Source organism: Pieris rapae, chromosome 7 (genome assembly GCF_905147795.1).
Source record: "Pieris rapae chromosome 7, ilPieRapa1.1, whole genome shotgun sequence".
In the NCBI taxonomy this organism is placed as follows: Eukaryota; Metazoa; Arthropoda; class Insecta; order Lepidoptera; family Pieridae; genus Pieris; species Pieris rapae.
The window spans coordinates 7,723,549-7,774,547 of NC_059515.1; the positions used below are offsets into that span (position 1 = coordinate 7,723,549).

Consider the following 50,999-nt stretch of genomic DNA (forward strand, 5'->3'; position numbering starts at 1 on the left):
GTTTTCGTTGAGTGAAGGCCTTTGAAATCCGCAGTTTAAGTGACGCCTTTACGTCGACTGAAAATAAATATAAATATATATAATATAATAAACAAAATCGCCCGCGAAATAGACTTGTGCGGTCGTGTGAAACGACTGCGTCACCGTTGCGATCGTGGAGCTTAAACGATCAGATAGAAAACACGCTGACACTTTGAGCCTCCCATGTTCAAGTCTTTAACGAATTTTGGCATTTTGACTTTAGATTACATCCTTATAAAATTCAAATAGTCAAAAAGATCTAACCAGAATATTCCAAATAAAACCACCAAAAATTGTACTATCAGAAGATGTTACAGATTTTATTTTAGAGGAAAATTGGATGTACAATGTTTATTTTGGTTACGAGTTTCACTTCTACCTCGGAGGGTACGTTAATCGTCAAAATTACCGTTACTGGTCATCAACATAGTGATAAGCACACTGCCCCAAAGTAACTGTATAGTATGCAATATCGGCGAAAAAAAATAATCGGGCATAACCATCAAAAGTTTAACAACATTGGACCACAGCCCACACAGCTGGGGTCTCCATGGGCACAATAAAAGCGTTATTTCCGGGAAAAATCATAAGCCGCTATGGAGACATATTTTGGCTACACATATCTGCCGACTTCACCCGAGACAACTTTTTTCATGGGGTAATCTCAAAGCAAGACTTCATGATAACTTTCTTAGGAAGTTTTAATATTACTCTTAAGCTGTTGAAGGCTAAAATAACGACAGAAGTGAGAGCCATATCTGTTGACGTCCTGCAAACTCCACTTTAAAGAGTGAATTTACCATGGTGGAAGGCATCTTGATGGTGTTATATTCCGTACACAAAAATCCGCACTTATACATTATAATTTACTGCATTTATAATGTTACAAATACAATTTTTAAAGAAATATTTAAAGTTCAAAATCGGCGCTTTATTAAAAACAATAGATACATTAGTTATGTAAAAACAACGAAAGATTAACTTTCTTTCTTTTTATTATAATCTACCATTGAATTATTAGTACTCAGCCCACTTTGGACATCTTTTAAACTTTTAAGGGTTATTGAATAAGTAGAAATGTATGTGTTTTACATAGGAGACCGGTCCGATAAATACTTAGGCTCACCTCCCGATAGCATCACTATAGCAAGAACAGAATCACCATTACCGTTTCATTTTACAATAAGAGACGTAGTAAAATAGATCTTTTGTTGAATTGACAGCAGCTGTTTGACACGTTGCGAGCTTGTTAATAGTTTTTTGTGTCTCTTCAACCTGAACAAGTCTTATTGAAAAGTACCAAAATAGCTTATGACATAACCTATTTACGTCCACATTCAATGTTTTAATGTATAATAAAAATACGCAGTACATTTTTAAATAAAAATAATTGTTATATGATTGTTTGTGCCCTTAAAATTTAGACGTTTGGGGAGGCGCTTGAAATAAAAAATCACAATGCTTAGCTGGCTTTCAATTTTCTATTGGTAATATAATCATAAACACAACTTTTATCCAAATGTTACTTTCTGTGTCTTGAGGACAAAGGCAACAATTTGGTTGACTAAAATTTTACGTAGAATTAAGTCATTAAAACCTGTGATTAATAACACCGTGTATGTAAGAAATTATATTAGAAATAAAAATCTTTAATGAAATTTCTGAATATTTAAAAATATTTACTTTTTATTTTACCACATTACTTCAAACTTTTCATTGTTTTGCAGATTGAAATTATCGACTCAAATCTTAATTTTGAGAGAATATTAAGCTGACGAATGCTAAATTGTAATGGCCGTAAAGTGGTCATTAAGTTGAAACGTAAGCTGTCACTCAGAATATCCATTTTATAGTCCGAATATAAAATCCTTTACAGCTCACTTTGATTGTTACACTAACACGCTTATACGAATTCGGTTTATGCCAACATACGAAGCGTGTTTATATATTAGTTAGCTATTGCTCGAGTGACTTCACATTTTCAAGTTCCGAGCGGAAGTCTTCTCGTAAACAAAATCCGTTGCTTAAAGTATCTAATTCTGAGATTTAGAGTCGAAACAAAATGTGAACGTGACGTCATACCTTGCGCTAAGTCTTGACTCTAAATCTTACTCTAGCGGTGAACAGAAAATATACGTACTACATATAAGAAACTATATACAGTCAAACCGTTTACGACAGCATCGTTTAGACATACAGGTTTTTTTAACCAAATCAAAGGTCCTAACTGAATTCTATGGCAATTATTAGGTTCTTAACAACAGTGTCATCGGCTGTTACGACTATCGGTTTTTACGACCAAACATGAAATGTTAATAGACTATAGATCATAGTGCTCGAACACTTACGTGGCGATGAAAAGATCAGAAACAATATTTGAGACTAATTAAAGTTTAATACATATTTCTTATTTGTGGATGTAGTCAAACAGTAAGATTCCCAAATCCTAAGTGTAAACAACCAGGTACGATTGAATATTGAAATCTGTAAAACACTTTGTTTTGTAGAAAGAAATATCTCTTAAATTACAACAGTTAACTCTTCTTTTCTTAGAAAGTGACAACTCTAACACACCTGAAAGGTCTAATTTATTTATTCGTTTCTTTCCACATACCTAGATTTAACTTTAAAACAATGCACAGTACAGTACATCAGCATCGCTAAATATACTTAGTATATTACCTTTTACTTTATTTTAACTCGGCGCTAACGGAGTAAATAAAACAGTTTTTTTATATAATATACGTTTATTCCAAAGGTTCGAAAAAAGATCAAAATTAGTAAAGTGCAGTACGCATTACAAAGTATCTAAATTTTAAACACCAACATAAAACTCTTACAAAATAAATACATGCTAAAAATGATATATAAACATATAACAATGCCCGCATTTTGTCTAACACAATTGAGAATAACGAACATTATACATCTTAAAAAATAAACTAAGACACTGGTTTTGGTTCATTTGCTACAACGTAACAATAAAATATTTAATGGGACATTCAATAATCCACAAAACAGTACAATATACTCTAATATTATATTGGCATACAGTGCCTTACAATACGAGACACATTTTAAATGTCTCACAATTCGAGTTTCAATCAAGCTACGAGCCGTAGATTTACTATATGCATTCTGCATAGACTGTTACTTGTAATAATAATGGCAATTTGAATTTGGAACTAGGAAAATATTACGTTGAGCCAAAGCTTGTAAAAGCAAAACCCGTATTTAAATATTTGTACTTCGCAGAAGAAAATTGTGAGTAAAATAGTTTATATTATATATAAATAGTTTATATAATAACGAAAATTTAACAAATAGAATAAAAGTAACGGCGGTTTTGCAGTTTTCCATTTATATAAAATACAAAACGGAAGACAATAAATGCACTTGACATCTTAACGGAATCTATATCAAAATTGTACAAAATCTATAGGTATATATTTTGAAATATTCTACGATATAATTTGAAGACTCTGAACAATTTTATATATTTTATATACCAATCAAGAACGAGTATTTGACAGCACCTGAGAAATCCCGATGAGAATTACATCATACACAGAGTATAGTAAATATAAGCTTTAAGTAACTTTAATTTTAAACATTTGTCATTTTAGTCAACAAACTGTCAAATGTTTACTTCTATCAATTGTCATAGTAAAGAATAATTTGGCAGTTAACATTTGAATTTCGAACAAGATGGACTTTAAGCTAGAGCTCGTAATACAATATCACAAAGAAATTCATATATTATTACTTTGTGATTTATAATACACAATACCAATGATTAGTTCAGCGGAAGCCTTTAGGTGACAAATGGTGTATATTGAAGTGATAAGCTGTTGCAAGCAGTATGGTGCGTAAATCAAATATTAGTAGAAAGAATTGTGCCAGCCATTCGGTCGGCGTTATTCTTTCTACGTCCTCATGTCAACGGGCCGCGGCCATGAGACGTTCGCACTGGGCCAATAAGTACTTCTTCTGCTGCTCGTCGTATAGGAAGATAACTTTGCCGGACCCCGAACTGGAGAACATGCCTAGGACCTTACGTTTAGCGGTCGGTATGTATACACCTTTAGCGACCGCTGTAGGTATTTCTGGTATTTCTGTCCATAAGTACGTCCAGACGATCTGTATAAAGATACAGTTATAATACTCAGTTATATAAATGCAATTATAAGAAGGATATCATTGACTAATTTATAGACTATGAGACACTAATTAAGAGGTTGTAGGGTGCGTCTCACGTATCTTATCGAAGGTTCGAACCCCATCTGTGAAAAAGTCGACCGCGTTTATCTGGCACAGAATTGCCTGCATTTGGCACTCTGAAAGGTGAGATACTAATAATGCTTATATGTTAAGGTATTATATGTATATAATATTAAATAATTTTAATATATATATATGATGCCTTTTAAATATAAAACACATTTAAAAAACTTATGAATGGTTGCAAATATTCCTTGAAATAAATATCTAATTTATACAATTGTTTTGCATCAGTTTCCATAATAAGATATATGTATATATCAATCTCAATCTAATATAAATATTGAAATAAGTCCGATCCAAACCAAATAAAAATAACAATTTTAAGCACATTCGAAATAGACGTGTGAAAATAATGAAATATTTATATCAAATTACTGAGCGGGCGACGGTCGAGTAGTCGTTACATAATACATGACTCGCATGGACCTACATTACGATGGCGAATCGCATTTTGTCCTGCTTAACTTTGCAAACCAATCCACAACATTAATTAGGGGAATAAGTTTAGTTTTATTACACTATTTGAGTATTTTACAATTTTTATAGACATTTAAAATTTTGGAAGTATATATAAGTTAGCGTTGAGCTTTAGTCAATTTAGAAGGTAAGTGAAGAATAGTAATGTACTTATAAGTGATATGCAATGTAAAATCGTGTGCTCTTTTTTGGTTTTGGTAGCTCATTGGCTCATATTAACAGTACGTATTAAATTCGGGCCGATGACCGATTTTGCTTTAATATCTATGTTGTATTTTGTAATACTTATAAAAATACATTTTCAAGTTGTATAAGTTAATATTTATTTAACACTATTTGAAATTAAAGGGGTTTGAATATGCCTGTTAAACTTATGAAGAATAGTAATTCTTGATAAGATGAGGTCGTTCAAAATATACAAAATATTTAATGCCGTCTTTTAAAAAAAAAACATTTTGACATTCGTTATTCAAATATGCCAGGTGACTTTTAATACTAACCTGCCAACCACCGAAAACATTGTTCTTCTCAAGGTAGAACAGCCTTTTATCCGTACACATGACCACCTCCTTGGCAGCGATGACCCAAACGTGGGCCTCATATGTATCCGTACTCACAAACTTGCCCTTTGAAAGATTTACATTTACTACAGGGTTCAATCAAAACTTAATTATTTTATTATAAATAAAAAATACCCTGGGTGAAAAAAATTTAAAAAAAATTATTTATGCAGGTAAAACATCTTAAATTTGAAAATGCGTAATTTTTAATAGCAAAAGCCGTAAATCCAACTCAATCTATGAAACCTGTAATACTGTTTCTAATACCTTTTCCAGTTCAGAGAGCATCTTATAGCCTTCAGCTTGCAGGCGGGAGTACGGTCTAACGCCAGCATCGGGCGGCAAGTACCTCGCCGCACGACGTTTTGTTATCTCTTCAGACATATCTGCTGCCCTGTTTTATATTGTAAAATATATATACTTGTCATACAACTATAACTAAGGATAAAATTTAGTCACTCTCAAATCTTACACAAAATATATACCTATGTATTCAAAAATAATGTATTATCAGTAAAACCCTGTAATTCATTTAATAATACTACAGATAAATACAAAGACTAGCTACCTCTACAACATCGATGACCTCGACCAGCGAGGGTTCGATATTGTTGAAAATTTTTTTTTCGTAATAGCGAACTTAATTACGTTAATTACGGCAATTGGTTTATAAATGATAGAAAGGCAATAAGGGGCCGTATAAGTATTACCTAAGCAGATTTACTGCAATTTATGCCCCCTTCATCTTGTCAGCAAAAGTAAGCTAAGTTCTCAAAAATAATAGTACATAAACGTATTAATTTTTTCTAGCTCGAAAATGCATTTCGTTTTCAAGCATACACAATTTGTAAAAAGTAAATAATAACTGATGACGTAATCACGAAATCAGAAAAACACCCCCCCTCCGACCCTATAGTGCTTACGTAATACTTGAACGGCCCCTAAGCGAGCATGCTCGAAAATTAATTAGATATTGCCGATTTGTTTAGAATGGTTAATGAAAAACGACCGTTGTTAATTAATTATTCTATACGCTTAAATCTTGTAAACCATAAACACCTAAATATACATAACGAGGAAACTGTAATGTAATCAACCGTTGACCATATTAAGGAATTTCATACTTGTTACTACAAAACCATGAAAAATTTTGAATGAAGGAATGATAATCATAGAGCAACGGGCGCCAGCTAATTGTAAGGAATTGATATAGCATTATTACTTAGTTACATAATCAATTCAACTAAACTAAACAATATCTACATTCAATGTACTGTTACTTGGTTTCATAAAATACTGAAGGACCTTTTAATGGAGGTAAGGAGAGTAAAAGTGAAGTCGACCAAGCCTCCAGTGGGCCTCACGAGCAGGCCTAAGATCCCAAGACCTAGACCACGCGCAAAGCCCTTAACTCCGCCCGTGGTAGCGCCCCGTACGGGTCTTACCACCACGCCACGGATTCCATCCACTACGCCCTGAATTACATTTAAGTTTTACACGAAAAAGGTTTTTATTTAAAAAATTATTTCATTTAAAAAAAGAAATCCGAATTACCTTCAAAGGTTCACTTATCACAAAAGCTAATTTTATAATATTAATAGAATCTACCCTGATTCGCCCAATTTAACAGTCGAGATAACTCCATATTAAAAAAACCCTATTTGCAATATAACATATATTTAATAAGAACGAAAAATATATCGTATCTTAAATTATTGGCTTATAGGAACATCCAATTACTATACTATTATCGAGTACATTCGATCATAAACTAATCGGTATTTTCATTAATAATAAATTTACTAAGGGTCACATGAAAAGTACGACGTTTCTTGTAAGCCGGTAATGATCAAGAGATTCTCATATTATCAAGGTGTTTATGTGTAACGAGAAAACTTTGATTTCACCAACTAATTCTTCAAAATTTGATTTAATTATAACTTAGCAAAATAAATGTATAAATTAGCTAAATCTTAGCAGAAATTTTAAAATTCTGAAGTGGTTGATATTATCCTATCGCAGAACAAACCAATCCAATCGGACTAAATGGTCTTATATATTTTAGAATACATATACAATGTAGAGACAACACAATTCATTTTAGTAACACACTAACTCATTCCACCACTCAAAACGACTTCACTGTCATAAATTTTATAGCTTCGTAAATCAAAGCATTCGAGCATGCTAGCGTTTATTTATACGATATGATGAGACTACAAATGATTATAAAAATATTTCAAAGTAATACATAGACGCGTGATCGTTCTTGTAAACCTCATATCGCATAAATAGAGGCCTCTTCCATACAATCATAATTTCGAATACTATAATACAAACAATAATGTAAAAGTATACTTTTTAATAGGACTGTTATATGTAATAATGAAGATAAATTCGAATTGAAAAAGAAAGATCAAATTGGCAATCGTACAGAAGCCATGCAAATGAATGTGCAAAAAAAGCGGAAAAAATATTATGTATATTACAAACAAAATTCAGCCACAACCCAGCGAACGCATACGTTAGCAGAACGTGCACAGAAACGATCACGCGTGCACTACCTTTTGACGGCGTCAAAGGAGCCAGAGGCGAAATCCACCACTCCGGCTGTAGGCCGAGCCACTAAACCCACTGCCCCCATCCCCAAGCCCTTGAAGAAACCTTCAAATCCATCCTCACGAGCGCCATCTATCGGCTTCGTGAATACTCCAGTCACTCCATCCACTATGCCCTGTCATGGATTTTTCACACATACAGACACGCTTCGTAGGGAAGTAAAAATATAAATGTACACAGTAGACATCTTAACCTTAGGATTTTTCATATACAAAAAAAGAGAAACGTATTAGATAGAAAATCATTAATAATATTGGATATAATCTACATACCATTACAAGACCTTTCCCACTCCTGGCTAAGCCTTCTTGGAGGTTAGCGGGAGGTTTGTTAATATTATCTCTTCGTCTTCTTTGGTATTCCTACAAAATAATTAAAGAGTGATTTGTAGGTGGTTAAAAATAACAAATTCCATTATAATGAGTCACTAGACAAAACTTGCCCTTGAACATTCAATTTTTGTTGTTTTATCTTATTGCCTTAATAAGCCAAGAACTCATATTCAAAGCATCGAAAAATCTGTTCTAAAGACATTTCTAATAAATGCAGAGAACAAATATGTTTACTCACTTTATCCAAAGACAAAGCAGCTAGTCCATGCCCCATGGCCCCGGTGATACGTGAGACGGCTCCAGCGGCTCCACCCACTGTGTGTCCCACCAAAGATCGGACTCCTAGCATCAGACCTTCCGCAAACTCACCCGGCCCTTGGATAGCACCCTGACAAAATATTTATCATAAATACGAGATAGAATTATTATATAGTCGTGAATTCTGGCATCAGCAATGATTTTAAATTATCAAAATGTCATAAAATATTTATTATACGGTAGACTCAATCAATTTCAATATGAAACTTCCAGTTTCACTTTTTAAATCAAAAACAACAAAATATCTTTATTACGTCAAATTAAATTAATTGTAAATTAACATTTACTACCAGTTTGCAAGTCAAGAAACTTTCCGCCACTCTTTTCAATCGCCAAGTTTTTAATACATATTGTTTGAACTGGAGCAAATCAAACCCATGGATTAGGATCATTTAAGTATTTGTCACATTTATAAAAAGCTTTATTAATAAATTTACTTTTAACGTCGTAAGTTAAAATCTTATTTATGTCTTCCGTCGTATGAAAAAAAAAGTCTAACATATTTATTATTTTGGCAGCAATGTTAAAAATATAATATTTTTCTGTGATTTATAATCTTAATAGAAATATATATTCTTAAGAATAGCAGTCAACAAATAGTGCGAGAAACAAACCTGGAACGGCTCGTAGAACAAGTCTTCTACGCCCTTCTTCAGTCCAATAACAAGTCCATACGGGTTTCCAATGACGTCCAATCCTAGTACTAAAACGTACAGCTGTTTGAGAGCTTGACCCGTGTAATGACTCTGCACTTGGCTAATCAGTTCCTTTTGCGAGAGGAACTCGTAGTTTCTCTCGTAGTACGACAATCTAGAACGTGCAAAATAATACAATTTTCTTAAATGTAACGTAAAAAGAAAGTCGTAGAAAGATCTTTATTTATAATTATTAAAATTGATATTTTGGCTAAATGAGTATATCTAGTAATGTGAAAGAATTAAATTGGATAACTGGAATATGATATATCAGTGCCAATTTTACACCTGTTTCACAAATTTGGCTAATTTGACGGTAGTACTTGTAAAATCACTATGGGCGCATTTTTATTTCAAAAAGGAAATTTTTTCTTCAAGTGTTAGTGAATCCAGTATAAGATATATATTTATTTATAACATAATATATATTCATAAAAACGCCGTCAGAATTATAAGACAATTTGTCTCTTTCCGACAAATTGAATTGTCGTTGTAAAGAAACAGATCACTGCCTTAATATCGTTATAATTGAGTTTTCTGTAAAACAATTATAAAGTCTAGCAACAACAATCTTGATCTTTGATATTTTTATAAATTTTACTAAATAAAACATACTTGAAGACCACATCGTTCATGTCGGTAAGGGTTACGCCGATACTTTGCAGTACAGTACCAATAAATGTCGGCAATTGGCTCGCTCCACCCAGGGAAAACGACACGTGTACCTGTTAGAGTAACAAAATGAAAGAAACTTTACTACCCATAATAAGAAAAGATATAAAAAAAATGAGAAAGTGCAGTCCCACACTAGGATCTCGTGTCGTGGGCAGCTAGACTCTTCCACTTGACATACTTATGATTACAGGTTCTTAAAATAATCAACTCTACGTAGAATTGATTACTTTAAGAACCTGCAACAACAAGTACACTTATGAACGTCAAAAAAATTAAATTAACTGTGAATTTATATTTACTGCCAGTTCTCAAATGAAGGGCGTAAAAAGAAGAGAAGAAGAAGAAGAAACTAGCAATAAACTCTGCGCCACTCTTTTTAATCGCCAATTTTTTTTTACCATGTTACCGATTCAGTTATTTCAACTTCCTTTAGAGAATTGTTAATAAGCAAAACGTAAAATTACCTACAATTGTCTTTGTTACATTAAATAAGAAAATTAAAAAAGTTCTTATAACATCTTCTGTCCGCCGTTAGCACCTTACTGAATTCTTTGAGTTAAAAATGATCTATTAAAAAAAAAGTTTTCGTAAATACTAACTTTAAGTGGTGACAAGTGAAGATTGTCGTAGAAGTTCTTGAGATCCGAAGCAACGCCCATAGCGGCTACAGCCTCTAGCGGCTGACCCGCCCTTTCTAGATCCGCTTGGAAGGCATCCAACTGCAAATGTATTGTTTAATGTAGAAAATCGTCATTTTAATTAATAAATACCTTTCATTGCGTGCTTGATTATGATGTAGATACAAATGAAAATAAAGTTCATGTGAAGAAAATATATATGTACATTCCGAAAACAAAAGCCGATATTAATATACAAAAAATAGTAAACCAACAATTTTAGTTCAATTAATATAAAATACTTACAGCTTCCTGTTCTGTAAGCAATCTCAGTGGGAACATGCCCATGAGGGCATTGATGAAGCCCATATCCACCTTCACGTGGAATTCTTGGATCAGCATCTTGTAGTACTTGTACTGACGCACTTTACTATGTTCCATTATACGCTCCACTATCGAGACTTCGATGAAGGGTCTGGTTCCTGTTAAAAAGTATGTCTTTATGTGGAATTAAATAGATTAAGTATTAAATACTATATAGTCGTTGAAACGAAAAAGCGGCAGTTAAAAGAGACAGACACACAAAAAAAAGATAAGATTTCTACCTAGCAAAAAATGACATATTATTAATTATAAAAACTTTGTTTTTGAATGTTTCACTTCTACCACGTGCGAATCACACACATCTAATAAATCTATAGATTGCGTAAATCACGTCAGAGATGGCACGCTATATATTTTCTTTTATTAATGAGAATTGTGAAACGATTGAACAGGCGAATAACATAAACAATTACCGCTTGGATCATCGTTGGCCACCGACTTCGGCAGAGGAACAGGTGCAAGCACCACTGGGAAGGTCGGCAAGGACAGTTGCTGATCAGCCTGAAGCCTGTATAGACGTGCGTGAAGTCTTCTCGAATGAGCTGTTACCCCATATCTCGCCCATAAACCCGGTTGGAGAGTACGTCGTAAGAGACGCTGGGATGGTTTAAGTATACGCATCTCCTCAAAGTCCACCTAACGAACAAAAGTTTATTCATTGGAATATTCTAGAAAATCCTCGGTCCTTTATTCAAGTTTCAAAATATTCCATAGCTTGTATCCAGCTATTGTACATGCTGTCTGATATTGTTTGATTGAGCCATGAATACTTTTTTAATTTTATAAATTAGGGAATTAGAAGTAGTTACCTATTATATACATATTATTATTTATCTGAACTGCCTTTAGTAGTCTAAAGGCTTTTTGCGATTCCCATCACTAAAATCGAAGGTTCGAACCCCAATGTGTTCTTAGGGACTTTCTATATGCGCATTCGTACGTTGACGGAAAAAATCAACGGTTTCAGACACGAAAGGCTAATCTCTTATTTCGTAATTATTAAAAACGAATCACCACGAAAACGACACATACAGCTTAGACAGAGGCTACATACTTTTTTTTAAAGTGAAATCTTCTTTAGCGGCATTGTGCACTTTTTTTGGAATGGGTAAAAAAATGTTAATCTCGCTTCAGGACACGTAACCTGATTGAATATTCGTAAGACGAAGGGAGAGTATACAGCTGGCGCGGCGTATTTAATGTAATATAAATTGTCATGTTTTTGTACGATAGCGCAATAAATAAATATTGTATTCTACCACATAACTAATAGTACTTTTATACTGATAATTAAAGCAATTCGTGAAAAATTATTCCCTAACCATTCCAAAATATAAAAAATGCCGGCACTAGAGAGTGCAACCCGTAGTTTTTTTTTAAAATTAAATACTACTACACGCACAAATCAACTTGGAACTTGATTTGACGATAATGGCACTTGGCGAAGTGCCTATTTAACTGAGTGTAGTCTCACCTCAACACTGTCGTCGATGTGCACTCGCGGGGAGACTTCTTTGTCACCGACCATTTTCTCAGCGATATACTTCTGATAAGCTTCCTCGTATTGTACCAATTTCTGGCCTTCGATCTTCCTATATCTACGTGCACCGATTTTACATTGCTCCCATATGATACCCGAACTGAAAATATCTATATGTTAATATTTATTACGTACAGTGTAAACTCCATATAACGACACTGAAGGGACTGTTAATTTTATGGAGTTATAGAGAGTTGTCGTTAAATAGAGAGCAGAAAAATCTGAATTAGAAAAAGAAAAAGTTGATTACAGACTAAGTTAAGTACATAGAAAAAAATGGTATCTTTATTTATTTTTATTTATTTAATTATAAGTAATCTAACAGCTTATACTTATACATATTATTATAATACAAAATACTAAGACAATACAGACAGCCAAAACAGATTACATAGATAAACAATTTATGTATAAAAAACAGCAAACAAGTACAAGTAACTGTAGTACTGCTCAGCGGAAGAGGAGGAGCGGAGAGAGGAAGAGGAACTTCTGTTCCTCTCTTCCTTGTGCTGGATACTGTTTCTCACTGAATCCAAGCAACAACAGTCTTTACGTACAAGCAATACCAATTTGTAAACATTGACGAATTTCTTGGACAGTTCGTAGGCATGATGCCGACAGTCGTGTTTTTTGCGGGCTAGGATAATAAAGCGTCAAAAGAACGTACACAGCTGCTTATTTTTTACTTATTTAAGCAACTGAAAAAGTACTCTATTAGAGTGTATCATTATATGAAAGACAAGTGAAACAAAACAACATCAAATGATTTCGACGTTAAACACGTTACATAAAGTTTACACTGTACTATGCAAACTTTCATTAATAGGTAGACTGGAAAGAACGAATCAAAGATCACCACAAAACTACTATTTACAAACTGCTTTTAAGCTTCTTTGGCCATATTGCCAGGAGAGAACCAAATAGTCTTGAAAAACTGTTAATGGTAGGGAGAGGTGATGGCAGAAGTCGAGATCGCTTACAGGTTAGTCCGAACAAATTAATAAATTATGGGATGTTGATCCCAAATATCCAAAGACAAGCTGAGGAGGTAGCTGACGTCGACGTATATGTTGGGACCTTTCAAGACATGCACCTTAAGTGAAGAAGACTACGAAGAACTTTGTGTTATTGTGTTATATATGTGCGTTGCAATTTAATATGAGCTTCTGAAAACACCTACATGTATTAATTTTTTATCTTATGTTTTCTTCAACATTCCGAGGTTATCTTACTTTCACAAAACATTTATTTTTTCATAGTTATCACTACGGAGGATTAATTCATTTAATGGATACATTTATTTTTTATATCCAGTAATATGAGAGCAAAAATAGTTATTTATCTATTTCATACAGAAATTTTAGTAACAATTATTCTTATTTTTTATTTTCTATATACACCCCAAGATTTGTTTACTGCCAGAATGACCAGCGCTGTGGAACACGTCTTCACAGCATAATGCTGATCGAGGGCCAATTACAACCACAGCACACACACATTTAGAATGTACTTTTTTCTTTCTATACTTTTTTGTTATTTTGCTTTTATGAATATTATATTATATTTATTTAGTATGTGTGTTTCGTTACTTATAAATGTTATGTCTATGTCTACGATGAATCTTTAAAAAAAAATTTTTGCTTAGTCTGTTCGAGTCATTGACCTTTTTTTATAGGAAAGATCAGCAATACATTTGAATAGCATCGATTTTCGGGTAAAAACACGTCATTAGTTTATTTAATTTACCAAAAATATACCTAAACTACTTAAAACTTACTTAGATATACTGATATAGAGAATTTCCGTGAGCTCGTAGTCGTTGACGAGCGACAGTCCAACTCCGTGCATGGCCAATTGGAATTCCGTATGAACAGGTTCAGCCTCACCAATCGTATGAGCGCCACTCGCCAATATCGGATCCTCCGTCAGGAGTATCACTCTTTGGAGACCATCCAGAAACGATACCCATGTTATGCGTTTCGTATCGTTAATCCTACGAAATGAAATAAAATTATTTTAAGTATTTTTATTACGACTTATGCTACATGCATATCTTGGCGACTTAGTATAGTTTAAAATATATCCAAAAGCTCAGAGACGTAATTAAAGCTTTAACCGCTAAACTAAGAAATCTGAACTGATTTTTCATGTTTATTATAAATTTAAAAAATATTTGTATATAAAAATTATTACTTAATATTGGCTATTTGTATACTTTTCTAACTTTTTTAATCGTATATAAGCCCTAATAAAAGTAAATAAACTATTTATAGCTACTTCAAATTTTGTCCCTATGAGATGTATGTCAAAATTAAGGAACGTTAAAGAATACATCATTTGTTTCTTACATAAAGTCACCGATACCATCCTTCCTTAGATCGTTGTCTATTTCCTTTCGTTTGTGTCCCTCAAAAATTAACGTCCTTGGTCCAGCGGGATTATCCCAAGTGTACAGCATTCTATGCATCGATGGGATTTTTCTAGAAAATTTGGTTTTAAACATTAATATAAGTCATTATTTCAACGTCTGGTCAATTAAAATCAAGTCAAGTTTATGAGTTTTTATAATGAGTTATATAATTAATATACAAATAATGTTAAGTTAATGAGTTAAATAAATCAACTATACCTAATATTAACGTTTTCTTTTTCGTATACGTTGACAGCGTGCGTAGTATAGTTGACCAGCAATGCGGGCGCGTGTCCGTCGCGATACTGACGTATTGTTACGTACGTACCGCCTTCGCTCAATTGCACTTCTACGTGCAAACCACCGTACTGCAAACAATGGCAATTGATTCGTTCCCATTAGAAGTAATGAAATGTGAAATATTATTACTTGACAAATTGTTTAATTAAACCTTAAAAAGGTTTCTTAATACTATTTACATTTAAAATTTTATCATATTACAAGAAAAAACTGTTGATAAATATATACTTTGTATGATCTGATGATAAATGATAACATTTACAATGCTAGAAGGATCGCAACTGCGAATCTTATTGTTTACAGTTATTAGTTTATTAGCTCGGAAATACCTACTTATAAAATACTTACGTGATTGTTCAATTTTAAACAGACACTATGTTGCTCGGTGTACAGAAAAGGTGCCGCGTGCTCAGTTGATCCTGAAACTCGCACGAGCAACAGCTTATCTTCTTTTTCAACTATCGGCCACAAAGGAGCACTTGAATTTTGTTCAACCTATTGTGAAAAATATTTTATAAATCAATAATCAACAATTAAAGAACTTTCTCGAAGATTAAAAGAAATTGATCACGAAAGTTAGTTTTTACAAATTGTTAATGTCTTTTAAACAGTATAACAATATACCTCTCTCCAAGCATCTCCGGAACGATGTAACTCTTGATATTGTATGGCAAATGGGCATTCGTTAAGAATGAGAAAGAATGGTGTGAATATAACCATTTTTGTTAAACTGTTGAATGTCAACTGATTTGTGACTGCGACCTGAAAGTAAGGAATATCAATGTAATAGAAATTTCATTTGAAATAACATAAACCAAATCGTACTCTATTTGCTTAACAACACAACTTAGTTGGTGAATAGAACTGACCTGATAGGTCCGACCTTCGTTTTTACAAATAATCACACCAGAACTTCCTGGAACATCTAGTGAGAATTTATCAGACCACTCCCCAAACTCCACTCGTATGGCAGCCTTCTTTTTCCCAAAGAAATTCTTCGCGCGGAACGAGAACAGTATCGGCTCCTTATAATCCTTCGGGTGGAAGATTACATTGCCTGTCTCGTCGATATTCTGCAAAACAGTCACACATACAACCTTATAACCTACAAAAAATCCATCACCCTATTTCGAAGTATCAGCACCGTATACCTCTTGTAAGATAGATCGTGAAATTTATATACAAATGTCGCGTTATCTGAAAAGTTCATTTAGTGTAAATGTAAAACATGCAACATGCTTGTTGGCGTGGATAAGGATAGGTTAAAGAGTTTCTTGGTGTTTGCACAAGCTGAATGTAATATATATTTTATTTTTTAAAAGCAATGAAATGTGTTTGCACTCACCGGCAAACATGTAGAATGGCGTCTAATTAATTTACAGCAACGACTATGTTCTATCTGGAATATACAAATTCAATACTAAATGAAAACTATGCTCGAAACGTCAAAAGATCTATTCAAACAACTCGAAACATGCAATTTCAACATCAATGTTTAGGTTGTCAAAAACGATGTATGATGCATCATGTAAAGGTTACTAAAAAGCGGATGTTGGGAGTTATATGCAAGCTAATACAATGAATATTATAATGACCAAGAATCGTAAAACTAAATGCGCAGTACTAAAGCTTATTCTCGCAAAGATACCTTATTGGGGGTGCTGGAATCTTTTTCGGGTTTCTTTGATTTCTGTAATCACGTAACATTGAGTGGTAGACGATTTTGGGTGGATATTTAAAATAAAACCATCTTTTAAATAATTTGGTGATATCTTGCATTTTTCCTTAACCGAATTGAAATGTTTCCACATTGAAAAATAATATCATTCACTTGCTCAATTCAAAACAATAAATCATTCTTAAAATCACCAAATGACTTTAAAAAAAACCTAGAACTGGCAACTTAAATATTCAACTGACAATTATTACGAGGCCGCCATTTCATTCACATTAATCTATAACAAGTCCATAGTAGATAAAAAAGGGTAGACTAACATATACTGGATGCCTAAAGTTTGTAATTGGAACAAAAAAATAACTAAAATCTATAGTTACTTACCCTATAGCAAAGCGTAAATCCAGTTTTATTAAGCATCCAGAAGGGGCAGTAGAGTGAGAGTAGCTGTGTGCCTTCCGTGTCGACACTGTGCATTCCCAGTTCCAAGACCATAAGAGCGGGACTGTCGTGTGATTCGAAGGACCAAACAGAGAGTTCGCTATTTTCTTCGGGTAAATTCTTTGTGCAAACCCAGCATTTGTCGAGATAGTTTTGTATCTAGTAAACACATGTGAATATTATTTAACATTTACAGATATGAAAACGTGCAACATTACACAACATAGTTTAAATATAAATAAATTGGTAGATATATGTGATCCGATCCACAGTTAAAAAAAAAATCTGGAGGTCTTTTTACAAAAAGGCCATCTAGGAATATTATAGAAATATAAATGAATTTAAATGTACAATGTATCTGAAATAAAACGCTTAATTTATTATTAATTTAAAATATAATGAAAAAATCATGTAAATTTCAAAGGAAAAAAGACAGATACCTAGATGCATCGAATTCATTAATTTTATAACTCTTATTTAAATAGTTTATATTGATGCTCCTGTGCAGTAACTAGAACCAGCTGAAGTATTTCTGAACCAATTCGAATTAGGGTCGTTCAAGAAAAGAGCGTACCAATTCTTAAAAAACCGGCAACGCACTCGCAAGCCCTCTGGCAATGAGTGTCCAAGGGTGGCGGTATAACTTAACATCAGGTGAGCATCCTGCCCTGCCACCTGTTCTATAAAAAATCCAGTTGCAATATCATATATTTCGTAACGTTCAAATGGTTTTCTTCTACAAATCCCACATTGATACTAAAGGTAGGCTGTTAACAACTTGCATTGTATCTTGCGATAGTCTAAAAGCGGAAGTGATGCCGGTCCACTCCCGTACGTTCAGCATTTTTCAACAGCCCGTCTCTTTCCTTGAATTTTGCCCATCATTATAAACTGCACAAGTATCGATGATGACCCAAATATGTCTGTATTAACTTCCGTGTCGTCCCGATGCGTGAAAGGACTATTAGTATCCATCTGATGAGAAGACATCTTAAAAACTTCAAGGCATCTTTTTGTCTTTTTGAATAGCACATGCCTCACTGTCGTATAATCCAGATGTAATAGAGTAACAGTAGATAACATTGGACAGCTCATGAAAAGAAGCCTGGGCCGTTTGTTGTGAGATTCAATTTCTGAATAGGAATCCCATATTTCGGTTCAGATGGTAAACAAATAAATAATAAAACTCACCATAATAACGATAGACGCTCTATTGGGCGCTAAATGAGATAAATGGAACATCTCCCCCGGCTTGAAAAGTTGCGTTCGTTTGAGCCCCAATTGTGACACCACGATGTCAATGGGCAAACAGTTTTGTAGCTTCACGGCTGGTTTCAGGACAACATCGTAGCATGAAGACGCAAATGTGTGACGGTTCGTTTGTTCAAAGAAAACCTGTTCCATTGTACCAACGGCCTGTTCAAAATATTTAATTTGTAAATACGGCACTTGACGTCAAAACTTTCAATACAATTAAATTCTAACAAGACTTCATAATTAATTAACATTTATTAATTCAATTCTTGTTTTCTGTTTCATATACATATATTGTTTATCTATGTTATGTTTTGGCTGTCTGTACTGTCTTATAATATGTATAAGTATTAGCTGTACATTCCTTATAATTAAACAAATAAATAAATTTGTTAACACAAAAAAGAACCGGGAAGGTGAAATAAAAGTGATAGCGGGAAGGACTGGAATGTGGTGGCGAGGATGAGAGACAAGTGGAAGAATTTGGAGGCTTTTACTGCGTCAGAGATCGTTTACTACTATTAAATATAGACTTAATGTAATCCTGATTATGCAGTTGAATACAGGCTGTTTTAATTCTTTTAACACAGAAGTCATTGACTACGAATTAAGATAATATTTGTCGGAATCAAATCAATTATATGTATGCAATATTCATGGAAAAGAAAAACCAAAACCATCTTTTACAAGTTCCATTTATTATACGAGGACTGCCAATATCAGTAGTACTCCTGCGTCACTCTTACTACGCTGATTATTCAATAATAATTATTATAAAAAAACATACCCTCAGATAGAATTTCTCGCCACTGTTCTTGTCTTTCGAGTCACATTGAAGAAGTTTTGATATTTTTGGCTCTTGCTGTAGTTCTCGCCATACGAACGGTGATACGGATACCGTGAAACCTAAACATAAAGTTCTTTAAAAAAATTGGCACTATAGAGAAATTGGCTTTGAAAATTTAAAGCCTATTACAACTCATACCTACCAAAAAAATAATAAAATAGTGGTATTAAATAGCCGATATACATATAACATATCCCATATATGTCGCAGCCAACTAGCTTAATCTGCCGTTCAATTAACAGGCTAGCCGTTTAAAAAGATGAAACGATGATAAAACATATTTATTTTAAAATTAAATAGCTTCAGTCAAATTCATATAATTATTGGCACTACACTTGTTGTTTTTCATGAAACTTTGGAAAACACCATCAAAGTTGTGGTTTTCCGACGCAATATTGACAGTTTGAATAGTGTCTAATTATATTTAAACTAACAGTCTAGGCGAGTAATGAAACGTCGTCGATCCAAGTAATTTGCCTAGCTGTTTGATCAACTGGCTGAAAATCTTTCAGGTCGTTAGTTAAACGGCAGGGCTGTTAATTAAACGGCTAATTAGGGTAGTTGGCTTCAACGTATATAAACCTACCCTTTCATTTAAAACAGTTAAAAAAGCATTCAATACATCGCCCGGGGAACAAGTGATACGTGGCTTAAACAAAAAGCTATAATAATAAGGTATAATTCAACTGACCTTCGACAGAAAAGAATATCTCTGCAGTGGGCGTGTGAACGGCTTGTAAGGGAAGCCTGAGAGTCCCACCCGCACTCACTTCGCCCAAAAGACGGACTTCATTCCCGCTCAATGTCATGTAGTATACGCAAACTGGAACCGCTAACGTATTCGTCACCTAAAGATACAAATACGTGTCAATTGAAATGTAAACAACACCTCTAGAACTACTAAACCGATTTTTGTGAAACTTGGAATGTTATAAATGAAAATGGCTCATCACGGCTTATTTTCCGAGAAATTTGAGGACAAGCATAGACTTACAAAACTTAACAAAAAACTTCCATTTTTTTCGATTAATCTAGATTTTAACATAGTGGTCTATTCCACCTAAGGGAACGGAAAAAATTTAATCACTATTAATTCATTAGTTTTTGAGATATGCGTTCTCGCATTAGGTATTAAAAATTTAATTTTTCTAAAAAAATTTCGTTACCTGAACAACGCTCCTTAGATAAATGTGTAAAGCGGCGTCTTGCATGACGACGTCGCTGATGAGCCCTCGTGGCTCCATGGCAGCAGCATGAGGCACGTTCTTGGCCCTGCTTTCCCCCGAGTTCTTGCGACCAAGCGGGAAATATCGCTTGTCTGCTCGTTCTACTGGTATTTGGACATCTTCGTTTAACTCCACTATCTGTAGGATAAAATACGAAAGCCGTTTTCTAGGTTGACTGAACAGTGGTATTTCGCTGATAAGTCTTTGTCTAGTGGCTTCAGGGCATGTCTTGAATCCAAAAATAAAGATTTTTAGCGTCTTTCAGAAACAGAAGGCCGATCACCTATATGCCTATTCAACAAACGAAATATAAATCTGAGGCCCATATATATATATCTAATATATAATAATAAATATATAATATCTATATATATATATATGGGCCTCAGATTTATATTTCATATAATAATCATACTTCGAAGTACAATATAAAATAAAACAATGTATTCCAATATACATTGTAACATGTTAAGTTTGTTATGGAAGAGCTGGGAACTGACACAACAAATAATAATATATAATAAAAAGAAAATAAAAAAATGACGGTATTTTTTACCTAAATGGGTTCTCCGATCTAACAATGGTAACTTATAATTTTGCTTACAAAAATATTTATAAAAATACCTTAAAGTTAAGCTTAAGCTGTGGTGGTGGTTCATTAAGCTTCATAATATTAATCCCACCCTGCTTTAACTGTAACGGTAGACACGCTCCAGGCTCCAACACTACTTCCCTGAAAAAAAAATTACAGCCCTCCCATAAAGTCAATTTAAATATGTCATCATCGAAGAAATAGATTTAATCCCAAAAATACAGCTATATTATAAAAAGTATTTCTTAGTTATAATTTAACTGGTGGCTTTTTTGGTATTGACAAACAAGATATGAAGTATTTCCGAATCAATTTGACTTAGGTCCCTTCAAAAAAAGAGCGTAAAAATTCTCAAAAAGCCGGCAACGCACTTATGAGCCCTCAGGCAATGTGAGGGGGTCCGGGTCAGGTTGCTTTATTTTAAAATATATATATAAAAATTTGTTTTTACCTGTAGTCAGAACTCTTGTATTCATCAGTGAGAAAGACAGCAAAATCATGGTTGTTATGTAAGATCAGCTTTGTAGTGAGGCCCGTACAATTGTGAAGAACGTAGGGTGCGCCCAGGTACTGTTTTTCTGGTGCCTGAAGAGCACAATTATACAAAAAATTGCAAGGAATCTTCAAACGTCGTTTGAATGAACACAATATTATGGCACTTGATTTTACGAAATTTCTGTTATTTGATAGACTTGTCATGTTGTCCATACAATGTTATATTTCATTCCATAGAAACTATAATACAGCTTCTTTCGCTATCCTTTTTAACTTATATAATCAGATTACATATGTTATTAGGCAACGGGCGGCCTTATCGCTAATAAGCGATTTATCAGGCAACTATAGTATGGAACAATAAAAATTAATCACATATTCTATCAACATAATGCTTGTGCTCGCCGTTCGCACCTATCACCGAGGCCACGACTTGGTTAATATTTGTATATATATTTTTCCTTTTCCACCGTCCCTATATTATTTAAACTATTATAACACATGGAATGAGGAGATAATATCAGAAATTAATAATCAGACTAGATTTCAAGTTTAATTTAAATACATATATTTTTAACTTACGTTTTCTTGTTTAGATTTCGATACCAACGTCGTATCAGGTGTTGTCTCTGCAATGGCGGAGGAGAAGGAATTCCCAAGTTGAGTGAGCACCTTAAAAAATATATTATACTTTTGAAAATAATGCTCAAGAAGATGAATATTGGACACACATAAAGTATATTAAAACATACATATATCTTTTTTATATATGTATGTATTTAAATAGTATTTATTTAATCAGAAATTATTAAAAGAATTGCAAACAATTTTATCAGAATACCTCAATGCCACTCCTAGTGATAGTAATCTCAAGTGGTTCGCTACTGGAAAGGGAGACAGTCATATTCGCTTGTCTTTGGGCAGCTGCGGCGATGTTAGCGGCTTCGTCTGTCGTGTCTATTGCCGATTGAGCCTCTTCAGGACGCATCACTACCTGGAGTTAAGAACCACCGATTATTATCAAAGTAATTGTAAAAATTGTACTGTTAAGCACCTGTTAGGGCAAACAAGCAAACATTTAAAGCGAAAATTTGTAGAAACTTTTTTTTCTCCATTTTGAAAGATAATATTTTTTTGAGTTTTTTTCTTGTAACAGAATATTGTAACGTATATTGTAAAATTTAAATTTATATATGATGTGCTATACTTAAATTAATACATAAATACGATTACACAAATAATTAACAAACAACCACAAACATAAAAACACGCAAAACACTAAAGCAATAAAATAAACAAAATAAAAATATTTTTTTAGATTCCAGTTTTCACACATTTTGTAACAACAATACCGACTTTGAAGATTCTCATTTCAGAAAGCAATTTATTTTCCCAAATAATATTCTATCTATGCCGTTAATACTAATGCGAGTCAACTACACATTAATAAAACCTGTCTACCTGTCTGTTCTTTAGAAAACTTATTAATTGCATGTTGTGAACCTAAGTACTTTTACTACAAATGCGGAACGTATACTTGGAACGTATACTCTCCATACCATTATCGAAAATTTATATAAAAAAAAACAAACCTCCATTTTAAGTTCCCAGGGAACATGTCGATATTGATAATCCTTGAGTACTTCGACTGGTTCCACCAAAGGCTCCCACATAGCACGTCCTATGTTGTAGTACGACACTTGCATTGCCCACGTACACTCCATGTAGAACTGTTACATAATTTATCATTTAACATTTAAATACAGAACTAGAGAGACGTTTGACTATAATCCCCTCTGATGTAAAGTGAAATGTGGCCTATTGTAGGGCACGCCGAGAAGCAGCAAGAAAATATCAAATATATATATATATATATATTTCAATGAAAATGTGAAGAAGTAAAAATAAAGCAGAGTGAAATCTAACAATACTTATAAGCCTGAATCAGACAATATTTTGTTTCAAAAAGACCAAAAGAAAATAAATTAAATACGAAAAGACCGAGAACCATATAACCATATCCAAAATACCATAACACGTTATTATGGAAGATCTTGAATAGGACTTATATACTCACATCAGAACTCCAATCCTTGACTTGTCCGGTAAGTGAAGACTGCATGACCAATACTGGTATGGTTTCATTACCGATCTCCATTTCCAAGGCCACGACTATGGAGGGACTAGATAACAGACATATTTCGCCCTCGGGAGCTTTCCTGAGGGATGTCACCGAGTCATCTTCTAAGCTTATTGCTTCTACCGCCTCTTCTGTTAAAAAGTAAATAGACAATTCACGATTTTACATGACTTAGAAGTAATTGTTGCAGTGTTGGCTTTAGCGTGCGACTGTCATCACTTTTATCTATATGCGTATTTAACGTTTGCTCGAACAATGAAGAAAATGATCTTTAGGAAACCGACATCACCGTCGCCTTTTTGGGTAGATATCGACTTGTGTCAGGCTGATCACCTACTCTCCTATTAGGTTGAAAATTATCATATAACAGATTAAAAAATCTGAGGCCCAGACCTAAAGAGGTTGTAGCGCAACTGATTTTGTTTATTTTAAAAGAAATTTCACTGACTCAGAAGTACTGTCCCTTCCAGGAATATGTGGATATTTATATTTTAAAAACGATTTTGTTGAATCTTACACTTTTCCCTAAGTTATATTATATGGGTATTATAAATTATAATTGACGTGGTATAAACAATAGTTATTAAATACATACTTATATGTATGTTATAATACATTTCAGAAGTCAAAATTGAACACCGAATATTATCTAAATTCAAGAATATACTTTAAACTCTTCTTTTTAAGAGTGATTATAATCTACCAAACTCTGGACTGTGGACACAATTAAGTATTTTCCCAAATAAAAACATAATCTCTCTATAAACAGTTATTATTTCCCAATAACCAAAAAATCTTAAGCGTTGTAAAAACAACATAAATTTGTAAGTAAATTAGTATAAATATAGATTTACTGACCAGTTTTAAGGAACCAGTATGAAGATGGTTTAAACGGTTGTATGTCCCACAACTTGTCATAGAATATTGGCTTGTTATCTTGTTCAATGTCGTCTTCTTCGCTACTTGTCATTGTAGCTAACACTCGATTCAACAGAGCAATCATTTCTATAAAAAAATATTAGTTCTTAAAGACAGTAGTTTATGTTTTATTCATTATAACTTGCAGATGTCTGCATTTGTCTCAGCGTCGATTTTAAACTTTAAATATTTATTTGAAAAATTTTATTTTTAAATTAATAATGAGGACTTACAAAGACAAATGGACTAAGGATGTAAAAGAGTGGTTCCCCAGGAACGGCAAAAGAAAATGAAGAGGTCAAATTAAAAGATCTGCTGGTCTGCCAAGGATAGAGGCGTCGAAACAATTGAGGGAGGCAAAAGATCAAACAATAGAACATAAACGTATTATTTTTTTATGAGAATCCTCGAAAATGCTTTTCGTTTTCATGCATAGACAATGTGACGGTAAAATGTGTAAAAAAGTAAATAATTACTGTTGACGTAATCACTAAACAAGAAAATCAAAAACAAGAGTGCTTACGTAATACTAGAATGACTCCATATAAAAAAATAAGCAATGTAGTTAACCCTTTAATAATAATAATTAATGTCTTAACTGCTAAACGACTGCTAACTAATTTCAGTTAACTAACCTGGAGAAACAGTAATCTTAATATCCGTAAGTGCCACATCCACATGCATGCCGCTATCCGGTGGCTGAGACACCGCCAAAGACAGATGAGCTGGCGCCAATAAGTACCTGGGCGTGGTCGTACGACCCAAAGTACGTACAACCATTTGCAAACCGGATATACCTCCGTCTGCTACCATATGGTCTTCCGTTTTCCGTAGCTTGAACTTTGCTTCCATCTATAATATACAATAATATACAAATTAAAAAAGGGGACATATAATTTGCTGTATTACCTCAGTTAGCGAATTACATAGATAAACGGACCTATTTTAATGTCCTTTAAGTAAACTGACAAAGTAGTATAGTAAAGAAGTTTTTTTTGTATTTTTTTTTCTTATGTAATTTTGTTTTTGCGAATTAAAGTTTGTCTTTTGTCCCATATGTATATTTTTTACTTTTGTAAAAAGTACTACGAACAACCATATTTATAAATAGTATGAAACAACATTTTAAGATATTTATGAAAAATGTTTTGGTAATCCTTACATAAACATTGACACTTACATTCAAAACCAGAGCGTCACATTTCTTCTGCTCCAAGGACTCAACGAGAATAATGTCAGGTTGTTCTATCTTTACATTGACTGTCATCATAGCTGGCTTCATGCCTTGGTCTGACAACATAGGCGCAGAAGACACCGATACTTTCTTTTTCTGAAAATAATTATAATGTGAAAATTAAGGACATAAATACATTTTATGATCTAGAAACTCTAGCCCCACTTCGAAAGAAGCACTTTATGCCACACCAGATAGAAGGCTTTCGCTATATCCAAACTAATCACTAGCGTTTTCACCTTGAACTTGATTGCCTCTCTGCCCATCTATGTGTAAGGTATACAAGAAGCTGAACGACCACAATGATAGCCGCACTGATAATTGCTAATCAACTAGATACCTCATAATTTTGGAAAACAAGGTCATTACTATTGTCTCTGTCGTAAAATACACCTTAATACAATGCAATAGAGATGTGATTACAAAAATACCCTGTTTTTATAAATGTATAATATATATATAAGATAGCTACTCAGTTACCCCTAATTATTTTGATCACACAAAATCAAAATATAATCATATCTTTCTTAGCACAAATATGTTGACAGAAAGCTATTTCATTAAATCCTATCGAATTGATTCGCAATTAATGGGCACCTTGATCGATTGCTTAGATGTCAAACTTTAGACAGCGAGCATATAAATCTGGAATAGCCATCTGAACACTATATATAACCCTTGTGGTATCGAATTCGTATACGCAGTGATGTTAGTTATTTCGACTATGTATTTGCGTATTGTTGGCACAAAAATGTAAGTGCGTGCTCCTATTACTGCTAATATGTTTGCATATCTTTGTTTTTCAATTTATTTTATAATTCTTTATTACTTAAGATGCCGAGTTTTTTATTTCACAAACATTTTGTGAAATAAAAAACTCTGTGAAATAAAAATAAAAAGAGTAGCAGAGAGTCTATTGCCAGATCTTCTTGTCCGTTCTACGCCTTTGATTTGAGAACTGACAGTAAATGTAAAATTAGAAGAATTTAATATGTACTTCTTTATTGACGTCCGTACTTGTACGTTGTGTTACGTATACCTAATGAATAAATGATTTTGAGTAATTAGTACCTTATTTAAACCCCAAGGAAATAATATGAAGTATAAGACAGTTCTTAAACCTAAGCCTAACAGTTTTAACAATTTTTGGATTTTTTTTAAATTTAATTTTTGGAAAGCAAAGATAAAAGAAATAACTTACGATCCCGCTCTCTAATTTATCGGCAGTAGGTTTGATTAATTTGACATCCTCCTTAGCATTGACAGTGGGCGTGTCTTCAGCGAGGCCACTCGTCATGAATTCCGCGATCTTTTTTAGGAAATCGATGGCCAGAATCAAGTTGAAACTAAATATTCTCATGTCGACTGTAACAGATAAAATTCTTTATTTTCACTTGTTTTGTATGTAATGGATTTTCACATATCAAAACATTTTATTTTATATAAATCGTCTCTGCGCAGAGCCATCTTTTAACATTAAGATCTAACCTAAGTAAGTAATTTTAAGTCTAACACGATTTACTTAAAAAGGATTTTTGACATAAGAATGTGTCCAATAAAACTACTTAAAGTGTCTATTAAAAAGATATGCACTATCTCTTACTTTTCTTACGAACAACGATCAAAAGTCCCTTTACTAGTGTCATTTCATAGATCTTATGAATACAGTTGTAGTAAGTACCATTATGAAACATGATTATCCGGGAAAGTACTGAACTGGTTTTAAATTAATTAATTTACTAAAATTTAATACCGCATTAAATATGGCAAGCATTGTCACGAGATCATTTCTCATAAAAACATAGTGCATTCTAGATTTTTTAAAACAATCTTAACTGGATAATTTGTATGAACTTTAAATGAAATAATACACGTGAAACTACTTACTGAATGTATCAGAGTTTTTCATAGTATACGTAATATCGATCATGCTTCGAATCTTGTCATGCGCCTCCATAATATTGTCCTGTTGTTTATCACTTTGATCGAATACGTCTGGTCTGTCGCGACGTCTCTCTAAATATCTGAAAGAATATATAATTATGGATGAAAATAGGCTAATTTAATAACATCAAAATAAAATCGGTTATATTGTTTATTGAAATTTTGAAATTGGCAAATCTTATCTGACATTGATGTTATTATATAATCAAAATGGCAGCCGATTATTTAAAAAATTTCTTAACTTACGACTTAATTTAAAAGATAGATAAATTTTTTATAAAATAAGTACTTTCACCATTGCTTAAAAAAATTTAAAACTTATGAATTAAAACAAACAATATCTGGGGGAAAAAATATGAAAATTGGTTCGCGCAATAATTTTTACCTAGTTATCTTAGCGCCTCTGCCAGGCCTTGTATCATCCAATGTACAGTCAACAAGCAACACAGAAGTATGCAGGGACCCGTCGGAGAACATACGACCTTTGACTGAGAGTAACGCGAGGCAAAACCGGGCCAACTCCACATCTTTTGTGAACTGTAATTCTTCTGACTGTGGAATACATTAAATTTTTTGAAATCTATCTTGAACATAATTTCCATGATAACCAATATTGTACAGTCATTGGTCGTCAACCTACTAACTTCTAAAACGAAGGACTTTTTCGTCCAAAATATGTATAGACTCAGACGTTCAGACTAGTATTGAAATTGAAAAATGTGCCCGGCAAAAAAGGTTTACCATCTCTGACATGTCAAAAAATTATAGGTGTCAGATTTCTACGTGTACTTAAATAAGTACACACGTTTTTTTTATTTCGCCCAAATTTAATATATCAACTTTCTAACACTTGTACAATACAACATTCAGTAGAAATTAAATACACCATAAATTCTAATAATATATATATTCATGTTTATAATATTAGTGTAACGAGCCTGCAATGTCTACTTGTACTTACCACAACTGTATTCATGAGATCAATGACAAAACTGTCCATAGTAAAGGAAAACTTGATCGTTGTTCGTGGTTTCTTCGTCTCTTTCAGAGTTACGACAGCCACAGTAGACCGTGTCGTTCTGCTCGTCTGGCTTTTCACTGCGGGCTTCGAAGTCACTTTTCCGACATTCTGTGGTTTCGCTTCCTCACATTTACTATGTCCTTCTTGCAGATTTTGATTGAGAATCTTCATTATACTCTTGTAATCACTGTGACCAACTGTTATCTGAAAGAGAAAAGACATTTTATATGATGAAATTCTATTACTGTAAATTTTGATAAAAATAAATATGTAATATTTCTAGTTTACACGTAAATAATTTCTAGTGAACTAACAAATTTATGACTTAAGAAAATGCGTTGGTACCGGCTACAACATCTATTTTATCGATTTTTTGAGGAAATATGATAAATTTAATAATAATACAATTTTTTTTTATAAAAAATACATATGTTATCTACTTTTTACGTCAAGAAACTATCTTGCACTAGACAAGAAATTAATCTTATGAAAAGACATTGGATCTGCCAGAGCCTCTATTTTATCGAGTTTTTGGAATATGGAATGAATGACAAATAATAATATGATAAATATAAATTCAAAAAAAAAATCATAAAACATGTATCTCATGTTTGTATTGAGAACTATATATGTACATATATGTAGGAGGAGGCCAGTCAATGTCAAGTTACATATAACACGGAAACCTGAAACTTGATACGTGTGCGCTGATGGCCTTTATATTGGTAAATGAATACTTACAGCAATAGTCTTCATCCTCCCAGAGACATCAAGATCGGGCAAAGGCTCGTACCAGCTCGAAAGGCTGCGTTTGACTAACAGCTTGAAGCTGGTCGGCCGCAACAGCTTACGTTCGTGAGACACGTCCGAGCTATTCTCACTGAGCTGCACGCATGACACTCTCACCTCTTCCAGTTCCAGGGTCAATTCGTCCACTGTCACTTTATTGCTTACGTCCTAGAAAAAAAAATATACATATAACTGATGGTATCCACAAACTTGAAAATCGTAACAATTAATAATTTTATTATAAATTACAACATAAATTACCAGCAAATCGATCGACTAAAAAATTCTTTAAAAAAATATTGAAAAAACTCAGGTGCTTATCTTTTACTAATAATAGCTTTGTTTGTTCCTTCATATCAAATATCTATCAATTTATCAATCTTAGAACTGTGTTTTGTAAAACTGTGCTTTATGTTTCTGTTTCAATGTGTATTCCATTTTGGCTTTTGTGTGTAATGTAGTTGTTTGAATATTGTTTAGTGATTAGCTGTAGGAATACTTTAATAAAATAAAGGTTTAAAAAATTGTTTTCTAATATCAATATAATATACAATACATATTTTAATCAGAGTAACTGTTATTTTGTTTGAGATCAGCTCTTTCTCATTATATTTATGGCTACAATGAAAGGTTACCATGTCTCAGGAAATGAGACCCTATCACATGGCTATAAGGTTTATAATTCTTTGGACCTAGTTAACAAGTTAATATATGCAAGTACAGACGACTTTAACTGAAATACGAAATGTACATGTCGAAAAGGTTTATAGACTAAACTATATATATAGAAAAAATGCGTGTAGCTAGTTTTAATAATGTACAAAAAGTCTAAAAAATCCTTATAAGTAGTAGTAAAAGGATTTTAAACGTGTCTGAAAACAACATTAAAATTACTTACTGCAAGTGGCAAATCGACGAACTTATTATTAATAGTCATGCGTCCAAAATCTAGCATGATAGCGTTCATACTAGTCGAGTTCTCCGGTACTAGAATGATTGGGGCGGCCAATCTCAATTTTAACGCCAGTTTAGTTGAGTTCTGATATGCGTTTTGCACATTTGCTCTCGCGGCTTCAGCTGCCTGAGATGACGCCTCTATTATAGCTTCCTGGGCTGCTTGGAAATTGTTTAAAAATTCCTGGAAAATTAAGGTACATGTTACAAATGTAAATGAAACAATATTAGTGCTACCAAGAATTTGAAGGTACATTTTGGCCGTGGCCGATTTATTCATAGCATTTTTGTGGGCTAGAATTCCGTTGAAATAACAAACGATTAGTCGCAATCCCATGCATTCTTAAAATTAGTTTCGGTTATATAAAATTTATTATGATATCGAATACGTAGTAAAATACTTTATACCTTAGCTTATTCTAAGCATTTATCTAAGTGCTGCCGTCGATTCTAAAGTATAGCAATTATACCAATAGAGACACAAAATTGGTTTCTATGAATATGTTTGAATATAGATTGTTTTGTACGGTAGGAATTATAAGACGTTGTTAAGTTAGCTAATAGCGCAATAACTTAACTAACTGCTCGTCGGGTACCTTTATTTTGATTTGATGTTCCAAATACTGGACATACTTATTTTTAAATAAAATTTAGATATATGTTTTTGTAGGTAAAAAACAAAATATGTAGCAATTTTTTTTTGGTGCCCTCAAATGGGTCAAATTGGACTAATTAAGTAAGTAACTAAGTAGCAACACTTAAAATGCCAGAATTCTTCGAAATTAAAAATGAGGTTATAGTTTGTTTTTCGTAAATATTTTCCCATATCTCGGCGGTACTGTTAAAAAAATTAACATTCATCTTAAAGTATTCACATACTTACCAACATAGAAGTAAGGAACCAGTTTAGAAAGACAATCCTCAGACAGTTGATCTGCGCGTCTATCGACATATTGATGTCACTAACACTCGGGAATTGCTCGATATTATACAACACTATTTGTACATTCATCACGTCACCACCGATGACTTTTAATATCTGAAAGTTAAAAATATTGGCTTAAAATTTCGATTAAAACAAACAACGTAAATGTATGTTTCTGATACATTTTAATTTTTAAACTAAAAGTAGAACTATATCAATCAACAAGAGAGTTTGAACCAAACATCCACCACTTGACTTGACTTATTGTCAACCTGTTAAACAATATTTCTTAATTTTATTTGACAGTTTAACAGAGATTTTTTAAAGTAACATTTAATAAATTTGTTAAAAAATACTGCCAACTCGGATAACACCATGTATACGACGAACGATGTACTAATAATTTACTTGTTGATGTGTGAGTCGGAATGTGCAATGTGTGTATTAGTGTGTATAAGTTGATCTTAAAAATTCATTCCATCTTAATAAATCACTTTCGTTTAATTTATAATAAATGATTAAATCGATGGTTTTTTTAGTAAATATTTGCAATTTATTCATGCTAATTTCATTAATAATGAGGCAAATTATTAATACGAACCTCTTTGTGAACAGTAGCTGGATTCAAATCCTCGACTTTGATAGAGGAAATTGCGCAATCGACCTGCGTATACGACGCTTTCAGTACTAATCCCGCCGTGGCCCCATGCAATTTGAGCAATGATAAAGGCCGAATATCATTCTCGAATTTGATCTCCACTGCCCCAATCTTAACGTTCACTTTCAGTTGTATACTCTCCACTTGTTTACGACGCGACACTTTTGATACACTCGCTAAAATTAATAGAGATTACTGACACTATGACACAAATATGGACTTAATAAAAAACTTTAAAAAAGGCACCAAGAAAAAGGCATATCATCACTTGCTTTTTTAGACGTTTTAGGGTGATCGCCTATTACGAAGGGTACAACGGTTATAAAGCCTCTTCAAGATTATATGATCACGTGATTGGCTATTAAAAAAAACTAGAAAACAGAGTGAGTCTTTGAAAAAAAATTGGCAAAGCTTTCTTTATCGTTTTCTAAGCATTTAGAAAATAGTCAAAACCTACTGGCGTAGAAATACGACTGATATGCGCCCCAAATAAGGTCATCTTCCAAAAAAGGTATTAAACTGTAATATGTACTGTTAAATCATAAATATTTTAAAGTAATTGACTTACCTTTAGATTTGACAATGGACAGCAACTCTTCATCCTCCATAATCGTCTCCAACGGACCAGCATTGGCGTATCGGTCTACCGTACTTTGAATTGCATTGAGACGAGTCTGAAAATAAAATCCGCATCTAATTAAAGTAATTCCGTCATACTGTAACTAAGCTAGTATTTGTCTCTTTTTGTCAAACTTTACGCTGTGAAGAAAAGAGACAGATAGAATACTTTTCTCAAAACGGTCCTCTTAAACTGTTTTGTTATGAACAAGGCTTTATTTACTTATATATTAAACAATGCAAAAGAAATTTAACAAAGTTTTTATTTACATCAAATTACTAACCTGATAATTATTAATAATGACCAGAATCTCTTGCAAACCTTGCAGGTGAAGTAAGAGTTCTAACGCTGTAAAGTCCAGTTCGATTAATTGTTCCACAGAACCATAGCGACTCCTGAATTCGGGACATTTCTTGTCAACCTGGAATATTTCTTAATAATTATGTTTATACACAAAAGCAGACAGACGGAAGATTCAAAAATTGGAGTGTTGGTTGCGCCAAATTCGCATTTTTTTTATCTTAATGGTTGCTCAATATATCCCTCCTTAATGTCCTTCCCTATGACGGCACTAGTACCGGAACGGGCTGTAGGTGACGCATAATAATGCGTCGACATTTAAGAAAAAGGAAAGTTGAGCAGCGGGTAGTATTAATTTGGACGCCTCGCATTGTGTTAATATTTGTTTCGGTCTCCGCACGCATCGTATCGTTTCATATAACCTTATTAATTATTTATCTTGTTTATTGTAATAATTGTTTTGTGCTATATATATCGGTGTCTGTGATAAAGTTAGTGAAGAAGCTCAAATCCAGCAGCAAGAAGCCACATCCAGACATAAGAAAGGAAGCCGAGAAGGTTGAAGGTACTGTGCCGTGTCCTTTCTTTCTTTCTCCAGTACAAGACCCAAATATTGAGCAACCGTATTAAGAAAATTACAGTCCACTTTAAATTGCAATAAATATAAATAATATAATCAACAACCAGCGCCGCCATTTTTTTTGGTCCTTTTCGAGCCGTATATGTATCATATCTCATAGTTAGGCATATTTATTTTCGTATATTTTCTTTCAATTTTGTTCGTTAGGTGAAATTGCCGGTGGGCATTTTTTATTACCTGTATAACGACAATTTTAATATAGATTTTAAATATTATATGTATTTATAAATCTATTATCCGTATTTCATATACCGTATTACGTATTACGTATTTAATAATATATTGTGCCTGATTTGGTGAGAATGATCATGCGTAACATTAGTACCTACATCACTTGTTTCTAAAAATTGTTTCATATTGAACAATCGAAATAAATCTGTTTATAGTTTAATTTAATCGTATTGTTCATATTTAATTTTTTTATTTTTTTTATTTTTTATTTTATAAAGTTAATTTTGAAACGATTAATAATTATTTGTAGATAATATGGACAAAAGAACAAGAACAAAGGCCGGTGAATGTTCACCAATCGAGTTAGAACATGTTCAAAGTTCCATATTATTATTACAAGCCCGACAAAATTCGTATTTTTCTAAGATGCAATCATTATACGATTTGTCGTTAAATATTAATAGTAAAGAAGACGAAAAAAATTTCCAAATTAAAACGTTTAATATACAAGTACTTCGTAGTGAATTTAATGAGTTAGTAACTCAATTAAATATTGAACAAATGAAGCATAACCCTCAGTTCACTCCTTCTTTTCAAACATGGGAGTCCTTTGAGGACCTGTACGTAACCATACAAAGTAAGCTGCAGGAAATTAAAAATACTTCACCTGAGGAGAAATTAGATCACCCGAAATTAAAATTGCCTCCAATTAAATTACCACAGTTTAATGGCGACCCAAATAATTGGACGTCGTTTTATGAAGCCTTTAACCATTTAGTGCATAATAATGGGTCAATTTCGAACTCAGAAAAGGTGTTTTATCTTTGTGGGCAACTAACAGGTAAGGCCCTAACTGTGATCGCTGGCATAAATCCAACCGCGAATAATTATAATTTAATTTATTCTACCTTGGTTGATAAATATCAAGATATACGGTCTCTCGGCTTTCAGTATTTAGATAATATATATAATTTCAAAACATTAACTAGTTCTTCTACAGAGGGTTTAAATAATTTTCTTGATAATTTTGTTACATCAATCGCAGCATTTGAAAACCTAGAAATACCTAATAAATTGAATTTTTTATTTTTATTTTTGGCACTTAAAAAATTAGATAACGAAACAATTATTTCATTTGAGAATTCCGTTAGAAAAGAAAAATTACCCTGTTACACGCAATTAGTTATGTTTTTAAGAGAACAGTGTAAAGTTTTGGATCGAACAAATTCTATTATTATTAAACCGGCTAATAATAAATATGCCAAAACCGTGAAATCTTTTGTAACTTCTAACTCTGATCAAACTAATTTAAAATATCCTTTATGTCATAGTAAAAATCATGATCAGTTATACGGTTGTCCTGATTTTTTAAAATTAAATGCAAAAGAACGATTCAATATCATTAAAAAACGAAATTATTGTGTGAAGTGTTTAAGCGTAAAACATAAAACCACAAATTGTAATTCTGTTAAAAGTTGTAAAACATGTAATTCTAATACGCACAATACATTGCTGCATTTTTCGTTAAATTCCAGTTTGTTTAATGAACAGGAGAAACCGTTCGAACCTGCTATCGTTGGACTGCGATCAAACGCGCAAGCCATTGAGTCGCAGCGTGAGTCATTGCTAGTCGACAGTACCCCGCGCGTCGCGTCTGGCTCCTTTGACGAACCTAATAACAATCACGCGCCGATTTCTCTGTGTTCATTGCAGAATGAAGCGAATACTCTAATATCACAACCGTCAACGGTTTTACTTGGTACTGCCCGCGTATGTACTCTTGATATGCGTGGTAACCCGCATATTTTGCGTTGTCTTATAGACAACGGCTCTCAAAATCATTTTATAACGACTGAGTGTTGTAAAAGGTTACTATTAAATTACAATACGTTTTCCGAACCTATGTTTGTGAACGGGTTTGGTGGCTGTTCGAATGATATAATAGGAGCAACCAATATTGTTATATCCTCTCGTTTTGATAAAAATATTAAATATTCTATTAATTCTTTAATCGTGAAACGCATTACGGATTATTTACCCACTTCTAAGGTTGATAGATCGAAGTTGGAGTATTTGTTTAACGTACCGCTCGCCGATGATATATTTCATGAACCCGGTCAGATTGATATGTTAATCGGTGCGCAGCTGTTTTCGAAACTACTCAAGCAGGGTCGTATCCAGGGACCGCCTGGTATGCCTGATGCTGTTCAAACCACATTTGGTTTTATTTTAATGGGTGAAGCGCCTATTTTGTCTACAAATTTTAATATAAAAAGTTCATCGGTTTTATGCGCTTACTCGAGTATCCCTTTAGAAAACATTTTGCGAAGATTCTGGGAGCTTGAGGAGCCGTCATCTAAGTCTTCCGCTTTCCTTAGTGAGGAAGAGGAAGAGTGTGAACGCATATATAAGACTACCACGTATCGTGAATTGTCAGGTCGATATGTTGATGCACTTCCATTGAAGAAAAGCCCTCTTAATCTGGGTTCTTCTATGGACATAGCTAAAAAGCGGTTTATGTCACTCGAACGTAAATTACAATCATCGCCTAGTTATCGTGAGGCATACGACAAAATATTCATTGAATATCTGGAAAAAGATTATATTTCTCCTGTAGTAGATCAGTGCGACAATATAGGTTACATTATTCCACATCACGGTGTAATTCGTGAGTCATCTATAAGCACCAAAATTAGAATGGTGCTCGATTCCAGCGCGAAGACTGATAATAACATATCGATTAATGATATTTTACATGTCGGTCCTAACTTACAGCCTGACTTATTTGCAGTTCTACTTCGGTTTAGAACGCTCCCTATCGCCTTTTGCGCTGACGTTAAACAGATGTATCTACAACTGAAAACCCTTCCTGAACATAATAAATATCAACGCGTTTATTATAGATTTGATCCGTCTGATCCGTTACAATTATTTGAATTTAAGCGCGTTTGTTTTGGATTTTCTTCAAGCCCATATTTAGCGCTTCGGACTTTAAAACAACTAGCCGATGATGAAAGGGCCAAATATCCTTTGGCTGCTGACGTTATTGATCGTGGTAATTATTATATGGACGATATTTTCTGTAGTTGCGATTCGATTCCCGAAGCAGTTGAAGTATCCTCTCAACTTATTAAAATGTTTTCAGCTGGTGGATTTGAACTTTTAAAATGGTCTAGTAATTCTGAAAAGTTACTTTCTTCTTTACCTTCCCATCATTTGCATCCGCAAGCAGTTCATTTTGACTCAAATGAGTTTCATAAAGTTTTAAGTGTAAAATGGGATTCAAAATCAGATACCTTCTCGTTCGAAGTAAGTAACTTAACTAATGTCACAGCAACTAAGCGTAATATGCTTTCTATCATTGCCCGTTTATGGGACGTGCTAGGTTTTGCCGCACCTTTCATACTACACGTAAAACTTCTAATAAAGGAGCTTTGGCTTTTAAAACAGGATTGGGATGAGATTGCTCCTCCTCATATTATTAAAGCATGGAAGAAATTCTATAGTGATTTATCATATACCCCTATTCGTAGACGGGGTAGTAAAAGTGAAAAGATTTATATCTGCGTATTTATATGTCTTGTGACAAGAGCGATTCACATAGAAACCGCAACTTATTTAAGTACTAACTCATTTCTGAATGCTTTAAAACGATTCATGTCGCGCAGAGGTCCAATCCAAGTCATTTATTCTGATAATGGAACCAATTTTATTGGTGCACGTTCCTATTTAAGCGAACTTCAAAATTTCATTTTTTCTAACGCATTCAGTGAGGACTTTCGCTGCGTATTAAACGAAAATCCTATTACATGGCAAATGATTCCGCCTAACGCTCCACATTTTGGTGGTAGTTGGGAAGCGGCAATCAAAAGTGTAAAGACTCATTTATACCGGGTGATAGGTGATCAAATTCTAACGTTCGAGGAGTTCAGCACGGTACTTGCACAGATCGAGGCAGTGATGAACTCGCGGCCACTGTGTCGCACGCTATCCAATGATCCCGGTACCTCTCGCATTATTATATTATATTACATTTGTATAGATTAGATTAATAGATCACTAGGTAGATTATTAAGCTTAATGAACTTTTCGACTATTGTATTCTAGTTTATTTTATTGTTTATTGTTTTTTTATTTTGAAGGCCACCCTTCAAGCCCGGGGGAATGGTTGCGCCAAATTCGCATTTTTTTTATCTTAATGGTTGCTCAATATATCCCTCCTTAATGTCCTTCCCTATGACGGCACTAGTACCGGAACGGGCTGTAGGTGACGCATAATAATGCGTCGACATTTAAGAAAAAGGAAAGTTGAGCAGCGGGTAGTATTAATTTGGACGCCTCGCATTGTGTTAATATTTGTTTCGGTCTCCGCACGCATCGTATCGTTTCATATAACCTTATTAATTATTTATCTTGTTTATTGTAATAATTGTTTTGTGCTATATATATCGGTGTCTGTGATAAAGTTAGTGAAGAAGCTCAAATCCAGCAGCAAGAAGCCACATCCAGACATAAGAAAGGAAGCCGAGAAGGTTGAAGGTACTGTGCCGTGTCCTTTCTTTCTTTCTCCAGTACAAGACCCAAATATTGAGCAACCGTATTAAGAAAATTACAGTCCACTTTAAATTGCAATAAATATAAATAATATAATCAACAACCAGCGCCGCCAGTGTTGTTTCAGAGAAGCTGTGAAAATTCGTGATTCCGATAACATAATACCATATTATGTTATTGGAATCACTATAGTCAAACAATAAAATTAACTCAACTCCTGTAAAAAAAGGCGCCCCATACTGAGAACATAGACTTTCGCGAATATTAGAAAGTTTATATTCTTAAAAAGTACTTCTGCCCTGGACTTTTTATGAAGCTATGCTGTAATTGTATATGTGCATTCATTCAAATTTACGTATTGAGGTTACGTACATATGTAAGTACGTACAACCTGTACGTTATAGTACATCATTCGACGATCTCGCGAGACCTCTAGATTGTAATCCCACGTCAAAAGGCGTCAAATAAAAATATCAATTGAGTTTTCCAAAACTTCGGTTAATTATGGTTATTTCCGAACCTAGTCAAATGTTATGAAACATATTGATGAAATCATGGGAAGCCGAGCATCCGTTTCTGAGTTTCTGGCCAAATATTCGATTCGTTTTGACAAGTAAAAAGACACTTACATTAGTATACGTAACAGCGAATAAGTACTGCTCTTCAATATTATCATGTTCTTGGAAATCTGTGGTGGTGGTAATCATTGGTATGGTCTTATGTCCACTTCTATGATGCTGCATATCCACTGAACCGAGTCTCACTGCTGCTTCGAGAGTGAAAGTCTTCTGGGTGGCTTTTATTTCCAATAAATTTAATGAGAATACTAGGAACTTATCGTATACTTGCGGGTCCTTCGTTTTGCGGTTCACGCTTAAGATTAATTCTGAAAAAGCAACAAAATGATAAATAAAGATAATAAATAATTCATCCTGATATCAAATACCTGTTTACATTTTAGGTACTCAAAAACTACTAAACAATTTTTTATAAATCTTACACTGTTCGCTAAAGAAAATACCTGATATACATCAAAAATATACGTAAAATTGCGCAATTTATCATTTTTTAAGTCAAGTCAAGTTACATTATTCGAATTGGTTGTTCTTCAACCAGTATTTTTGTAAAATAACACACAAATGTGTATACGCGATCGTTTCATTTTATACTTAAAAACTCAATCTAAATCAGTATTATTAATAAGAATACTAATTTCATTGATTCTAATAAGGTTTTTATATTAGAGGTAAAACTACTTGGCACTAAATTAAACAGAGACTACTATTCTATTTCTATAATATAATAAAATGAGTATTAAAAACCTTTCATAATGAAGAACGCTTCGAGTTCAGTAAGTTGCACCGTGTGTTCTTCATTTTTCCTTTGTTTTGATCTCGCAGTATCTCGCTTTTGCTTCTCAGCTGGGTCTAAATATCTCAAGAGCGACAAACTAGACGCTTTAGATTCACTTGCCTAAAAATCATTAGAATGTGACAAAATAAAACCCCCAAAAACTCAAACTTACGAAGGTTTTACATAAATAGATACACTAAAATTTCCGGAATTCAGTCAAGATGACGTCTTAACCATTGGAATCGCCACGATTACGTAAATTATATATAAATACTTCGTTGCATACAGAAATATAAAACAATTTACATAATTAAATGAAAAGGAGGGCAACTGGCGGCGGCATCGATTTCGAGTGATTTCTTCCAGGCAACCACGGTGAATTATATAAGGTTTTTTGATTATATAAGGTTGTCAAGAAGTGCAAAAATACATAAAACATATATTTTATTAAAACTGTCCAAATATCCATAGACCATAGCTAGCTTAGAATAGCCAGGTACGAAAAAATAACATCGATGTTATCACAGAAATGACACGGTGAGTCTGATGTGTAAATGGAATATTTTTTTTTGTGTATAGAAAACTAGATAATAACGCCATCGAATGCAAACATTATCGCAATTACATAACTAAAATAAATGTATTATAATTATATCTACATTTCTCCTCGTATAAAATACAATATAAAGATACTCCAATACTAAACTCTTTTTATATCTCTAATATTTTTACGTCATAAATGGATCTGTATACAATTAATCTATAATGAAGGTGACAACTACTCTAGTAGTGTTATTAATCACTTTCATATAAATTTTACCGGAGCACCGCTTCCTTGTGTAACAATTTGGGATTCAATAACACGGCCCGTCATAGTGTACGCAAATTTGTAGCAAAATATCTTTAAGAAAAATATTTTTTTTTAATTCCACAAGGCACATGACAAAACCTACATATTTTAGGTTTTTGTTCTTTGTAGTGTTTGTCCGACTCAAATATTTCGTTGAAAAATTGCTATAATTACTTACAAAAACAGGTTTAATAAAAATTAAAAGAGACCTATAAAGTGTATAATAGAAGACCTAGAAGAAACTTTTTGAGTTTTACTCATTTAGAAACAAAAACTCTGAAGAAAGATATACCTTTAGTTGTGTCGTTTCATCAGAACGGGGTAAAGGCATCCCAACCAATATTTCACATAGAGTTAATAACCTGCAAATGATAAAAAATATATGTTTTTATAACATTATTTTTAGTTTAAATTAATCTTAGATGAACCATCCTTATGTATCAAGTATGGAGATTTTTTTCTTCAACAGACTAGATAAACCATAGCTGCAATGAGTCGCTGCTTAACATAAAATCTTGATGACGTCATATAACATATTTTATATTCAGAAGCAGGACTTCTCTGTAAAACTGATTTTAAAAACGAAACCAACCTTCGATGACCGTCAAAATCCATGCAATATTGAAAAAATACCTAATGAGTAAAAATATATTTTTACCTATCCTCCGATACACTGACAGCGATTTTCTGTAACTCCCCCTTTATTTTGATCTTAGGCATCCTCGGATCATCAGTTATGAGGCATTTGTGTATTTGTATGACCAAATTCGTTGGTTGTAGAAGATGTAAGTATGTTGCTTCGTTTGAGGCGATCGCTGATTGCCAATCTTCATTTGGAGATGCGATGACAACCTGTAGAATTAAACAAATTTATAAAAATCCGGCTCGAAGGACCAAATTGCTTCGCAACCTGTAAATGTGATAAAAAAGACTCATAAACCACTAGGCTAACAGTGCTCTTAGATAAGGACATCGCTAATTGATTGCTTACATTATAGTTTATATATAGATTGAAACTCGTCTGCTAAATTATATAAATCATAACAATGGAGTTCGTACCTGAATTTCAGTGAGCCTCAAAGCCATCTTGTCATAGCTATGCGCGGTAATCTGCGCCAATATGTCGTCATCTTGCAATCCGGAGCGATACAGTTGATGAACATCCAGTTGAGGGGCTCGCGGATCGCTCTTTACGCTTATGGCACCAAGTTTTACCACTACCACTGCTTCACCACTATGGAAACATCGAAATGGGTTCATTTATATGGTAATAATATATGGTTTACCTTAATATGATTCAATCAAAATATTGATAATTATCGTACTAATTAGTTTATATTTATAAAATTTAAGTTATATTTTTCGTGTTTTACTATAACACAAATTTGCTTAAAAAATGTATTCGCTACGTCCAGAGATAACGATTTTAATATACAAATATATTGTTTCTGTTTGGAATCAAAGAAGTTATCAGTACGATACAGAAATGTCCTATCATTACATTTTATATACATTTTTTTATTAAAATAAAAAATGCAAAATTATGTACATTCTTAACAAAGTTAAGTAAGTCTTGCAAACTTTTTTCCTAACGTAACTTACATAGTGATACTTTTAAGTAATGTAGTTATGTTATATGTGTTATTTCACTTCAAAAATATAAGGTGCCGTGCGAATCTTGTGTACTTAAATGTGTTTTTTTAATTCCACAATACTCACCCCTTATACATCCCAGTCTGCGGTACAACGATGTAAGAAGAGGCCACATCAATATCAAGATCAATAAATGTGTGCTGATGTACCGCGTACTGCATGCCCAATGCAGACTTTTCTTTCAAGTCCGACAACTTATTTTCGGCAGCCGCTTGCAAACTATTAAGAAGCATCAAAAAGGTTTTATTAATAGTAAATTCGACAGAATAAAAAAAAGAGGCATAAATTGCATGGTTCAAAATCGTAATAGTAAAACTTATTCTGGTGTTGTGAAACTTTCTATGTTATTTCAGTTCAAGTAATATTGAGCAATAGATAGTCTGTACTAGAACAAATAAGGGTATCACTTTTATGACAAACTAAGCCACCCAAACACAATATGTAGGTATGTCTGATTGTCCACAAATTCTTGAAAGTCATGTAACTCAAATAATGAATTCAATCGGGTATAAATCAACTTGGGAACATCCTAGGCTCCTTCGCCTCTCACTTTTACTGTGTACACATACAACTAGTTACCTAAAGAAATTGTATTAACCAGTATTGGAAGTGGAATACAATGTTCTTTAAATTGAAAAAAAGAATTGAAAAAAGAAATGATGCGATTGATTTTTTTCTGCGCTTGGCCTTAATAATGTTTAATATTACTTACGTAGTCAATGCGGTGGACTCTGAAGGCGGCTTAAACACATTAACAATTTCGATGACGGTTTGTGCGTCGTACACCATTTGTAACGGGCGCGCCCGTACTTGAACGCGCTGATCACATTTCCCATCTAATAAAAATACAAATTTATTACAATACGTATAGTAAAATTTAAGGGGCTTTAAATGCCTTTTTAAACTAAAGCCAAATTAGGTAATACTTAGCAAATGTATTGAATATTTTTTATTGTATGTTTCCATTTTGTCAACGTTTGAACCTTTTTGTAGATAAATAGTATGTATTCCATGTTTAACTATATTTATAGTGTAATTGTTAGTTATTATATATAATGTTTGTTAGTTATGATCACGAAATAGATATATCAAAAAATCCGATACGATTATTTATGTCAATAATATTACTTTTATGTCAAGAAAATATTTCAACCCATAAAAAGAAATGATGTCATTTAGTTTTAGTGTAAAACATTTGCGACCTATTAATAACGCAGTATACACACAGTATAAGTAATTCAACTTGTACAAAAAGTCGTAATTGTTTATTTATATGTATTTTAATACTTGGGATAAAAATACTAATAATATATTGTATGATCGATATAATCGATATGTCTCACCTAAGACTCTAAAAAAAACTTACCTAATGGATTAGTTTCGAAAAGTACATTAAGAAGATTAACATCTTTCTCTATTTCCTTCGAAGTGACGAGTTGCGGTACAAATTCGCCTTGACGTACACCCGTTACAGTGAAAGCTTTCATACGCACGTCAACTCTATAATGAAAATTGAAAATTAAATTATGAATTTCGACTTTACTTATCAAATTAGTAGAGTACTTCTCTCCTTCAACCAAATTGTGTTTAAGCTACGATAAAAAGAGACAAAGCAGTGCAAAAGCAAAACTGTGAAGCTTCTTTTGTGCTGCGTGCGACGCATGTACGACTCGCTCGTACTGTGAAGTAAAACATCAAACGCTCCAAACGCCTTAGAGCCAAAAATTCGAAGGCGTGTATCAAACAAAAACGGCTGATCTACCTCATCAGAAAAAAAACAAATGAACACGAAACGCCACTATTTTGAATAAACAAGTACATATATCTATTCTAACATCTTTATAAGACTAATGAGACAGTCACAAGTTTTGTTCTTACTATTGTACTACAATTAATACGATTTCTAAGAGTATTCTCACCGTAACGCATTAGCACTGGGCCTTTGCATCATGTCCAATTCAACATTTTCAACACAGGCCCGAACTACTTCAGACACGTCATGGACGGCCACTTGCAACTTGTCAAGTTTAAAATGCCCCTCTACGGCGACATACTCTATGGGCAAATGAAGCGGCGCCGAATTCTCTTGATAATCAATCGCTCTAAACAACTTTTCCTTCTCGTCAGAGGTCATCGCTTTTTCGAATTGCTTCACTGTAATATTAAAGACAGATAAATCATATAACAATTTTGAGGGTGCTATGATAAGTTAAATACTTACTTTACATGGCAAGTACTTATCAACAACAAAAAAACTTTATATATAAAACACTGAAACAGTATCGTAAAAAACTTGCAAAGACATAACTATGAATACACATGTCTACAAGTTCCTAATCTTTATCTTAATATCGACAATTTAGAAGTACTAATATTTCATTTAAAAAAAAATTTTTTTCACGTCTGTTATATATTAATTTTCCCCGCCGCCTATATCTATCTGCCGCAATAGCATAGCGGATAACAGACCTCGATGTCAGCTTTGATCGGATTCCTCATTTCGGACCGGTGAAGTCCTCAAATTATTAATAAGTCTAAAATATAAATTATTGATCGTGCACCTCGTCAAAAAAGCCATTATTTTAAATAACTTTAATCAAACTATTACACTTATAATATGCCGATTAAATTGTCATATTTAATTAAGTAAAATAATTAATTAATAAGTGATTTGAAATATTTTTTTTTTTGGGATTCACCGCTGGCTCTGACTTAATTCGTCTGAACTAAAGTTATTGCATAGTAAAGGATTGCGGCATAATAAACAAAATCGGTGTTGCATTAATATAATATAATTTCATTGAGCCAGGCCGTCTCATACGGTTCTTCTACGTGCAAAGTAGGAATCATAATTTCATAAGTTCTTGGTTTAAAATTTTTTCTATTATTAGTGTTGTAGAACACACATAGGAAAACGGCGAAAGATAAAAATAAAATAAAAATATCTTGTTACGCCAAAGAAGTATAACATCCAACGCGTGTACTAAGTATATACACGTTTTATTTAATTTTATTGAAAAACATATATAATGCGTACAAAAGTCGATGAAACAAAGTCACACCGATTAAACAGTGAGCATTGGCGTAAAACATATAAATAGATTAATAATATTTTATACGAATTAAGTTTTCCGATAACCCGTGTGCTTTTTATTACTTTCGTCCACCCTATTACATTTTAAACAATAGCTTATTATAAAAATATAAAAACTGCATTGGAAAATATTGTAAATGTATTGCAACTGTTTTTGTGTTATATCACTACATAGTATAAAACAAAGTCGCTTTCTTTGTCCCTATGTCCCTTTGTATGCTTAAATCTTTGAAACTACGTAACGGATTTTGATGCGGTTTTTTTAATAGATAGAGTGATTCAAGAGGAACGTTTATATGTATAATAACATCCATTAAATAGTGGAGAAGTACTGTTATTTTTGAGGTTTCTAATGTGATGTCGTATATAATTACATTTTTTCCGCTTACATTGCAAACGCAGGCTGAACCCTACGAGTTTTATCAAAATAATGTACTAAATATTGAAAAGATCTACAGAAAAGTCCGTTATGGTATATATGTCTATCTCTTATAGATAACCCACATTTTTATATACAACGTTCACAGATTTTTAGTGTATTTAGTATCAGCATTGCACCCGTGCAAAGCCGGGGCGGGTCGCTAATAAATCATATTTTCAAAATGTTTAGTATAACCAAGTCATCTTCGTAAATTTTTAATAATAAAAATATTGTTCTTACTTATAGCCACGCCTTCAGACATTTCGTCATCCTTGGAGCTCCCACCGCCCCACCAGCCACTAAACCAGCCACGGGACTTTTTAGCTTCTGCTTCTAGTTTTCCCAATCTTTCAACCTAAAGAAAAAAAAAACATTGGCATACTTGTCTTGATAATAACCAAGTACGGCCAAATAAATTCATTAAGATACAAATCAAACACAATTGTTAGAACGATGCCTTATTTTCAAGTGCCTATATTCAGGGCATAACCTACAACATTATACCACCAGTGTTTTGGGACGTGGGGCCGATGTGGGGCAACGCTCCACAGGGGGGCAACGCTCCACAAAAGGGGCAATCGAAATCGCCTGGACCACAACGTGGAGGCTTGAAACTGAAGCTAATCAAATTGGAACCTAATATAAATCTCAATCTAAATATCTGTGCAGCAGGGATCAAACGCATCTCATTTAAATAAGATAATAAATTAATTTAGCAAAGTCTGTATAACAATTATTTGTAAATTTAAATTTACAAATATTACGAATAAATTAGGTTCTTTAATATTAGAAATTAATGTATGTTATACATTGAGCGTAAGATTTTTAAAATGGCAAAAGTGGGGGGGAGGAATGGCACAATGGTTGGGAATCACTGATCTTGACTTAATGTATATGACCGCCAAATGGGACAGACAGTTCAAAGTTTATAATTCTATGAGTAATTGAAAATCAAATTCAGAGACCAAAACGAGCTATTTGGAATCATCAAATATCATACCTCTAACTCTATCTGCTGCCTGATAACAACCAGATTAAATAGATCCAATGTCTTCTCGGCTTCGTCCAGCACGCATTGGTTTTCCGTAGAGACTTTTCCGCGACAGGTCAACTTATTCTGGTAAGCACTTGCATAGTCTTTACAGAGCTGACGATGCGACAACATATGTTTCCAATCCCAGTTTTTACGTCTGCGTAATACTTCCTCTTCTAAGATGCATTTGTATGCGAATTGCCACCATTCTTTATAGTGACCCTTGTACTGTTTGAGGTCTGGTCGGTATTTTCTGTAAGGGATCCAAGTTTAACTCATTTTCCTAACCCTAGAAAATGTCTCTGTAGTACTGAACTCGATATGAGCCTATTTCTTTTAATGTGGCTTTTATGCGTACCTTAATGTTTTTTTAATAATTAAATTAAAATATTCATCATAGAAGTTATACAATTTATTTTAATGGTAGCATACATTTTTTCTTTCAATAAATATGTACATATTTTATATGTAATCCCAGAATCTAATTGGAATTAGCTAATGTATAGATTGTATGTTTGATCGCAAAATACTGACCATGATTTCGTCAAAAGTAGAATTTCGGTATTTTTTTGTACGCCAGCTTTCATAACGCCAAAATTGTTACCCGGTTAATACCAGTTTACGCCGGATTTACTCACCTGTATATACGCATTAACGCGTATAACGATACTTAATACGTGACCAAAATCTAGATTAAATGACTTTTAGACATAAAGCTTTATTTAGAACTATACCTGTAAGGTGCGCCTTTGCTCATCCGATCCATAGAATCTGCTAACAGCATCATATCCTGATATTGTGCTTTATTCAGATTCACAGCCAGCTGTTCCATGTGCAAACTCAAAATCACTTTAGGAATGTTAAATTTCGGAGTATCTCCTTCTGGTTTGGGATTCAATTTTAATTTTGCGGTCGCGTTAATTGGTGCCAAGGCTGGAATAACGATTAGTACATAATACCGGCGAATGGGAAAACTTTCAAATGTTTCTTCGAGTATCTCTATAATAATTTTATGGCTTTAAAAGTTTATATGTAATTTAAATTGTAAAACTGCTCTGACTTAAACATAGCATAGTAATACTGAATTGATAATAACACGATTTTTAGGCCTATTAATATATTTAAGTACAAATTTGTTTCAGATCCTAAAAAACGCAGGCATTATATTACAAAGTTAGATAAGCAAGTGAAGGAAGAAAATAGTTGCAGTATCTATATCTAACAAAATAAAGTTTGCCTACAACTTAAGAACTCTTCCCTGTAAAACTTGTTCTTTTCTTTATAACAATAACTTTATACAGATTAGGTTCCTCTCAATTATACTGAAAATATCAATACTAAAGTGTATCATCTACCTACACAACATTAAAGACATTAATCTTTCATGTTCAAGCAAAATATAAAACTGCTTACCATATAAATAATCCCCGGGTTTAGATGTTTTCGTTGCTATTTCCTTTTCTAATCTACTTTTTATTTCCTGTGGGCTTGTCTTAGAATACAGCTCAGTTGTTGGGTTCCAATAAATTGCTAAACCCTCTAAATTTAATACCTACAAATATAAGTTCATGGTTACTTTGTTGTATTAAACACAATTATTTAAGTAGGTATAAATGTTAACAATTATAAAATTATCTAAGTCTATCCCATAAAATTTGTAAGTTAAGGTTGTGAAAGAACTTCTCATGTGAAATAGTTGCTAAATAGCTTAAGTAATCATCAGATCTTAATTAATGACTTTCTGTATAGCTTTTAAAAGAATACTGTTAAAGTTAGTATAAATCAAAGACTCGAAATACTAGTATATTTTTCTAACAAGGCGGTATCTTACTTTAAATATTTTTGTAACAGCCTCTTGTATGACAGTTTGTTTCCAATTTTCGTCTGTTGTGTGAACAGACAAGTTATGCAATGTAATACCAAAGGAAAATGGTGCTTTGGGATTAGTTATGCTGTCTTCATAACGAATATGTATATCCGATATCTTCAGTTGTACATTTTTAATTATTTGAGTGACAAGTTTTTCAACGAATGTCTCATCAAGTTTGTTCTCATCTGAAAACGAAATGTGTTAAAATACCCAGCCATTACACATACATGATATCCATATTCTTACAGGATACCTTTCTCGGCTTCCTTTTTTTTTGCCTCCTCAACTCTTGCAAGTTCAGCTTGTTTAGCCGCCAGGGCAATCTTTTCTTCCTTTTCTGGGTCATATTTGATTTCAGCATTGGGATTTACAATAAGAAATAATCTTTCAATAGTAGCCTCCACAGAAGCACCATATAAATTCTTCCAAGGTATTTTTAGCACCAACTTCCCTAATTAAAACACAAATTCTCCAATTATTTTAGGTAATATTTATCAACAAACATTAAGTTCAAACAGTATTTTAAATATTCATCAATACCCTAAACAAATATTTCATTTACAAAAATTATTATTAATTTGTCACATTATGTGTGATACTTTTTAATGGCAACTGAAATCACTTTAATCAGTTTCCAATATTAACCTAGGACAATAAATACTGACCTTCAAATTATATTTGTGTGAGTCACAAACACAATCTTAATTTGAGAGAATGATGTCACTGTAACTGAGTTACTACATAGTGGCCTTTAGGCTTGGTTAGCCTAAATGAATGCTAATTGTGATAACCTCATTTAATTAAAAGTAGATACTTATTTTATTTTTAAATAACTTTTTAATATTATATTATATACAAACCGTTTTTGACTCAGGTGATAAATAAAAAGATTTCTATATTTTTTTATGTGTTTTTAATAATAAGTCAGAAGGCACATACCTAAATGACCGTAGACTGTTTGAACTGGAATATTTAGTTCTTCTAAAGCGTTTTGCTTTAGTATCAAATTTTCCAGCACCACATCGCCTGAAAATTATTTTATTATATACCATAAAAATCAAAATATTCAGAGATTGCAGTGTGACATCATTAACCATAATTTGTACGCGAGTGGGATAACTTACCACCCCATATTCCTAATTTAAGTTGAGATCTATTTAGATTTTCCACATAGTCTCCTAGGAACCTGTTTAGAACATCTACCACAATAGATTCGAAAACCATTGCAATGTTTTGATTACACTAAAATAATATTCTCAACTCTATGTCATGGTCAGTGAATTGCGCAACACGTTCACGTAAAATTGCTTTATCATTGAAGGTAAGGATAATAATTTAGAAAATGATCTAAATATCCAATAAGTAAATTTTTATTTTATGCGCAAAATATACGATTTTAAATCGAACCTAATTTCCCGGAGCGAATTCACTTCGCACTTACACACGAGTACAAATGACAGTGACAACAAGCTGTAACATAAAAATTAACAGATACTAAAAAAGACTTGTTAATAAATATTTAACCTATCTTCACACTATACACGTTATGCCATTGTGGACGGTGGACACGTTTTGAGTTTTGACCAATCACTAAAGTGAAAAGATGAACTTGAGGTACAGCCGGCTATACGCATGCTTCACTTCTCACTTAAATATGTATGTGGTGTTGAAAATCTAAATGTTTTTCTAACTTCACTTCTCATTGTTTACCTATACCAGTTATACTTATGGATAGTCTTCATTTTTTTGTTTTTAAATGAAACGCTACTGTTTTTTTAATTATTTATTGTTCTTTAAATGGAATGGTTACAACATTAGGCATTTTACGGGGTAAGAGATGAAAAATATATTACCAAAATACGTTGTTATTTTATAGTTCAGAAAAAACGCTAATACGTCATAAACCTACATTCCTCTTGTAGCGACTAATAGCCATACAATCACATTTTATATAAGTTGCAAAACAACCTTGTAAAAGCGAACATACATTTCCTTTTTTTTTAATATAATATAACGTAAATGGTAAAACATTTAAAACTATACAATATAGTATTATGATAAACCAACACTGTAAGGTTTGGTTTAGACAGAAGTGC

General features: G+C 33.1%; 1 protein-coding gene across 2 annotated transcripts; it reads right to left on the minus strand.

Moving 5' to 3' along the window:
* Positions 1-2,754: 2,754 nt before the first annotated feature.
* Positions 2,755-50,446, minus strand: LOC110994617 (vacuolar protein sorting-associated protein 13). Of its 2 annotated transcripts, XM_022261385.2 has the most exons (60): positions 50,028-50,446; positions 49,843-49,929; positions 49,157-49,354; positions 48,865-49,088; positions 48,447-48,585; positions 47,768-47,966; positions 47,001-47,286; positions 46,241-46,355; positions 44,405-44,639; positions 43,852-43,985; positions 43,198-43,321; positions 42,552-42,704; positions 41,892-42,066; positions 41,491-41,684; positions 41,125-41,194; positions 39,952-40,102; positions 39,259-39,515; positions 33,248-33,385; positions 32,914-33,019; positions 32,289-32,521; positions 31,646-31,801; positions 30,707-30,946; positions 29,761-29,976; positions 28,960-29,223; positions 28,384-28,550; positions 27,942-28,078; positions 27,256-27,419; positions 26,001-26,150; positions 25,456-25,672; positions 24,761-24,907; positions 23,840-24,033; positions 23,355-23,492; positions 22,604-22,756; positions 22,345-22,434; positions 21,719-21,852; positions 21,300-21,408; positions 20,616-20,813; positions 20,141-20,297; positions 19,390-19,508; positions 18,540-18,764; positions 17,292-17,507; positions 16,881-16,922; positions 16,102-16,305; positions 15,857-15,994; positions 15,581-15,727; positions 15,152-15,300; positions 14,871-15,002; positions 14,300-14,515; positions 12,457-12,622; positions 11,396-11,618; positions 10,905-11,080; positions 10,581-10,700; positions 9,922-10,031; positions 9,226-9,421; positions 8,532-8,681; positions 8,234-8,323; positions 7,907-8,076; positions 5,610-5,736; positions 5,283-5,408; positions 2,755-4,161 (listed from the first exon to the last, which is right to left on the minus strand). In XM_022261385.2, the coding sequence occupies exons 1-60, from the start codon at positions 50,125-50,127 to the stop codon at positions 3,961-3,963; spliced, it is 9,792 nt and encodes a 3,263-aa protein (XP_022117077.2). In that variant the 5' UTR covers positions 50,128-50,446; the 3' UTR covers positions 2,755-3,960. The 2 variants fall into 2 exon arrangements, with proteins under 2 accessions (XP_022117077.2, XP_022117088.2); XM_022261396.2 differs by lacking the exon at positions 16,881-16,922 and having other exon boundaries at positions 50,028-50,445.
* Between the last annotated feature and the right edge of the window lie 553 nt (positions 50,447-50,999).

Coding starts and splice junctions, on each gene's coding strand:
- LOC110994617 (XM_022261385.2), bottom strand. CDS start 50,127: ATGGTTTTCGAATCTATTGTGGTAGATGTTCTAAACAGGTTCCTAGGA. Junction 5,737..7,906: donor TCCTTTGACGCCGTCAAAAG/GTAGTGCACGCG, acceptor AATATAAAACAG/GGCAGCAGATATGTCTGAAG. Junction 4,162..5,282: donor ATGTTTTCGGTGGTTGGCAG/GTTAGTATTAAA, acceptor ATCTTTATACAG/ATCGTCTGGACGTACTTATG.